This window comes from Triticum urartu, chromosome 4A (assembly GCF_056163025.1).
Source record: "Triticum urartu cultivar PI428250 chromosome 4A, HENAU_Tu73, whole genome shotgun sequence".
In the NCBI taxonomy this organism is placed as follows: Eukaryota; Viridiplantae; Streptophyta; class Magnoliopsida; order Poales; family Poaceae; genus Triticum; species Triticum urartu.
The window spans coordinates 174,516,540-174,588,628 of record NC_141876.1 but is presented as its reverse complement, the minus strand read 5'-3'; the positions used below and the strand labels follow the sequence as shown (position 1 = coordinate 174,588,628).

At 45.4% G+C, this 72,089-nt stretch overlaps 1 protein-coding gene across 1 annotated transcript; it reads right to left on the bottom strand.

Annotated features, from left to right (window-relative positions):
* Nucleotides 1-35,162: 35,162 nt before the first annotated feature.
* On the bottom strand, nucleotides 35,163-39,501 carry LOC147975293 (uncharacterized). Its single transcript, XM_087520351.1, has 2 exons — nucleotides 38,527-39,501; nucleotides 35,163-35,267 (listed from the first exon to the last, which is right to left on the bottom strand). Exons 1-2 carry the CDS (start codon nucleotides 39,499-39,501, stop codon nucleotides 35,163-35,165), a joined length of 1,080 nt encoding a protein of 359 aa, XP_087376477.1.
* Nucleotides 39,502-72,089: the final 32,588 nt, after the last annotated feature.

Sequence of the window (72,089 nt, the reverse complement as noted above, 5' to 3'; positions counted from 1 at the left end):
TAAAACTCAATGCCATCCTTAACCAGCAGTTTAATCCTGTTTTTTCTATGTTGGCAGTTAGCGGCTGCATGAAAAAAAATTAGTGTTTTCGTCTCCCAGTGTGCAGCCTCTAATCTTGGCTCTTCTTCTCCAGAAACTAGCCTGCCATATAATTATTTGTTGGGCCTTTAGGTTGGCATGATTCCTGAGAGTAGCCTCTAGCTTGGATAGAAGTCTTCTTTCCTCCACAGCATTAAGGTACTGAACAACATGGTTGCGGTTAGCTAGGGTTTCCTGCAAGGGTGATTTCTTCCGTTCCCAAGCCCGGATAGCAGCTCTAGTTCTTCTGAGTTTGAAACTTATCAAAGTAGCAGCTGACGCGAGCGGCCTAGTACCCCTCTCCCAGCTCTGTGTTATCAGATTTTTGACCTCCGGGATGTGCAGCCAGTGGTTTTCAAAACGGAAGAAAGAACTTTTGGGTGTTTCCCTTGAGAAGTCAACGCCAATTAGCACGTGGTCAGAGGTTGTAGCAGGTAGTGCAGTAGCTGAGGTGTTGAGGAAACTCAGGTTCCAGTCTACGTTGACGAGTACTCGATCAAGCTTTACATGGGTTGGTTCTGCTCTCTTGTTGGACCATGTAAAGTTTCTGTTAGCAATCTCAATATCATCAAGAGCGTTGTCTCGAATCCATGCATTGAACCTGTCCATTAAGGCCCAATTCTTTCTCCCTTGCGACTTCTCGTGCTTGAACCTGTACATGTTGAAGTCTCCTAAGACGATCCATGACCCTGTTACTCGGTCTGCTGCTTGGCTCATGATCTGAAAAAACTCATCTCTGTCAGAGTCTTCGCACGGGGCATATATAGTGGAGAGCGTGAAGCTGTCATTGTTGCTTCTTGACTGAAAACTGGCAGTGATGGTGAATCTGTGCTTGAAAATCTCCAGACCAGAGACGGGGCTATCGTCCCAGGCCAAGATTAGACCTCCAGAAGTTCCATTGGCCGGCATGTGCAAAAAGGATTTGTGAGTTGCGGGGAGGAAGGAGGCTGCCTTGAATGCGTCCACCAGCTGCAACTTAGTCTCCTGCAGGCAAACAACACACGGGCAACAGGCAAGAAGTGCATCTTTGACTAACGAGCATTTGGCATAGTCTCCAAGCCCTCTAACATTCCAATTAGCAATCCGCATGGTGGAAAAAACAACACTGTACTTGGGGAGAAGTAGCCATGGACATGGGCGAAACCAAACCATAATTTTGATTGAAACAAACGGCATGTTGCTCAAAAGAGCTTACAAAGTTCAGAATGCAGATGACAGTGGAAAGGAAACATGTGGTGCAATGCAGATACATAGCCCAGTAGGACCAAACACTAGGTGGATGAACTACAATACTAAGCAAAAGCAGCAGCAGATAGCCCCTGGGGGTGGGTGATGGCATGCATTTGACCGAGACATCAGTACTCAACCTCCTAGCATACCTATTCATGAGCAGATCCGGTTGACTCGGAGGAACTAGTGGCAGCACCTGACGCATCAGAAGAGGACGAGCTTGTATCTGTGTGGATGGCCTCAAAATTCAGGTCGCAGCATTTCGCGAGCAGCTTGGCCGTGCCCCTGGTCATCGGCTTTGGGGTGTCCTGCAGTGGCACCTGAACGATCGATGCGGCCTTGACGGCCTTGCTCCTCTTCCGCCCGGAGGCTGCTTCCCTCCCCGGCAGCCAGGCTGGCAGAAGCCTTGCGCTTGGAGGCGCGCTCGATGGGGTCGACACGTTTCCCATCGTAGAGCTGCCGAATGCGCGGGCTCCGACGGGGAGAGGCGGCAGAGGCGCTTGGGGCCAGATCCGCCGCCGCCTCTGCTGCCTCGGCCGTTGCTGCCTCTGCGGCTTCTGCAGCTGCCGCCGTGGGCTCGACCAGCAGGGGTACCTCAGGAGGCCCTCCTAGGGCTGCGTGAGTGGCGGCAGCAGCCGTAGCCGGGGGATCCAGAAGCTGTAGGGTGGGTGGGTGGTTGCGCAGGTCGGCGGCCACGGGTGGAAGGGCTGGAGTGCGGCAGTTGCAGAAGTGATTGGCTATCTCTAGGGGCAGGATTGCGCAGGCCCCGTGCTGCATATCAGTGCATGCGACGAGCGAGATGAAGCCCACGGGCAGCAGGCCAAAAAACAGGCCAGGCACAGGACGAACGGGCCTCGTGCAGATCGGCCTGGAGACCATAACTTGATGGGCCTGTGCCTTGATTTGGGCTATGGATCTGTCAAGTCTAGGGAAGCGGTTTTCGCCTGTGAGCGATAGCAGAGGCCCAGTATCTAGGATAAGCGAGTTTGGGACGAAGGCTTTGGGGGGGGGGGTATCTGCAGTCAACAGAGGGTAGTAAGGGTAGTGTGCGGGAATAGAATTCTCCTACTAGGGTTTTAGGCCATAGCTTGAAGAGGATGGATCTGCAGGTGTGGTGTTCGATCTTTCCAAGGGTGAGATCAAAGCAAAGAAAGTGGTTTTGGTCTGTGCTGGCCGGGCCGACCACCACGACGCCAGAAGCTATGTGATTGTTGCTTAGCTTGACAGAAAAAGTGAAGCTTAGGGTGTCGGCGTCGAAGGCGGCCTGCACATGCGGTCGCTGGACCGCAGTGCCGAGGAGGACGGGTTTGAGACAAAGCCGGTCCTCGTCCTCGTGTGCCACCTCGTCGATGGTGGGGATGACGAAAGTGTCTACCCTCCGGATTCTTGGCTTGGCCGAGAGCTTGATCATGGCAAGGATATCGCCAAAGGTGGCGAAGCGAGGGTACTGGAAGGCTCGGAAGGCTCGGTCAGCCATGGTTTCGTTGGTTGCCCGCGAGGCGCGAGGGTTGGCATGCCCACGCCTGATCCCACGAGTCGGGCCGTGGTCACCGTAGTCGGGGAGATGGTGACTGCTAGGGGGGTGGTGAGGAGTGAGAGCCCAGCGTGCGTGCCACGTCCCAGACTTCGTTGATGACGACGTCGGCGTAAATGCCGGCGCCGTCGATGCGGTGGAAGGCTAGGTGGTGAGGAATGTGCTGGAGAGCTTCGACTTTGACGAGGACAAGAATGCTGGAGAAGTCATTCCCATGGAGGCAGGCATGGCTTACTCCAAGAAGACTAGCGAAGCCAGCAACGCTGGATGATACCCCTCCGTGATCCCATAGCTCGAGCGACATCTTCTCGAGGGATAGACTCACTATGTGGCGGAAGGAGAAGGTGAAGGAGTTGTCTCCCGCATTGTGCGGCAGGATGTCAACCCTACGAGAATCAGTCATCAGTGGACTGGCTCGCATAGCAGCCGCTTGTTCTGCCTCTCGGAGGAAGACTACAAACACAGTGCCTGAGGCGCAGCCGGCGAACCGGACAGCTGTGATGTTAAGCCGTTCTAAAAGGAGGCGCTTAAGCCATGGGAGAAAGCCGGACATGGGAGGAGAGATGTTCACGAGGCAGACTAGGGCATTCTGATCGAGGAGCAGTGGGTAGTGCACATCCAGGGAAGTGGGGCGACCTCGGACAACAGGCTCCATGGAAGTGGGAGGCGCGTGCTCTGGGTGGGGCAAGGCAAGAAAAGATGAGGGTGAAGGGCTGGCTGGAGGGCTTGGGGGGTGGGAGGCATGGCAGCTGCGTTATAAGGGGGCGAGGCATGGCGGCGTGCGAAGACGATGAGCCGCGCTGGGAGTGACATTGGGATGCCACATGGCCCACCTGTCGGCAGAGCCACCAAACGATGGGGTCTCTGCAGTCTTTGCGACGGTGGCTGTAAGATAGGCATCGATAGCATCTACGGTGCAAGTCTTTAGGCTTTGCAGTCCTCTTTACTGTATTGGGTGCGACGCGTCGAGCAGAGCTCGCGTGATTCCCAGGCGCTGGAGTGGACAAGAGGGCATGCAGGTAGGAATTATGGCGCATGACAGGCGTGCCATTAAGTTGGTTTCTGCGATAAATGGCAGTAACGCCCTGGTAAGCCGGAAGACCCGCCTCATCGTATCCGTGGAACGGGCGGTCGGATTGGGTGTCCCGCGCGGCAGTGGGGGCATTGCCATTATCATTGTTGCATGGGGCATGAAGCCTTGTGGTGCCGCCCTCTACACGTCGCGGGAAATCGGGGTCCCTGAGATCTTGCACGCTACACGAAAGATTGGGAGAGCGTTGTGTCGTGCCAGGGCAAGGACGGAGCAGTGAAGGTAAGTGGGAAAGCCGCGTCCTAGCGCTAGCCTCTGGAGGGGTATGTTTACCGTTACACATGGATATGGACACGTACAACGGCCCCCAAGACCAAGATTTCCTACGTACAATCTCCCATGCAACGCCTGCATGGGCAACTTCGAATTCGAAATGGCCAACGGTCAAAGGCCGGACTCTGAACCCTGCCGGGTTTCCCCCAAACCAGTGGGAGAGGGTTTTTTCAAAGAACGCCGGCGAGCAAAAGAGCCCATTACCAAGGACGGTAGCGTGAAGCACGGCGGCTCTGCCGGCACCGGCGATGACCGAGACAGTGCCACATCGGTATTGCTCCAACATGCGGTTTTCAAACCGTGTCCCTGCATCATCAGGCATTTGCCTAGCCCCTCCAGAATCGTCTCCCGGATCACTCATGGTATGGCAGGGACCGAGCTAGATGTAAGCATCAACATGCACGTACGAGACCAAAACCCCCAAGAGCAAGTGAATGAAGTTCTACAGGTTGGGTAGCTATTGAGGAAGAGATCACAGGGTCAAGGAGGAAGAAGCTATCATGCATCAAGGCGGAGCATTCGGGTTGTAAAGCCGCAGAGGATTGCTAGCAGCGTAGGGCTTGGCGAACAACAGACGTATCTAGTTAGGGCAAAGAGCAAACCTGCGGGCCACACCGGTGCGCCACCTACCTTGAGGAGCTAAGGGAGCAATCGGCTGGTGACAGCGACGACGGCGAGCGAAGATCCGCCGCAGTACCTGCGGGCGGTGGTGGAGTCGCTGACGAGGCCGGCTTCTTCCGCAACTCTTGCAGCGCAGCAAGGCACACCAAAGTAGGGGTGGTCGTCGTGGCCGGAGTAACGCACGATGGGCGGGTGGACACTGATCACCAGCGTGCGGCGGTGTAGAGTGGTGGCTGCCGGCGCCGGAGCGGCGGTTGGTGGGGTGTCAAGCTCTCGTGTCCCTCTCTCTCACCTCTCCAGCCTCAGCGTGCATGCGCCATCTCTTCGGCCGGTCCATGCAGTATGTGTGTTGTGCTGCGTAATCAATTTTGTTCGGCAGTACTGATCACCGGAGGTTTTACGGAATACGCTCGGATCAAGAAATCTGCTATTTCGAGTCGTGGAATCAACTATAAATACTTGGACTGATCTCTCGGGAAGACTCGTGAAGCAAATCCTTGAGTGCGTTGATTGGGTCCATTAGTTGCTTTTCTCGCTGGTTCCCAAATTTCATGGCCGATGGCAGCAAGGAACATTAACCGGTACGTGTACGTATGCATCTACAAACTGATGTCCACATCAACATTACTCATCTATGGATCAGACTGTCACAAGGAAGGCTAGTAATTTCTTGGCTGTCTTATACTTGTGTGAACCCTAATCTGGGTAGGACATCACAAGGAATTAATCTGTGTAATTTCGCCTGCCCCGACGATCCGCACACCAAGCTTCCTGAATTGCTTCGTCATTAATTCTCTCTGTCCCGGTAACACTTTTCTTTAGCAATAGCATCAAAAAATGCATATTGGTCACGGTTTGGAAAATAGAAAAAATATGGATATATTCTCTCTAGACCATACTAATCAAATTATTTAATAAAACAAACCGGAATTGCAAAAAACTAACATGTCATCGCTGAGGAAAAGGAAATATATAATATGACACTAAATATGGATAGCAACTGGTTTGGAATTTTTCTTTCTCTTTCTATTGTTATTTGTCTGCTGAATATGATAGTATAGATTGTATGGAAATTATTTGCAATCTGGAACACGTTCTTGGTGGAACATGACCCACATGCTATGTTTATTTGGGAAGTGCAAGTCATTGCTGTCACTCTATGACAGATTGTTTGAAATAATTTTATAGACACTTTTCACCATGAGTGGTCATTCAATATATCCAACATGGGATACTATTTGTTCCATGGAGGAAGACAGAAAACTCTTTGAGGGAATGATTTGGTCAATTATGATTGACTACACCTTGAAGAGGAAGATACGGTATTTCAAATAGAATTGGCTAAGAGGAAGCGTCTATTATGGAACATCACTTATTTATGGAGGAAGATGGGAACCACTCCGTGGAAAAGGAAGTTTGCTCTCACTTAACGCAACTTTATTGGCATGCAACAATTTCAAAGGAAAATTGATGTACTTTGGATTGGAAATTAAGTCATGAAACTCCCTTGTGGAGGAAAGGTATTATTGTTACGGAACACTCTGTGCAACTTAAGTGAGAAGGTATTTAATTTATTGTTCTATCTTGGAGTCTATTGACTATGCCATTCTATTTGGAAAAGGAAGAGTGAAAATATTGCTCAATGATAAGATTAGTGCATGATGGAATTTTGTACAATGATCTCTTATTGTTGATGGTCCAATAAATGTTGGCAACCCAAACTGTTTATTTGGGGGAGATAACTCCATATGGGGGAATACCTACAATGGGAATACATGCTTGGAATCTCAATATTTATGCCATGTACGACTTGGACACATATCTTGGAATATGATTAAGTGGTTCATTAATTCTAGAATTCTAAACTTTAGTGGGAGGACTATGGTACATGTGAAACATATATGTTTTTTTATACACCTTGTTTATTAAGGTGGAATAAGATGAAAGGGCTTCACATCGTTTATTTTTTTATATACTTACGGTATATCTATGGACATCCCCACTAGAGGTCAGATTATTGTTTTCATCTCACTCTTTGATGATTACACTTTTATATGGTTATGTTTATCTTTTATTATACAAGTCAGAAGGTTTTATTATGCTGGTCACAGATTATACTAAAGTGGAAAATCAGTTTATTAAAGAATATCATGGTTTAAACAACTGATTGGTGGGGGAAGTACACTTCAGGAATATATCGTTTGTATGTAAAGAGCATGGAACTATTCACTATTGTAATATACAGCGCGCTCCACAATTGAATGGAGGAATTAAATGTCTTTTATACCCCCTTGCTTCCTTGGAAAGAAGCATTGCATACTCTCATTTGATGATATCATTCTCCATCTAGTATAGTCACTTGATTGGAAGGAAATCTTCTATTTTGGCATGAAATTCTCGGTTACTACAAATCACACACCAGGAATTTTTCATGGTTATTATAGTGGATCAAATGTTGTTTCCTTAGTTGTCTGGAAAAGGAATACTGGTGGAAAGTAGGAACACAATCATTTTTATGATCAAGGGTGGAATTATTGACAATCATACTGGAATATAATCTTGACCCCAAGGAAACTACAAGTGACACTCCCAACATGACATGCTTAGTATAAGTGGGAGGAATTAACTTGGAATGTAATCTCTGGATAATTGTTTTGTGATTTTTGGGGGAAGTCACTCTAAATACTAGAGGAAAACTCCTAAGAAGGCTTAAATTTTCGTCACTGTCAACTATGAGTGGAACAAATGCGGGAAGGAATAAACTCAATGTGGAAATATATAGTTTGGGAAGTTATTATCATACCAAACAACCACAAACCCATTATTTGTAAGCATTTTTTGTAAGAAAATTTGGCTCATTGGAATATTATAATATCACTCTTGCTATTTAGTTTTTTTACACAAAAGGAACACATACTTTGTGGAAACTCTCTCTCCTAAAATTTTGGGAAAGAGGAACTAAATACATGGTTTGCTAATTGAGTCTATTCATGTATGGTCTTATAACAAGCTTCACATCAATGGAATAGCAGGTCATATGGTTTTCTAAATGAAGCAAGGCAGTCATCTACAAATGAACATTTGAAACTTCTTATGTTTTACGAGTGGAAATTCATAGAAAATATTTTGAAGTGTTTCTCTATGATTTCAAATCTATTAAAATACCTTTGATAAAGGGAATCATACTCAGTGAGGAATTATATTTGAACTCCTGAGGGATGGAATAATAAATGGTACTGGAATTCGTATGTATCTTCATTATATTATCATACCTTAGCTACTGGAATTTATGCCGCATTCAAGCAATGGAAGGAAAGACGATTAGCTGAGGGAATCTGACACATCATATAAGATTGTGGAAAGTGCATCACAACCTGTCACTTGTTTTGTAATTTATAATGATGTTAAACACACTGAGGAAGCTATTACTTTATCTACGAGATGAGAAATAAGTCCAAGTACGCATATTCAATTATTATTTTTAGTACTAATATGGTGCAGGTTCACTGACCGAAGTCAGGAATTTCTTTCAGAACATCGTTATTAATGGAACTTCATTTACTAATTGGGTTTGATATTTAAGTGGTTTTAAAATTTTATTCAACATGGTTATCTTATACTTGACTCGATGTGGAATTAATCATATTATTATATGTGATGGAAAATAATTGATGCGGAATTTCACTTGAGAAAACAAAATACTCAAGGTGCCTATAAAGGTGGAATTACACTCGAGGAAATAGTACTCGAGGCGCCAAGGACAGTTATGCTGGAATAATTAGGCAGAAACTAAAGGTCTCTAGTAATCTTAAGTGTCACAGCAAGGAAACATACTGAGGGAAGGTATCACTATATATTTCTTTGGATTTTCAAGATAGTGTTAACCTGGTTGCTGACCCCTTGACTAAGCCTTTTAGTCACGAGGTAAGCATGTTAAGGCTATGGGTTTACGAATATTTGAATGATCGTTTTGGACAAGTGGGACATGTTGGAATTGTGTCCTGCAACTATTTTCAAATTTCTTGGAACTGTTAATATTCGGAATACCTTATTATGAAATTATACATGTATTTATACATGGAGTTACATTACATAATTATCATGGAATTATCACTTGTTGGAATGTACTTAAGTAATATATATGCTTAAGGAAGCTGGTCGATTATCAGTGGAATACAATATACTATTTATATTGGAAAGACTACCCGAGTACACAGATGATTGGAAGGAGTTAGATCGTATAGTTAGGTTACAACCCTAATGTTGATCTACGTAATTAGAAGAATTTACACTCTATTATGGCGTGTTGCTCACAAGCGCGTGCTCCGAGGACATAACGGGTAGAATCCGTTAACAGACAAATATGATCGTGGTTGATAATTTGATCTGGACTCTATCCCGGAAACTAGTGGAGAGGACTAGGAATCTTATATCTGTATAAAAGATGGACTCTTTGGAAAAACACTATAAGAAGGTCCCTACCCCCTAGCCTCACATATACGATTTGTGAGCGACACCACGAATAAGCACAGAGAAATAGGGGATAGACCACAAACCCTGAATTTCTAACAAGGAGAAACTTATCGAGGGAGACGACTAGCACCAGCAGGCACGATAGCAACGCCAGATGCGATGGCATAAATCACATCAGCACCGCAAATGCACGGTAACAAATTCGTCTTCTTCTTCTTATTTTAATTTTAATCCCAGAAGCACCATTTGAACGATTTTGTGGCAGCGCAACCTTAGAAAAATTTGGATGCATGTGAGAGGGTTTGGTTGGAAGAGCGGTTGTCCTGGGATATTGACCAGAGACCTTTTTTTAAGAACAAGTAACAAGTGTTGCTTGTCGTTAGAGCATGTCTAACAGAGTCCTCAAATTGATCAGATCCTCAAAATAACTGTCAGTTTAAGGGTTGAGAAAAAAAGGCCTCAAATCCCTAAACCCTAAAAAATAATCCAGACCGAATGTTCAAGTTCGAGGCCAACCTGCACTAGTGAGGGTTGGAGGACAATTTTCAGGCCCAACCTCACTTGGTCAACGAGCTGTGCGGGAATGAAAATTTTCCAACTGCCTCTCACCACCGCGCCGCCTCTAGCCTTGGTCTGCGCCGCCGCCGCCGGCCATGGACCCCCTCCAGCCCCCGGCCACCACCTCTGCCGCTCCTCCGCCGCCGGCAACGCCCCTCGCGCCAACACCGGTGCCCGCCCCTGCCCCGCGCCTCCCGCCCCTGGCCACCCCGACCAACGCTGTCATCGCGGAGATGGTGGCGGCCACCCACGTCGGCCAAAAATAGTGGCGGGCGGGCACCCACGTCGACGAATAACGACGAATTCCGGCGGTGAGTAGCGCACGACGTTGATGAAGACAGAGACGATTCCCTCGCTCCCGAGCGTCCCGGCTCGATTCCCTTTGTCCAGACGAAGAGGACGACGAGACAAATATTTTGAGGGTTGGTTCGAGAGCACTGATCCACGCTAGGGATTTTCGGCCTTCAAAATGACATTTTCTTAGCCCTCAAACTGGTTTTGAAGGTTGAGTTTTTGAGGGCTCTGTTAGACATGCTCTTACTCCGGTAAAGTAAAGTTTACAGGCGTCTCTGTGAGATTATGTCCCGGGGGCCTCTTGAGGACTATGTTTATGTGCATAAAAAAAATGCTAGACATACAAATAAATACATAAGTTTACAAACTCTTTTCATCTGTTAACCAATCACAACTTGCCCTCTTCCCTGATATTTAGGGGGTGGGCCACCTTCCCATCTGTTGACCAATCAAGTTAACCCTCTTTATAAAACCCTCTAACTCATTTATACGTGTAGCATTACTGCTCTATGCATAGTCTAATCTATCCGAACGGCGTGTCAAGGGGTTCATGATGGATGGAGCAGTTTTTGACGCGTCAGTATGCTGTTGCGCGCACGAAGGCGTGGCCGAACCCGTTTGTCGATGTCGTCGCCCCACGTCGGGTTGGTTCGGTAGCAATAGTTGGGGCGTGTGTCATGCTCAGATAAGCTGTCTACACTGTGGGCCTGGCGGGCTGGTTTGCTTGCGCCAACTAGGTCCTGCGTCATGGCCCCAACTTAGGCTGGCGTGTGGGGCCAGTCTGTCAGGACTGTTGGGTGTGCATGTTCATGTCGTTCGTTTTTTTAGCATCAGTACAAACACAAGCGCTCGTATACACGCGCATACACTCACCTCTATGAATGCGCGCACACACCTTACCCCTATGAGCACCTCCGAAAGACTGAGCCGGCATATCATTTTGAGATTTACAAAGCAACCGTAGGCGTCTCGTCGTCGATGGAAATGTCTCCTCCCACTGAAAATGCATCGCCGGAAATCCTAAAATAAATCAAGGAATAATCCGAGCACCAGAATTTGAACTCTGATGGGTTATGAATACCACTGTCCACTTAACCATCTCAATCACAGATTGATTCGCCCAAGTCATTCGTTTTGACCATTGGTCATGTTCGAACACTGGGGGCTCTGTCGGCTGACACGGACAAGTGGAAAGTCCTTGCCAACCCGGCTGCTCGTCATTGTTGGGCGTGCCCGGCTAGCGCGTTTGGTCATGGTGCCTGGCTGGCTGTTCCGGGCTAGTTGGATCATGCGTGGTTTATTTTTGCCATGTTGTTTCGGGTAAGGCCAGCGATATGCACGTCGGCTCTGGCGGCATAGCATGATGGTGGGCCCACATTAAATTAGTCATTTTCTTTGCACTGTGATGTCATTGGCTGGGGAAAGGCGGTTTTGTGTCATGGAGGAGGGATTGTCGCACGCCGGTGGTGTTATTTTCATATCCTCCTTAACTATGTGTCACAGTGGACGTTGCTTTTGTTGGCTGTGTCGGCTTCTCCTATCGCTGTTGCCGGGCCTATACGTTTTTCGGCCCATGGGACAGCGGCTCAGTGTACTTCTATCTGTGGTGGGCTAAGAGGGGGACACTAGTGTAGAATCTCACATTAGGGGAGTTCACTGAGATCAACAACAAAAATTCATACTAAGACATTCCGAAAAATTCTGAAATTATTTGACAACATATCTGTGGGGTGTGTCTATAACTCAAAAAAATAAATTAGCTCAAAACTTGATGTACAGTTAGAGATTCAAAATAGAAAAAACACAAATATGAATAGTGGCAGCTTTGGTGGAATAGTATTTTGACAATATTCATATCCAATTTTGTCTTTTTGTTTCTATTAGTGTAGGTCAGATTAGAGCTAAAACCTTTTGAGGTTGTACATCAAACACTGATGTGTGCCTACAACTTTTTTTAAGAATGTTTGAACATACTCCCTCCGGTCCTTTTTAATTCGCATATAATTTATCTAAAGTCAAGCCTCGTAAAATTTGACCAACTTTATAGAAAAAAATACCAACATTCACAATATGAAATCAATATCTGTAGATGTGTCATGACTTATATTTTCATATTGTATAACTTTAGCATGATAGATGTTGATCTATACTAGTCTCCCTCACGATACGAGGGTGATGGTGTCCGTTTAGTCCCCTCTCTTTCCTGTATCTAAATTCCTATTTCCACAACCCTTTCTCGGCATCTATCTCACCCAGAAAAAAAATCATCCCTCCTCGCCTGTTCTTCTACATGGTTGCATGATGGGTTGTTTGCCGAATGCTACGGTGCTCGTGTCACCTGCTAGCCAAGGTTCGGCCTGCATTCTGTTTTTTCTTGTGCCAGGTCTCGTCTTCTTCTGTCTGTGTTTTCCTTTTTTTGTTTGGCACGGACGCCATTGTTTCGGCATCTATTTTTGTGCTCGTTTGTGTTTGAGTTCAGGAACGACATGGATTTGAGCTCGCTTGTATTTGCACGCCGTGTGTTCCTTAAGATGCTTGACGTGTAGGTTATTTGTTGTGCAGGTCTTCCTCGCGTTTGCTGACTGCTTGCTTTGTTTAGGGAGGGTGTGATGCCCTTTGCAGGCCTAATTTTCATTATTTCATCTTTCTGCCCGTTCAAGCATGTAGTATATTTCTGTGAGATTTATTGTTGAAACTTGTTTTTTTATCGGTTAGTGTGTATTTGATGTCTTCCGTCACCTTTTTGTCATACCTATTTTGGAGAAGATTGAGGTGTCTGGGTAGCCGTTGCTCCGTCGGTGCAGAGAATTTTTTTTCAAGCGCCTTTCGAGTTGGCTTCCCTGGGGTATTTTCATTTCACTCATTGTTGATTCCTTTTGTTTCCGTCTAGATATCAGGTTGTTGCTCCATGGGTTCATCGACGCGGATTGTTCGGTTGCTAGTGTGTTGGTTCAGGCATGGCTGGTACCTCTCATGTGATGTGTTGGTAGTTCGACAAAGTTTTTTGCTTTCTGGGTCCGCACGGTCTGGCCGGCTGTAGTGTTCATTTTGCTAGTGTGATTTTTTAGTCGGATAAAATTTATTTCCATGCAAAGTCGAAAAACAACAGAAAATATATACCAACTGGCACTGGGCACTGAATTAACAAATTAATCCAGAAAAACAATATAAACGGGTGCCAAAATTATGTCAAAGTGATATAAATATAGCATGAACCAATAAAAAATTATAAATCCGTCTGAGACATATCACGTCTGCGAAGGATCTACCTTTATTTATTATGTTGAGCCTGTAGGGAAATGTAGTAGAAAACAAAAAAATCGCCTTACGATCACTCAGGAACAATATGAAGATGCACATAAGAGTTTGGATCAGCGATCATTACCGACTATGGAGTGCAGAGGAAGTAGACGAGTTGGTGTAGATCGTATTTGGAGTTCCTCGTACCACAGATGAACAATAACGCGAACCGCCCACGGACAATCCCTTGAACAGAAGACCGAAAGCACGACCTCTCTACTTGATTACAAGTGTACGATCTTCATGATCCGACAACGCTTCGTTGTCCAGAGCTAATCGTCACCGGAGAATTAGAGGGAGGAGATTAAAACCACGTAGGGCTTCTAATTATGAGGATTAAAGGAACTATGTCAAGATCTAATTGATCAATTAGGACAAACTAGAACCGGAGCTAGATAAACCAGAGGAGGCTCCAAAACATATGTGTCTCAATGGACAAAATCCTCTAGTATATATAGGTTTGAGGGGAGAGGAGGGGTTGCCACCAAGGAGGGGAAGTCACTCCTTGATGCTCCTTGGTGCGCCGGCCAAGAGGGGGGAGGAGTCTTTCCCCCACTAGGATTTGGCCTCCCTCAAGCGGAAAGGGGCGGCTCCCCTACATTGGCCGTTGTGGCCCAATTCTCTCTCCAGCGTTTGGCCTTTTTAAAGCCCGTTGATATTAAATTAAATATAAAAGTGTCCTAACAATTTCTACAGCCTTTTATTAATTTAACACCTCTAGAAACATTTTTCACATATATATTATTTATCGGGAATACCCGGTATTGCATGATAAACTCTGAAACCCTCTTAGTGACCCCAAAACACTTCCGGTTCCTCTTGGAACTATTTCGAGTATTAATGAAACTATTTCACAAATAAATCCTCGATACTCTCGTACTACTAACATTCATTAGATCGTGACTACCTAAAGCTAGCGACCCCATAGGTTCGGTTAGAGATAGACATGAACGAAACCCCTTCGTTCAATGACCGATAGCGGAACCATGGACGTCCATATTCATCCCCACGATTACACGAATGACATTTGAGTGAACCTTTGGTTATCATGTGATGTTTGATACGTCCCAAATGCATCTACTTTTCCAAACACTTTTTCTCTTGTTTGGACTCTAATTTGCATGATTTGAACGGAACTAAACCGGACCGGGGTTGTTTTCAGCAGAATTGACATGGTGTTGTTTTGATGCAGAAATAAAAGTTCTCGGATTGAGCTGAAAAATTATGGAGAATATTTACAGAATATATAGAAAATATTGGCGAAGAGAACTACTTGAGGGGGCCACCAAGGAGCCACAAGCTCAGGGGCATGCTCTCAGGCTTGTGGGGCCCTGGAGCCTCTGGCAACCCTAAGTCCAACTCCATAAGTACCGTCTCACAGAGAAAAAAATCAAAGAGAAGGAATCATCACGTTTTACGATATAGAGCCGCCGCCACCTCCCGTTCTCCATCTGGAGGGCTGATCTGGAGTCCGTTAGGGGCTCTGGAGGGTGGAAATCGCTGTCGTCGTCATCATCAACCCTTCTCCATCAACAATTCCATGGTGCTCACCACCGGGAGTGAGTAATTCATTTGTAGACTTGTTGGATGGTGATGGAGTTGGATGAGGATTGTCAGGTAATCAAGTCGATTTGTTAGAGTTTTCTCCTTAGTATCCACTATGTTATGAGATTGATGTCGCTACGACTTTGCTATGCTTAATGCTTGTCACTAGGGCCCAAGTGTCATGATTTCAGATCTGAACCCTTTATGTTTTCATGAATATATTTGAGTTCTTGATCCTATCTTGCAAGTTGTATGCACCTATTATGTGTTATGATCTGCATACCCCAAGGTGACAATAATTAGGATCCTTTCCGGTCCGTAGTTTCAGGAGTTCATGTATTCACTATGTGTTAATGCTTTGTTCTGATTCTCAATTAAAAGGAGGCATTAATATCCCTTAGATTTCCTTATGGACCCTGCTACCACAGGAGGGTAGGACTGTAAGTGCATATAGTGCCACCCCTAGTTAGTTTTGGAGGGCAAACTTGGTTGAAGGACTAATGTGTTTGTGAGATTCAAAGGATAACACAGGTAGAAGTCCCAATTGATTCGGTTTACCCATCGAAGATGACCCCTAAAAATGTATGAAGACATTGAAGAAATTGATGGTTTGCAAAGACATTCATGTCGAAGATAATGACATGTGAAGACATTCTCTTGAAGACAATTAAGTGCGAAGACATAGTTTCTTTCGTAGTTTCATTTTATTTTTTCTTGAGTCATAGGAACCACTGAACTGTCAAGTGGGGTCCAGGTGAACAAAGTCAAAAAACTGATATGATGCTCAACCAAAATCCTATGTATTCGAGCAAAGACAAATGAGAGAAAATCTTATCCTAAGTTGGATGCGTCAGCTTTGCGTGTAGCCCAAGTCAAGCTATCACATGTGTTTGAAATCCGATCGTTGGACACGTGTCGGTTGTCCATTGACCCAGGGTCATTCCGAAAAAATCATGTTGGGTTGCCCCCTGGCTATAAATAGCCACCCCCTTCCGCCTTAAATTTGCAGCTTCTCAGAGTTAGTGCACGGCTTTTGTCGTTTGAGAGCAGCCCACTTCCAAAGCCTTTGAGAGAAAATCCTTGCAAGGATAAAACCCGAAACATCCAGAGCCCAAAGAGTGTTTGGCATCACTGAAGTCTTTCTATTCCGCGTGATCCAAAGACTTATTACACTTGAAGACTATGATCTTCCAAACGGTTAGGTGTCGCGTTCTGAGCATCCAAGAGTCATTGCGGATTGCCGGTGAACAAAGTCTATGAAGGTTTGGAAGTCTACCTTGCAGACTTACCTAAGTGATTGGGCGAGGTATAAGTGACCTTAGATCAAGGGGAATAAGGTAAAGATGCGGTCTTCTGAGTTCAATCTCAGCCTCCCTAACCAGATGTACAGTTGTCACAGCAACTAGAACTGGTTTACCAAATCCTTTGTCTTCATTGAGCAATTGGTTCTATCACTGCGCCCCTTACTTACTATTTAGCTTCGTAAAGTCATTGCTTGCCTACTCTGGTTGAATACATTGTGTGAAGACATTCACCCTGATTGCATATTTGGCTTCACACTGTCTTCCTATTCCGATCTGTCTACCTAGGTCCTACTTGTCTTCATGCATTCTCTGTACTGTACTTTGACTCTACTATATGGGCTAGTGTAGTTTATCTTCCGCTGTGTTCTATTTAGTTATTGTTTTAACTATTTGTCTTCGAAGATATTTGCTGTCTTGAAGACTTCCATAAAAATCGCCTATTCACCTCCCTCTAGTCAATAACTAGCACTTTCAATTGGTATTAGAGCTTGGCGCTCCCTTGTTCTATGTGAAACGGTTTAACCACCTAGCATTTTAGCTATGTCGGGTGCAGGGATAATCAAGGTCTCCGCTGCGTGTCCTGTCTTCGATGGCACTGATTACCCCTACTGGAAGAATAAGATGTGCATGCATCTTGAAGGCATTGACAATGACCTCTGGTATGTCATCAAGACTGGTGTTCCCAAAGTCGGTGAAGGTGTCACCTCTGTTGATGTAAAGAGGTTCGCGCAACTAGACTCAACTGCCAAGAACATCATTTGTGGTCATCTGACCAATGGGCAGTATGGCCATGTGAGTGCTATGGAATCTATGAAGCTAGTCTGGGACTGGCTGTCCAAGGTCAACAAAGGCGTCTCAATCCAGAGAGACTCAAGAATCAATGTTCTTCGCAATCTCTTCAACCGCTTCAAGAGGCTTGATAATGAGAATGCCCAACTCACCTTTGATCATCTTACTGATATCACCAATGAGCTACGTGCACTTGGTGTCGCTGAGATCACCAAGCATGAAGTCGTGAAGAAGCTATTGAGATCACTTGACAACTCATTTGACACCCTATCACTGTTGATCCAAGAACACCCAGACTTCAAGGATCTTGACCCATCTGATATACACTTAAGAGGCTCAATACACATGAACTCCAACTACCTGGGAAGAGAGATATCTATGGCCCTAACTATGGGTGATCTTGTGCTTTAAAGGCAAAGGTAGTATCTTCATCTGAAGACTCTGACTACAGTTCTGATGATCCTAAAGACTTAGGCAAAGAGCTTGCAATTCTTGTGAGGAAGTTTTAAAAGTTCTCCAAGAAGAATCGCTTCGGAAAGTCTTCAAAATCCACCTCCAAGAATGCTGAGACTTCCACTCGTGGCTACAAGAAGAGAACCTTCCATAAATGCAAGAAGGCATGCCATTACATATCTGAATGTCCTCAATGGGAAAAGGAAGCCAAGAAAAAGAATAAGAGTAAGGAATATGACTCCGATGACAAGAATAATAAGAAGAAGAAAGTCTCAAAGTCTTCATCACACAAGAATAGCTCATCTGGCAAGGCTTGTGCTTCCATCAGCAAGGAAATGAATTGACAGGAGGAGTCTGCTTCTGAGGAGGCAGTGGTGGAGTCAGAGGAGTCTGATTCAGGTGTTGCAAGCCTGGATCTAGCTTTGACATTCGTTGCCAAGTCCATCTTCAGCACTGAACACAATGGTCATGTCGACGACGATGAACCCAATGATAACGATGACTCTACCCCTACCTACTACTAAATTGTTGGGGAACGTAGTATCTCAAAAAATTACCTATGATCACGCAAGATCTATCTAGGAGATGCATAGCAACGAGAAGGGAGAGTGTGTCTATGTACCCTCGTAGACCGAAAGCGGAAGCGTTTAGTAACGCGGTTGATGTAGTCGGACGTCTTCACGATTCAACCGATCCTAGCACCGAACGTACGGCACCTCCGTGTTTAGCACACTTTCAGCACGATGACGTCCCTGGAGCTCTTGATCCAATTGAGGACGAGGGAGAGTTCCGTCATCACGACGGCGTGGCGACGGTGATGATGAAGTTACCGACGCAGGGTTTCGCCTAAGCGCTATGATGATATGACTGAGGTGGTAAACTATGGAGGGGGGCACCTCACACGGCTAAGAGATTGTCTATTGTTCCTTTGGGGTGCCCCCCCTCCGTATATAAGGGTGGGGGAGGAGAGGAGGCCGGCCCCCTAGGGGCGTGCCAAGTGTGGGGAGTCCTACTCGGACTCCCTGGTCCTAGTAGGATTCCCCTCTCCTTTTTTCCTTTTTCCTGAGTAGCAAAGGGGGAAAGAGAGAAGGAGTAGGAGAGGGAAGGGGGCGGCACCCCCACCCCTTATCCAATTCGGATTGGCAAGGGGGGGAGCCACCTCCTTGGCCAGCCCTCTCTCCTCTACTAAGGCCCATGATGGCCCATTAACTTCCCAGGGGGGGTTCCGGTAACCCCCGGTACTCCAAAACTTATCTGAAATTTCCCGAAACCATTCTGGTGTCCGAATGCAACCTTCCAATATATGAATCTTTACCTCTCGACCATTTCGAGACTCCTCGTCATATCCATGATCAAATCACATAACTCACAATACAAATCGTCATCGAACGTTAAGCGTGCGGACCCTACAGGTTCGAGAACTATGTAGACATGACCGAGACACATCTCCGGTCAATAACCAATAGCGGAACCTGGATGCTCATATTGGCTCCTACATATTCTATGAAGATCTTTGTCGTTCAAACCGCATAACAACATACGTTATTCCCTTTGTCATCGGTATGTTACTTGCCCGAGATTCAATAGTCGGTATCCACATACCTAGTTCAATCTCGTTACTGGCAAGTCTCTTTACTCATTCCGTAATGCATCATCCCGTAACTAACTCATTAGTCACATTGCTTGCAAGGCTTATAGTGATGTGCATCGCCGAGAGGGCCCAGAGATACCTCTCCGATACACGGAGTGACAAATCCTAATCTCAATCTATGCCAACTCAACAAACACCATCGGAGACACCTGTAGAGCATCTTTATAATCACTTCGTTACGTTGTGACATTTGATAGCACACAAGGTGTTCCTCCGGTATTCGGGAGTTGCATAATCTCATAGTTAGAGGAACATGTATAAGTCATGAAGAAAGCAATAGCAATAAAACTAAACGGTCATTATGATAACCCAACAGATGGGTCTTGTCCATCACATGATTCTCTAATGATGTGATCCCATTCATCAAATGACAACACATGTCTATGGTCAGGAAACTTAACCATCTTTGATTAACAAGCTAGTCTATTAGAGGCACACGAGGGACATACTGTTTGTCTATGTATTCACACATGTACTAAGTTTCCGGTTAATACAATTCTAGCATGAATAATAAACATTTATCATGGTATAAGGAAATATGAATAACAACTTTATTATTGCCTCTAGGGCATATTTCCTTCAGTCTCCCACTTGCACTAGAGTCAATAATCTAGATTACATAGTAATTATTCTAACACCCATGGAGTCTTGGTGTTGATCATGTTTTGCTCGTGAGAGAGGCTTAGTCAACGGGTCTGCAACATTCAGATCCATACGTATCTTGCAAATCTCTATGTCTCCATCCTTGACTTGATCGCAGATGGAATTGAAGCGTCTCTTGATGTCTTTGGTTCTCTTGTGAAATCTGGATTCCCTCGCTAAGGCAATTGCTCCAGTATTGTCACAAAATATTTTCATTGGACCTAATGCACTAGGTATTACACCTAGATCGGACATGAACTCCTTCATCCAGACTCCTTCATTTTTTGCTTCCGAAGAAGCTATGTACTCTACTTCACACGTAGATCCCGCCATGACGCTCTACTTGGAACTGCACCAACTGACAACTCCACCATTCAATATAAATACGTATCCAATTTGTGACTTAGAGTCATATGGATCAGTGTAAAAGCTTGCATCGACGTAAACATTTACGACGAGCTCTTTGTCACCTCCATAAACGAGAAACATATCCTTATTCCTTTTCAGGTACTGTAGGATGTTCTTGACCGCTGTCCAGTGATCCACTCCTGGATTACTTTGGTACCTCCCTGCTAAACTTATAGCAAGGCACACATCAGGTCTAGTACACAACATTGCATACATGATAGAACCTATGGCTGAGGCATAGGAAATGACTTTCATTTTCTCTCTATCATCTGCAGTGGTCGGGCATTAAGTCTGGCTCAACTTCACACCTTGTAACATAGGCAAGAACCCTTTGTTTGACTGATCCATTTTGAACTTCTTCAAAACTTTATCAAGGTATGTGCTTTGTGAAAGTCCAATTAAGCGTCTTGATCAACCTCTATAGATCTTGATGCCCAGTATATAAGCAGCTTCACCGAGGTCTTTCATTGAAAAATTCTTATTCAAGTATCCTTTATGCTATCCAGAAATTCTGTGTTATTTCCAATCAATAATATGTCATCCACAGATAATATTAGAAATGCTACAGAGCTCCCACTCACTTTCTTGTAAATACATGCTTCTCCAAAAGTGTCGGATCACGAGATTCGGCAAAACCCTTAAGGTTCGAACACTGGGGTGCGCGCGAACATCTCCCCCCTATCGATCCGCGTCCTAACTTAGCCTAGATCTCACGAACTAACTCGACGAACTCACAACACAAAGAACACAAGATTTATACTGGTTCGGGCCACCGTTGTGGTGTAATACCCTACTCCAGTGTGGTGGTGGTGGATTGCCTCTTGGGCTGAGGATGAACAGTACAAGGGGAAGAACAGCCTCCTTAGATTGAGGTGTTCTTGTGCTTGGTGCACTTGTGTGGCTGAGGATGGTCTTGATGATCTCTCTGCCTATGGTGGTGGCTAGTCCTATTTACAGAGGCCCTGGTCCTCTCCCCAAATATTGAGAGGGAAGGGAGCCAACAACAGCCAATTTGAGAGGGGACAGCTATCCTGACAAAAGGTGGTCTTCGCCTGCCAAAGGTTCTGGCGGTGACGCCGTCCTGGGCTCCATGGTGACCTCCGTCTTGCCGTCCTTCTGGTCTTGGTCTCGTTGTACCAATATGGAAACCTTTGCTTGATGCCTCTGTACTCCGCGCCTGCGCTTGCCCCTTAGCACTAAAGACGAAACAAGGATGCTGCGCACGCTAGCGCCTGCCTGGCCTCGATCGTCATGGCTTACGTCACGGAAACCTCATGAGGTTTTGATATGTCTCCAACGTATCTATAATTTTTTTATTGATCCATGCTATATTATCTTCTGTTTTGGACATTATTGGGCTTTATTATCCACTTTTATATTATTTTTGGGACTAACCTACTAACCGGAGGCCCAACCCAGAATTGCTGTTTTTTTTGCATATTTTAGGGTTTCGAAGAAAAGGAATATCAAACGGAGTCCAAACGGAATTAAACCTTCAGGAACGTGATTTTTGGAACGAATAAGATCCAGGAGACTTGGACCCTACGTCAAGCAACTAACAGGGAGGCCACGAGGTAGGGGCACGGCTACCCCCCCAGGCGTGCCCTCCACCCTTGTGGGCCCCCTGTTGCTCCACCGACGTACTTCTTCCGCCTATATATACCTACGTAGCCCCAAACGATCAGATATGGAGCGAAAACCCTAATTCCACCGCCGTAACTTTCTGTATCCACGAGATCCCATCTTGGGGCCTGTTCCGGAGCTCTGCCGAAGGGGGCATCGATCACGGAGGGCTTCTACATCAACACCATAGCCTCTCCGATGAAGTGTGAGTAGTTTACCTCACACCTTCGGGTCCATAGTTATTAGCTAGATGGCTTCTTCTGTCTTTTTGGATCTCAATAAAAAGTTCTCCCCCTCTCTTGTGGAGATCTATTCGATGTAATCTTCTTTTGCGGTGTGTTTGTTGAGACCAATGAATTGTGGGTTTATGATCAAGTTTATCTATGAACAATATTTGAATCTTCTCTGAATTCTTTTATGTATGATTGGTTATCTTTGCAAGTCTCTTCGAATTATCAGTTTGGTTTGGCCTACTAGATTGATCTTTCTTGTAATGGGAGAAGTGCTTAGCTTTGGGTTCAATCTTGCGGTGTCCTTTCCCAGTGATAGTAGGGACAACAAGGCACGTATTGTATTGTTGCCATCGAGGATAGAAAGATGGGGTTTTCATCATATTGCATGAGTTTATCCCTCTACATCATGTCATCTTGCTTAAGGCGTTACTCTGTTCTTATGAAATTAATACTCTAGATGCATGCTGGATAGCGGTCGATGTGTGGGTAATAGTAGTAGATGCAGGCAGGAGTCGGTCTACTTGTCTTGGATGTGATGCCTATATACATGATCATACCTAGATATTCTCATAACTATGCTCAATTCTGTCAATTGCTCAACAGTAATTTGTTCACCCACCGTAAAATACTTATGCTCTTGAGAGAAGCCACTAGTGAAACCTATGGCCCCGAGTCTACCTTCATCATATTAATCTTCCAATACTTTGCTTTTACTTTACTTTGCATCTTTATCATAAAAATACCAAAAATATTATCTTATCATATCTATCAGATCTCACTCTCGTAAGTGACCGTGTAGGGATTGACAACCCCTTATCGCGTTGGTTGCAAGGATTTATTTGTTTTGTGTAGGTGCGAGGGACTCGCGCGTAGCCTCCTACTGGATTGATACCTTAGTTCTCAAAAACCAAGGGAAATACTTACGCTACTTTGCCGCACCACCCTTTCCTCTTCAAGGGAAAACCAATGCAAGTGCTCAAGAGGTAGCAAGAAGGATTTCTGGCGCCGTTGCTGGGGAGGTCTACGCAAAAGTCAACATACCAAGTACCCATCACAAACCCTTATCTCCCGCATTACATTATTTTCCATTTGCCTCTCGTTTTCCTCTCCCCCACTTCACCCTTGCCGTTTTATTCGCCCTCTCTCTCTCTCCATCCTCCCTCTCTTTCTCTATTTGTCTCTTTTTGCCCGTTCCTTGTTTGCTTGTGTGTTGGATTGCTTGCTTGTCACGATGGCTCAAGATAACACTAAATTGTGTGACTTTACCAATACCAACAACAATGATTTTATTAGCACTTCGATTGCTCCTCTTATCGATGCTGAATCTTGTGAAATTAATGCTGCCTTACTGAATCTTTTCATGAAAGATCCGTTTTCTGGCCTTCCTAGTGAAGATGCCGCTACCCATCTAAATAGCTTCGTTGATTTGTGTGATATGCAAAAGAACAAAGATGTGGACAATGATATTGTTAAATTGAAGATATTTCCTTTTTCACTTAGAGTTCGTGCTAAAGCTTGGTTTTCGTCTTTGCCTAAAAATAGTATTGATTCGTGGAATAAGTGCGAAGATGCTTTTATCTCTAAGTATTTTCCTCCCGCTAAGATCATCTCTCTTAGAAATGATATTATGAATTTTAAGCAACTTGATCATGAACATGTTGCACAAGCTTGGGAGAGGATGAAATTAATGATATGTAATTGCCCAACACATGGTTTAAATTTGTGGATGATTATACAAAAATTTTATGCTGGCTGAATTTTGCTTCTAGAAATCTTTTAGATTCGGCCGCGGGAGGCACTTTATGGAAATCACTTTAGGAGAAGCTACTAAACTCCTAGATAATATTATGGTTAATTATTCTCATTGGCACACTGAAAGATCTACTAATAAAAAAGTGCATGCGATAGAGGAAATTAATGTTTTGAGTGGAAAGATGGATGAACTTATGAAATTATTTGCTAATAAAAGTGTTTCTTCTGATCCTAATGATATGGCTTTGTCTAATTTGATTGAGAATAATAATGAATCTATGGATGTGAATTTTGTTGGTAGGAACAATTTTGGTAACAACGCATATAGAGGAAACTTTAATCCTAGGCCTTATACCAGTAATTCCTCTAATAATTATGGTAATTCCTACAGCAATTCTTATGGAAATTTTATTAAGATGCCCTCTGATTTTGAATCTAATATTAAAGAATTTATTACTTCGCAAAAGAATTTCAATGCTTTGATTGAGGAAAAATTGCTTAAGATTGATGAGTTGGCTAGGAACGTTGATAGAATTTCTCTTGATGTTGATTCTTTGAAACTTAGATCTATTCCTCCTAAGAATGATATCAATGAGTCTCTCAAAGCCATGAGAATTTCCATTGATGAGTGCAAAGAAAGAACCGCTAGGATGCGTGCTAAGAAAGAATCCTTTATAAGAGCTTGTTCTTCTAGTTTCCATGATAATAAAGATGAAGATCTAAAAGTTATTGATGTGTCCCCTATTAAATCTTTGTTTTTCAATATGAATCTTGATAATTATGGGACTGAATATGATGCACCTTTATCTAGAATGTGTTCCAAAAAATCGGAGTTTTTAGATCTTGATGCTAAATTTGATAAAAGTGGGATTGAAGAGATCAAAACTCTAGATGTTAATGAACCTACTATTTTGGATTTCAAGGAATTTAATTATGATAATTGCTCTTTGATAGATTGTATTTCCTTGTTGCAATCTGTGCTAAATTCTCCTCATGCTTATAGCCAAAATAAAGCTTTTACCAAACATATTATTGATGCTTTGATGCAATCTTATGAAGAAAAACTTGAGTTGGAAGTTTCTATCCCTAGAAAACTTTATAATGAGTGGGAACCAACTATTAAAATTAAAATTAAAGATCATGAATGCTATGCTTTGTGTGATTTGGGTGCTAGTGTTTCCACGATTCCTAAGACTTTTTGTGATTTGTTAGGTTTCCGTGATTTTGATGATTGTTCTTTAAACTTGCACCTTGCGGATTCCACTATTAAGAAACCTATGGGAAGAATTAATGATGTTCTTATTGTTGCAAATAGGAATTATTTGCCCGTAGATTTTATCGTTCTTGATATAGATTGCAATCCTTCATGTCCTATTATTCTTGGTAGACCTTTCCTTAGAACGATTGGTGCAATTATTGATATGAAGGAAGAAAATATTAGATTCCAATTTCTGTTAAGGAAATGCATGGAACACTTTCCTAGAAAGAAAATTAAATTACCTTATTTATCTATTATGAGATCCACTTATGGATTGCCTACCAAAGATGGCAATACCTAGATCTATCCTTGCTTTTTATGCCTAGCTTAGGGGCGTTAAACGATAGCGCTTGTTGGGAGGCAACCCAATTTTATTTTTATTACTTGCTTTTTGCTCCTGTTTAGTAATAAATAATTTATCTAGCCTCTGTTTTGGTTGTGTTTTTGGTGTTTAATTAGTGTTTGTGCCAAGTGGAACCGTTGGGAAGACTTGGGGAAAGTCTTGTTAATCTTTCTGTAAAAAAACAGAAACTTTAGCGCTCACGAGAACTGCTGCCATTTTTATTTTGAAAGTGCTATTTAGTTAATTCTTTTTGCATATGATTAATAGATAAATTACTCACTTCCAGCAATTTATTTTAGAATTTTTGGAGTTTCATATCTTGCGCTAGCTACATATTACTACAGAATGTTCTGTTTTTGACAGATTCTGTTTCTCGTGTGTTGTTTGCTTATTTTGATGAATCTATGGCTAGTAAAATAGTTTATAAACCATAAAGAAGTTGTAATACAGTAGGTTTAACAAAAATATAAATAAATAATGAGTTCATTACAGTACCTTGAAGTGGTCTTTTGTTTTCTTTCGCTAATGGAGCTCACGAGATTTTCTACTTTAAGTTTTGTGTTGTGAAGTTTTCAAGTTTTGGGTAAAGATTTGATGGATTATGGAACAAGGAGTGGAAAGATCCTAAGCTTGGGAATGCCCATGGCACCCCCAAGATAATCTAAGGACACCTAAAAGCCAAAGCTTGGGGATGCCCCGGAAGGCATCCCCTCTTTCGTCTACTTCTATCGGTAACTTTACTTGGAGCTATATTTTTATTCACCACATGATATGTGTTTTGCTTGGAGCGTCTTGTATGATTTGAGTCTTCGCTTTTTAGTTTACCACAATCATCTTTTTTGTACACACCTTTTGAGAGAGACACACATGATTCAGAAATTATTAGAATACTCTATGTGCTTCACTTATATCTTTTGAGTTATATAGTTTTGCTCTAGTGCTTCACTTATATCTTTTAGAGCACGGTGGTGGATTTGTTTTATAGAAACTATTGATATCTCATGCTTCACTTAGATTATTTTGAGAGTCTTAAATAGCATGGTAATTTCCTTAAATAATCCTAATATGCTAGGTATACAAGATTAATGATAAAATTCTCTTATGAGTGTGTTGAATACTAAGAGAAGTTTGATACTTGATAATTGTTTTGAGATATGGAGATGGTGATATTAGAGTCATGCTAGTTGAGTAGTTGTGAATTTGAGAAATACTTGTGTTAAAGTTTGTGATTCCCGTAGCATGCACGTATGGTGAACCGTTATGTGATGAAGTCAGAGCATGATTTATTTATTTATTGTCTTCCTTATGAGTGGCGGTCGGGGACGAGCGATGGTCTTTTCCTACCAATCTATCCCCCTAGGAGCATGCACGTAATACTTTGCTTTGATAACTTGTAGATTTGTGCAATAAGTATATGAGTTCTTTATGACTAATGTTGAGTCCATGGATTATACGCACTCTCACCCTTCCACCATTGCTAGCCTCTCTAATACCGCGCACCTTTTGCCGGTATCATACACCCACCATATACCTTCCTCAAAACAGCCACCATACCTACCTATCATGGCATTTCCATAGCCATTCCAAGATATATTGCCATGCAACTTTCCACCGTTTCGTTTACTATGACACGCTCCATCATTGTCATATTGCTTTGCATGATCATGTAGTTGACATTGTATTTGTGGCAAAGCCACCGTTCATAATTCTTTCATACATGTCACTCTTGAGTCATTGCATATCCCGGTACACCGCAGGAGGCATTCATATAGAGTCATATCTTGTTCTAAGTATCGAGTTGTAATTCTTGACTTGTAAGAAAAAAAAAGTGTGATGATCATCATTATTAGAGCATTGTCCCAGTGAGGAAAGGATGATGGAGACTATGATTCCCCCACAAGTCGGGATGAGACTCCAGACAAAAAAAAGAGGCCATAAAAAAGGAGAAAAATCCCAAATACAAAAAATGAGAGAAAAAGAGAGAAGGGACAATGCTAATATACTTTTACCACACTTGTGCTTCAAAGTAGCACCATGATCTTCATGATAGAGAGTCTCCTATGTTATCACTTTCATATACTAGTGGGAATTTTCCATTATAGAACTTGGCTTGGATATTCCAATGATGGGTTCCTCAAAATGCCCTAGGTCTTCGAGAGCAAGCAAGTTGGATGCACACCCACTTAGTTTGTTTTTGAGCTTTCATATACTTATAGCTCTAGTGCATCTGTTGCATGGCAATCCCTACTCACTCACATTGATGTCTATTAATGGGCATCTCCTTAGCCCATTGATATGCCTAGTTGATGTGAGACTATCTTCTCCCTTTTTGTCTTCTCCACAACCACCATTCTATTCCACCTAAAGTGCTATGTCCATGGCTCACGCTCATGTATTGCGTGAAGATTGAAAAAGTTTTGAGAATGTCAAAAGTATGAAACAATTGCTTGGCTTGTCATCGGGGTTGTGCATGATTTAAATACTTTTTGTGGTGAACATAGAGCATAGCTAGACTATATGATTTTGTAGGGATAACTTTCTTTGGCCATGTTATTTTGAGAAGACATAATTGTGTAGTTAGTATGCTTGAAGTATTATTATTTGTATGTCAATATTGAACTTTTGTCTTGAATCTTTCAGATCTGAATATTCATAGCACAATTAAGAAGAATTACATTGAAATTATGCCAAGTAGCATTCCACATCAAAAATTCTGTTTTTATCATTTACCTACTCGAGGACGAGAAGGGATTAAGCTTGGGGATGCTTGATACGTCTCCAATGTATCTATAATTTTTGATTGCTCCATGCTATATTATCTTCTGTTTTGGAAATTATTGGGCTTTATTATCCACTTATATATTATTTTTGGGACTAATCTACTAACCGGAGGCCCAGCCCAGAATTGCCGTTTTTTTTGCCTATTTTAGGGTTTCGAAGAAAAGGAATATCAAACGGAGTCCAAACGGAATGAAACCTTCGGGAACATGATTTTTTGAATGAATAACATCCAGGAGACTAGGACCCTACGTCAAGCAACTAACAGGGAGGCCACGAGGTAGGGGGGCACGCCTACCCCCCCAAGCGCACCCCCACCCCATGGGCCCCCTGTTGCTCCACCAACGTACATCTTCCTCCTATATATACCTACATACCCCAAAACGATCAGATACGGAGCCAAAACCCTAATTCCACCACCATAACTTTCTGTATCCATGAGATCCCATCTTGCGGCCTGTCCTGGAGCTCCGCCGGAGGGGGCATTGATCACAGAGGGCTTCTACATCAACACCATAGCCTCTCCGATGAAGTGTGAGTAGTTTACCTCAGACCTTCAGGTCCATAGTTATTAGCTAGATGGCTTCTTCTCTCTTTTTGGATCTCAATACAAAGTTCTCCCCTCTCTTGTGGAGATCTATTCGATGTAATCTTCTTTTGCGGTGTGTTTGTTGAGACCGATGAATTGTGGGTTTATGATCAAGTTTATCTATGAACAATATTTGAATCTTCTCTGAATTCTTTTATGTATGATTGGTTATCTTTGCAAGTCTCTTCGAATTATCAGTTTGGTTTGGCCTACTAGATTGATCTTTCTTGCAATGGGAGAAGTGCTTAGCTTTGGGTTCAATCTTGCGGTGTCCTTTCCCAGTGACAGTAGGGGCAGCAAGGCATGTATTGTATTGTTGCCATTGAGGATAACAAGATGGGGTTTTCATCATATTGCATGAGTTTATCCTTCTACATCATGTCATCTTGCTTAAGGCGTTACTCTGTTCTTATGAACTTAATACTCTAGATGCATGCTGGATAGCGGTCGATGTGTGGAGTAATAGTAGTAGATGCAGGCAGGAGTCGGTCTACTTGTCTTGGACGTGATGCCTATATACATGATCATATCTAGATATTCTCATAACTATGCTCAATTCTGTCAATTGCTCAATAGTAATTTGTTCACCCACCGTAAAATACTTATGATCTTGAGAGAAGCCACTAGTGAAACCTATGGCCCCCGGGTCTATCTTCATCATATTAATCTTCCAATAGTTTTCTTTTTTACTTTGCTTTTACTTTAATTTGCTTATTTATCATAAAAATACCAAAAATATTATCTTATCATATCTATCAGATCTCACTCTCGTAAGTGACTGTGTAGGGATTGACAACCCCTTATCGCGTTGGTTGCGAGGATTTATTTGTTTTGTGTAGGTGCGAGGGACTCACGCGTGGCCTCCTACTGGATTGATACCTTGGTTCTCAAAAACTGAGGGAAATACTTATGCTACTTTGCTGCACCACCCTTTCCTCTTCAAGGGAAAACCAACGCAAGTGCTCAAGAGGTAGCAAGTTTGCCCAACCTTGAACTCTCCGCCCCTCACGAGCCAGCCTGATGAGGCTGCTCCTAAGGAGGTCTTGTGTCGTCCGCCCCCCGAGGCTTGGCCTCTCGTGAGGATCTTGATTCCTTGTTGATGAAGATGGGTCATGCAGGCCTGCTAGCAAAGCCACGCCGTGGGCAGCAGACAGGCATGTCTGGGGACCCCCGTTCCCAGAGCGCTGACAGTAGCCCCTGGGCCCAGGGCACACTCGGGCTTGGCTTCGAGGTGAAGACAAGGGACAAGTGTGGAGCGCCGCGGGCCCAATAGCTTGCGGCCTCGGTCGACGTGTGGCGGTTGATTGGACGTGGGCGTCTCCGCTTCCCCATGCTGCCTCGACAACTGCCTGACGTGACAAGTCCATGCGACATGCAAGGAAGACCATAATTACCTGTTATTGTGGGGGGGTGCCGGTTGGCCTTCTTCTGGTATAAATGGGAGGGGGCGGAGTCCCCATCACCCATCTTTCCTCTGCCTCTCCTGCTTCTTCTTATTCCTCGCTCCACTTCTTGCTTGTGTAGTCATGGCGCCGATCTGGAGGTTCTCGGTCGTAGAGAAAGGCAAGGCTCCCCTCAACGTGCCCGAGCTGCTCCCGCTGAAGAAAAGGAGGTCTCATCGCCGTGAGGTGGTCGTGAGGCAGGTGGTGTCGAGGCCTTGGTATGAGAGGCCGCCTCCTGGGTACCCGCTGCCCTTGTACGCTCACGCTGACGATTCCGGAGGGAGGAGCAGTGAGCGGTGCCGCCCGTGCCAGGGCCATGGTCGCTGTGCCACGGAGGCGCACGCCATCGCCCCAGGGGTCCATGCTGCAGAGTCTTAGCGCGAGTTCGTGCTATGGGCGGCGATGCCCCTGAGCACCTGGATATGCCACCCACCGTTCTTCGCTGCCGAGGGGCTTTCGCGAACTTTGGCTGCAGCATGCCGACTGCAACGCCCCGGCGACTGGAGCGGAGATTGGAACCATTGCCTCCGGGAAGATCTTCATGACTCGAGGCTAGGTTGAGATTGCCCGAGTCTGCCGTGCGGAGGGCGCCCTCGCGATCCACTTCGAGTACGACGGCCCCTCCATGCTGTTCTTCAAGGTCTTCGACGAGGAAGGCCGCCGCCTAGAGTGCTGCCTTGAAGGAGGTCACCAGGGAGACATTGCGCCGGGCATGGGGCTCGCCACTGGTCTCGGCTGCAGCTCCTCTAGCGACAACGGCGACTCCTGGTGGTCCAGCGACTCTCCTGAGCTCTTGGAGTCTCCGGAGACGAGCGACGACAATTACATGCCCCCGAGCTCCCGCCGAGCCCGAAGCAGGGCCGCGGCATCCAGCCACCGTCGCCGTTGATCTGGATGGGGTTGGCGCCCTCCTCACACGGCCCACTGTTGATGATGGCGTCGGCGACACCTGGTGCGCGTAGATAGAACTCCTAGGAGTTCCTTCCCTTTGTTCCCTGCGAGGAATCAAGAAATGGGCCCCGTGAGGGTGTGTAAAGCGTCTGTAATGCCTTTTGTCAATATAGCCCCCGTTATGAAGGTTTGTGTGTGCATATCCTGCCGAGGCTCGGCCTCCCCTTTCCAGTCCTACGCCAGCTTGGTGCTCTACGCTGACAGGTCCCGGTCCCCAGGCAGGCTGCAGCCGTCGCTGGTATGCCAGGTTGCGTGCCGTGGTCAAGGCCAGGAGGTGAGTGGCCCGAGGTCCATTAAGAGCTCCTGAGGCGCGATGCTCAGGAGGTCCCCCTTAGCGTGCAAGCAGCTGTCTTAGAATGGGAAAGGAAGAAAACGTTGCCATAGCAGGGCAGTGAAGGGAGTGAGCGAGGGTCTCATGCCGCAAGTGACTGGTGGATCCAGAGCGAGAACTTATCTTTGGCTGTCTGGGGTCTGCTCCTCGGGTCGTGTCGGACTCGCTCGCCGGTCGCTGTAGTGTGGCTAGGTCTGGCCCGTGTGGGCCTCCCCCTCCCCTCCATGTCCTTCTTGGTGCTCTGCGTCCTCAGGTCCCGGCCGTCGAGTGAACTCAGCCGCCCCTGGTATGCCAGGTCGTGTGCCGTGGTCAAGGACAGGGGTGAGGGCTGGAGAGCCAGTAAGAGCTCCTGAGGCGCGATGCTCAGGAGCCCCCCTTTTAACGTGCAAGTGAATCGCATGAGAGGAGAGAGAGTCCGTGGTACCGCCTGCTGTGGCCCTCATGAAGTTCCTGCAAGATAGCACAAGGAAGGGCACCAGTTGCCGTGGTGATTGCTGGTTTTCTTCTGGTGCGTGAGTGGGGACTCCCTACTGCGGAGAGCCCCCGGGCATGTACAGCCCCGCCCTGACACATGGCTTGCACGGCAGGGCTAGACGAGATGTATCTGGGCGTCGTGAGCCAGCGCGGGACTCACAAGGCCCTACCTCAAGGCGGGTTGCGCCTGGTCTTGGTTCTTGTTTGCTGTCCTGGTCCTGCGAAATGGTTAGACAGCGCGAAGGGTCCTGAAGAAAGTAGGCCAGCGCGCGGCTCCCACGGTGGGTGACAATCAAGCAGGCGATAGTCATAGATAGATTAAGCATGGAAAGCAACCTAGCTCAGGTAAGTGCAAGGAAGATGCATGCCACCTAGTCCGAGCGGCTTGGGGATGATGCAGCCCGAGGGGCGCCCCCATCAGGGTAATCTACAGACATAAAAGGAAAGATACACACCACACGGACGGACCCACGCGACCTGGGAATGATGCAGCCCTGGGGGCGCTCCCAGCTGAGTGAACTTTGGAAAATGTCACCTGGCTGTGTTGATGAAGGATAGTTGAGGTAGCTGAAGGCGTGCGGCGAGAGGGCTGCCCCTCATGAGCCACCGGGGCCCTGAGCCTCGGGAGGCTCTGGGGGTCCGGGGGGTTCCTCGAGGACCGTCTTCATCTCTGTCAGCACCGCATGGTGCCTGGCCTCCTGAGCCGCCAGGATGCTCTGCAGGTTGCGCTGATAGGCGGCCGCCACGCTTGGCAGACCGAAGGGCATGCAAACGTAACTGTGAGGTGGGCCCTTGCAGCGTCCCACGCGCGAAGTCTAGAGAAGCTCTTGAGAGGCGGCCTGATTGAGCCCTGGAACGTCGATGTAGATGCGCAGCCCGACATCTTTGCCTAGATGGGGAGCTGCGCCTGGTGAGCAGCGGCTGCCGCACATGGCCCTCGCGTCTTGCAGTTCCTGAGCAGTCTTGGTGATGAACTCCTGAGCGGTGGGCACTCCTTGCCCTGTGTTCTCCTGAGGGAAACGTGCCGCGAAGCACACCTCCAAGTGGTGCCCAAGCGCCTCCCTCATGATGTTGGCAAAGTCTGAGGCCCTCTAAAAGAGAGCCCCTGAGCCCTGCCCGAGAGGGGCGCTGGGTGCGCTTCCCTATGTTATGGAGGGAGGCGCCCTAGGCGCGGACGTCGATCCTGATGAGGCGCCGCTTGCCTGAGGCCCTGCGTGACGCAGCTTCTTCTTCTTCTTGGAGGTGGCCTCAGGAGGGCGCTCGCCTTAACTGTTGGGGTCGTCGATTGCTGCAGCTTGGAAAGCACGCTTGAGGGAGCACACCACATCTCTTTCTTCGCACGGGACTGTGATGATTCCGCCGCTTCCCGACATCTTGAGGACATTGTAGCCGTGATGGGTCACCGCCATGAACTTGGCCAGGGCTGGATGCCCAAGGGTGGATGTAGGCGACGTCGAAGTCGATGAGTTCGGTGTGGTAGTTGTTGCGTTCTCCGAAGGTAACGGGGAGGCGGACCTGCCCGATCGGGGTAGTAGAGCCGTCGGTCACTCCTGAGAAAGGCTTGGTAGGCTGAAGCTGATCATATGGCACTTGGAGGTTGTCGAACGTGTCGACGGACAGGACATTGTGCCCCGTGCCGCTATCGATGAGGGTCTTGGTAACTTGCATGTTGTTGATGACTGGTGAACAGAGCATTGGGAGGACACCAACAGTGGCCGCGCAGTTGAGCTGATCTGCCGAACTGAAAGTGATGGGGCACCTGGACCATCTGAGTGGGCGTGTGGCCTCGAGCTTGGGGAGAACTGCATTCACTTCACGGGAAACTATTTGAAGATACGCTGCGAGGCTGGGGCTTGAGCTCCGCCCAAGATGCAGGAGACAACGCGTGGCTCCTAGAAGCCCCCAGCCCCCTCGTCTTGATGGTGGTCGTCATTCCTTCTGGGTGGTGGTGGTAATGGAGGAAGGCATGCGTTGCCTTGAGGACGAGCCTCACAAGGCTGGTCCCTCCAGGCGCCCTCGCGAGGTTGATCCTGCCAGCGGTCCTCACGAGGCCGGTCGTGCCACTCCTGACGCGGGCCACGTCATCCCAGCATCCGCCGCCACGTCCTCCTCCTCGGCCGTAGCCCCGGTCGCTGTGCTCAGGGCGTCGACCGAAGCGTCCTTCTTGAATGGCTCTAAGCTCTTGACAGTCGCTGGTGTTGTGGCTATGCAGGTTGTGGAAGGCGCAGAACAGTCGGCTGCCCTTGGATGACTCGGGCTGGTCTCTGACGCGCTTGGTGTCTGGCTCCGCCGCAAGCACGGCCGCTCCCATGCACTTCACGTCCTTGGCCTTGGTCTTTTTCTCCTCTGGGTCCGCAGCAGGGAGCTCGAGGAGGGAGAGGCGCCCCTCCTCAGCTCTTGCACACTTGGTTGCGTTGTTGAACAACTCCAGGGTCATGCACAGCTCTTCGTGAATGGCGAGCTCCTCCTTCATCTTGACATCGCGGACATCATCGGAGAACACTGAGATGATGGCCTCGTCGGTCAACTTGGGGATTTTGAGGCGCGCGCTGTTGAAACGCTGAATGTACTTTTGCACGGTCTCTCCTGGTTGTTGCTTGATGTGGCGCAGGTCACCCGCGACCGGGGGGCAGTCGCGAGTGCCCTGGAAGTTGGCAATGAAGCGGTTGCGCATCTCGTCCCAGGAGGAAATTGAGCATGGAGGCAGGTTCAGGAGCCAGGAGTGGGGGCCATCCTTGAGAGCCATGGGAAACCAGTTTTCCATGACTTTGTCATCGCCGTTGGCCACCTTGATGCTCAGCTCGTAGAGCTGCAGGAACTCCGCGGGGTCGGGGGTGTCGTCGTAGCGAGGGGGCAGATCTGGCTTGAACTTGCTCGGCTAGGCGACGCTACTCAGCTCGGGAGTGAAGGTGCGGCAGCCGGCCGTGGTCACCGGGGCCCGCCTTGGAGGTGGAGCTTGTCCTTGGCGCCCGCGCGCCGCTACGGCCAGCGGCGCAGGGCCTTGCTGCAGCAAACTATCCTGGCGCGGCAGAGCAAAGGAGTGGCGGAGCATTCTCCTGCGGTCGAGGGACTTCTTGACAGCTTCTTTCCTCACGCGCGGGCGCCGGATGCGGTGGGTCGCGCCGTGGAGCCGCATGCCTTGGCGCTAGGGCGCCGTCTTGGGGCAGAGGTGGTGGAGGTGCTTCATGAGCTGCGTCGCCCGTGGCTGGCGGAGGGCGAGGCAGAGAGTGGGACGGCGCAGCGGAGCCCCCTGTGGTGCGGACAAGCTCGGCGATGCGGTCAAGCTAGTCCTCGTAGAGGTCGTCGACCGAGCGGTAGCGCAGGAGCTCGTGCGCCATGAGGAGCGCGGCCCGTGCGTCCATGGGAACGCAACGAGCGTGAGACGACGAACCAGTGGGAGTCAGCGATGGAGTGGCGGTGCGGCCGTCCTGTCGCACTGAGGGGTGCAGCGAGGATGCTTGCTGCTCGTTCCCCGCCGGGCCAGTGGTGGCGTTGGCGGTAGGCGACGGAGAGCGACGGGGCGGCCCACTGACAGGGGCTATCTGAGCGACACAGGTGGCGTGGGCAGCCCGGCGCTCGGCACGGGCACGACGCGCGTCCGCCATGAGGACGATGAAGTGACTCGACACAGAGCGATGGAAGGGAAGCTTCGGCGCACCCCTACCTGGCGTGCCAAATGTCGGATCACGGGTTCCGGCAAAACCCTTAAGGTTCAAACACTAGGGTGCACGCGAAGATCTCGCCCCTATCGATCCGCGTCCTAACTTAGCCTAGATCTCACGAACTAACTCGACGAACTTGCAACACAAAGAACACGAGATTTATACTGGTTAGGGCCACCGTTGTGGTGTAATACCCTACTCCAGTGTGGTGGTGGTGGATTGCCTCTTGGGCTGAGGATGAACAGTACAAGGGGAAGAACAACCTCCTCAGGTTGAGGTGTTCTTGTGCTTGGTGCACTTGTGTGGCTAAGGATGGTCTTGATGATCTCTCTGCCTATAGTGGTGGCTAGTCCTATTTATAGAGGCCCTGGTCCTCTCCCTAAATATTGAGCGGGAAGGGAGCCAACAATGGCCAATTTGAAAGGGGACAGCTAGTACAAGCTATCCTGACAAAAGGTGGTCTTTGCCTGCCAAAGGTTCTGGCGGTGACGCCGTCTTGGGCTCCATGGTGACCTCCGTCTTGCCGTCCTTCTGGTCTTGGTCTCGTTGCACCAATATGGAAACCTTTGCTTGATGCCTCAGTACTCCGCGCCTGTGCATGCCCCCTTAGCACTAAAGAGGAAACAAGGACGCTGCACGCTGGCACCCGCCTGGCCTCGATCGTCAAGGCTTACGTCATAGAAACCTCATGAGGTTTGCCCAACCTTGAACTCTCCGCCCCTCATGAGCCGGCCTGACGAGGCTGCTCCTGAGGAGGTCTTGTGTTGTCCGCCCCGCGAGGCTTGGTCCCTCGCGAGGGTCTTGATTCCTTGTTGATGAAGATGGGCCGTACAGGCCTGCTAGCAAAGCCACGCCGTGGGCCGCAGGTAGGCAAGTCTGGGGACCCCCGTTCCCAGAACGCCGACAAAAAGTCTATATAAAACCATAAGCTTTGGTGACACTATCAATGCGTATATTCCAACTCCGAGAGGCTTGCACCGGTCCATAAATAGATCGCTGGAGCTTGCACACTTTGTTAGCACCTTTAGGATCGACAAAACCTTCTGATTGCATCATATACAACTCTTCTTTAAGAAATCCATTAAGGAATGCAGTTTGACATCCATTTGCCAAATTTCATAATCATAAAATGCGGCAATTGCTAACATGATTCGGACAGACTTAAGAATCGCTACGGGTGAGAAGGTCTCATCGTAGTCAACCCCTTGAACTTTTCGAAAACCTTTCGCAACAAGTCGAGCTTTATAGACAGTAACATTAGCGTTAGCGTCAGTCTTCTTCTTGAAGATCCATTTATTCTCTATGGCTTGCCGATCATCGGGCAAGTCAACCAAAGTCCACACTTTGTTCTAATACATGGATCCCATCTCAGATTTCATGGCTTCAAGCCTTTCACGGAATCTGGGATCATCATCGCTTCCTCATAGTTCGTAGGTTCGTCATGGTCAAGTAACATGACCTCCGGAACAGGATTATCGTACCACTCTGGTGTGGATCATACTCTGGTTGACCTACGAGGTTCGGTGGTAACTTGATCAGAAGTTTCATGATCATCATCATTAGCTTCCTCACTGATTGGTGTAGGAATCACTGGAACTGATTTCTGTGATGAACTACTTTCCAATAAGGGAGAAGGTACAATTACCTCACCAAGTTATACTTTCCTCCCACTCACTTCTTTTGACAGAAACTCCTTCTCTAGAAAGGATCCTTTCTTAGCAACGAATATCTTGCCTTCGGGTCTGTGATAGAAGGTGTACCCAACAGTCTCCTTTGGGTTTCCGATGAAGACACATTTCTCCGATTTGGGTTCGAGCTTATCAAGTTGAAGCTTTTTCAGATAAGCATCACGACCCCAAACTTTAAGAAACAACAGCTTAGGTTTCTTGCCAATCCACAGTTCATATGGTGTCGTCTCAACGGATTTAGATGGTGCCCTAATTAATGTGAATGCAGCCGTCTCTAAAGCATAACCCCAAAAGATAGTGGTAAATCAGTAAGAGACATCATAGATCGCACCATATCTAATAAAGTATGGTTACGACGTTCGGACACACCATTACACTGTGGTGTTCCAGGTGGCGTGAGTTGTGAAACTATTCCACATTGTTTCAAATGAAGACCAAACTCATAACTCAAATATTCACCTCCACAATCAGATCGTAGGAACTTTATTTTCTTGTTACGATGATTTTCCACTTCACTCTGAAATTCTTTGAACTTTTAAAATGTTTCAGACTTATGTTTCATCAAGTAGACATACCCATATCTTCTCAAATCATCTGTGAAGGTCAGAAAATAACGATACCCGCTGCGAGCCTCAACACTCATCGGACCGCATACATCAGTATGTATTATTTCCAACAAGTCAGTTGCTCGCTCCATTGTTCCGAAGAACGGAGTTTTAGTCATCTTGCCCATGAGGCTTGGTTCGCAAGCATCAAGTGATTCCAAAAGTCCATCTGCATGGAGTTTCTTCATGCGCTTTACACCAATATGACCTAAACGGCAGTGCCACAAATAAATTGCACTATCATTATTAACCGTGCATCTTTTGGCTTCAATAGTATGAATATGTGTATCACTACAATCAAGATTCAACAAAAATAGACCACTCATTAAGGGTGCATGACCATAGAAGATATTACTCATATAAATAGAACAACCATTATTATCTGATTTAAATGAATAACCGTCTCGCATCAAACAAGATCCATATATAATGTTCATGCTCAACGTTGGCACCAAATTATTTAGGTCTAAAACTAATCCCGACGGTAGATGTAGAGGTAGCGTGCCCACGGTGATCACATCGACTTTGGAACCATTTCCCACGCGCATCGTCACCTCATCCTTAGCCAACCTTCGTTTAATCCGTAGCCCTTGTTTTGAGTTGTAAATATGAGCTACAGAACCATTATCGAATACCCAGGTGCTACTATGAGCATTAGTAAGGTACACATCAATAACATGTATATCAAATATACCTTTCACTTTGCCATCCTTCTTATCCGCCAAATACTTGGGGCAGTTCCGATTCCAGTGACCAGTCCCTTTCCAGTAGAAGCACTCAATATTAGGCTTAGGTCCAGACTTGGGCTTCTTCACCTGAGCAGCAACTTGCTTGCCATTCTTCTTGAAATTCCCCTTCTTCCCTTTGCTCTTTTTCTTGAAACTAGTGGTCTTGTTAACCATCAACACTTGATGCTCCTTCTTGATTTCTACCTCCGCAGCCTTTAGCATCGCAAAGAGCTCGGGAATTGTCTTATCCATCCCTTGCATATTATAGTTAATCATGAAGCTTTTGTAGCTTGGTGGCAGTGATTGAAGAACTCTGTCAATGACAATATCATCAGGAAGATTAACTCCCAGTTGAGTCAAGTGGTTGTGGTACCCAGACATTCTGAGTATATGTTCACTAATAGAACTATTCTCCTCCATATTGCAGCTATAGAACTTATTGGAGACTTCATATCTCTCAATTTGGGTATTTGCTTGAAATATTAACTTCAACTCCCAGAACATCTCATATGCTCCATGACGTTCAAAACGTCTTTGAAGTCCCGATTCTAAGCCGTAAAGCATGGCACACTGAACTTTCGAGTAGTCATCAGCTTTGCTTTGCCAGACGTTCACAACATCCAGAGTTGCTCCTGCAGCGGGTCTTGCACCTAGCGGTGCTTCCAGGACGTAATTCTTCTGTGCAGCAATGAGGATAATCCTTAAGTTACGGACCCAGTCCGTGTAGTTTCTACCATCATCTTTCAACTTAGCTTTCTCTAGGAACGCATTAAAATTCAAGGGAACGGTAGCACGGGCCATTGATCTACAACAACATAGACATGCAAATACTATCAGGTACTAAGTTCATGATAAATTAAAGTTCAATTAATCATATCACTTAAGAATTCCCACTTAGATAGACATCCCTCCAGTCATCTCAATGATCACGTGATCCATATCAACTAAACCATGTCCGATCATCACGTGAGATGGAGTAGTTTTCAATGGTGAACATCACTACGTTGATCATATCTACTATATGATTCACGTTCGACCTTCCAGTCTCAGTGTTCCGAGGCCATATCTGCATATGCTAGGCTCGTCAAGTTTAACCCGAGTATTCTGCACGTGGAAAACTATCTTGCACCTGTTGTATGTGAACGTTCAGCTTATCACACCCGATCGTCACATGGTGTCTCAGCACGACGAACTATAGCAACGGTGCATACTCAGGGAGAACACTTGTACCTTGAAATTTAGTGAGGGATCGTCTTATAATGCTACCGCTGTACTAAGCAAAATAAGATGCATAAAGGATAAACATCACATGCAATCAATATATGTGACATGATATGGCCATCATAATCTTGTGCCTTTAATCTCCATCTCCAAAGCACCGTCATGATCTCCATCATCACCGGCTTGACACCTTGATCTCCATCGTAGCATCGTTGTCGTCTCGCCAACTATTGCTTCCACGACTATCGCTACCGCTTAGTAATAAAGTAAAGCAATTACACGGTGATTGCATTTCATACAATAAAGCGACAACCATAAGGCTCCTGCCAGTTGCTGATAACTTTTAAAAAACATGATCATCTCATACAACAATTTATATCTCATCATGTCTTGACCATATCACATCACAACATGCCCTGCAAAAACAAGTTAGATGTCCTCTACTTTGTTGTTGCAAGTTTTACGTGGCTGCTACGGGCTTCTAGTAAGAACCGTTCTTACCTACACATCAAAACCACAACGATTTTTTGTCAAGTGTGTTGTTTTAACCTTCAACAAGGACCGGCCATAGTCAAACTCGATTCAACTAAAGTTGGAGAAACAAACACCCGCCAGCCACCTGTGTGTGAAGCATGTTGGTAGAACCAATCTCATGAACGCGGTCATGTAATGTTGGTCCGGGCCACTTCATCCAACAATACCACTGAATCAAAGTAAGACGTTGGTGGTAAGCAGTATGACTATTATCACCCACAACTCTTTGTGTTCTACTCGTGCATATAACATCTACGCATAGACCTGGCTCGGATGCCACTATTGGGGAATGCAGTATCTCAAAAAATTACCTATGATCACGCAAGATCTATCTAGGAGATGCATAGCAACGAGAGGGGAGAGTGTGTCTACGTACCCTCGTAGACCGAAAGCGGAAGCATTTAGTAACACGGTTGATGTAGTCGAACGTGTTCACGATTCAACCGACCCTAGCACCGAATGTATGGCACCTCTGTGTTTAGCACACGTTCAGCACAATAATTTCCCTCGAGCTCTTGATCTAGTTGAGGACGAGGGAGAGTTCCGTCAGCACGACGGCGTAGCGACGGTGATGATGAAGTTACAGGCGCAGTGCTTCGCCTAAGATCTACGACGATATGATCGAGGTGGTAAACTATGGAGGGGGGCACCGCACACGACTAAGAGATTGTCTGTTGTGCCTTTGGGGTTCCCCCTGCCTCCGTATATAAAGGGCGGGAGGAGAGGAGGCCGACCCCCAAGGCGCGCGCCAAGTGTGGTGAGTCCTACTAATATTCCCCTTTCCTTTTTTTCCTTTTTACGGAGTAGAAAAGGGGGAAAGAGAGAAGGAGTAGGAGAGGGAAAGGGGGGCACCTCCTTGGCCGGCTCTCTCTCCTCTACTAAGGCCCATGATGGCCCATTAACTTCCGGGGGGGGGGGTTCCGGTAACCCCCGGTACTCCGAAACTTCCCGAAACCATTCTGGTGTCTGAATGCAACCTTCCAATATAAGAATCTTTAGCTCTCGACCATTTCGAGACTCCTCGTCATGTCTATGATCTCATCAGGGACTCCGAACAAACTTCGGTCATCACACATAACTCATAATACAAATCGTCATCGAATGTTAAGCGTGCGGACCCTACGGGTTCGAGAACTATGTAGACATGACTGAGACACATCTCCAGTCAATAACCAATAGCGGAACCTGAATGCTCATATTGGCTCCTACATATTCTACGAAGATCTTTATCTGTCAAACCGCATAACAACATACGTCATTCCCTTTGTCATCGGTATGTTACTTGCCCGAGATTCGGTGGTCGGTATCCACATACCTAGTTCAATCTCGTTACCTGCAAGTATCTTTACTCGTTATGTAATGCATCATCCCGTAACTAACTCATTAGTCACATTGCTTGCAAGGCTTATAGTGATGTGCATTATCGAGAGGGCCCAGAGATACCTCTCCGATACATGGAGTGACAAATCCTAATATCGATCTATGCCAACTCAAAAAACACTATCGGAGACACCTGTACAACATATTTATAATCACCCAGTTACGTTGTGACGTTTGATAGCACATAAGGTGTTCCTCCGGTATTCAGGAGTTGCATAATCTCATAGTCAGATGAACATGTATAAGTCATGAAGAAAGCAATAGCAATAAAACTAAACGATCATTATGCTAAGCAAACTGATGGGTCTTGTCCATCACATCATTCTCTAATGATGTGATCATGTTCATCAAATGACAACACATGTCTATGGTCAGGAAACTTAACCATCTTCGATTAACGAGCTAGTCTAGTAGAGGCACACTAGGGACATACTGTTTGCCTATGTATTCACACCTGTACTAATTTTTCGATTAATACAATTCTAGCATGAATAATGAACATTTATCATGATATATGGAAATATAAATAACAACTTTATTATTGCCTCTAGGGCATATTTCTTTCATTCATGGCAAGAGGCACAAAGGTATACTCAGGCGATGCTTACTTTCAGACCTCTAGTGAAGATGACTCTGATTTTGAATCCAAACCCAACTATAAGACACTTGCTAAAATTGCAAGTGAGCAACAAACTGCTATGGAAATGAATCGAACTCAATCCTTAATCAAAGACACAAAAAATCTTCGAGTTAACTATGAGGAACTTGAAAGTCATCATGAAACCCTCACAGCTGATCGTGAGAAGCTTTCCTATGATTATCTTGAAAGAAAGCAAGATCTAGAAAAACTGAGAGTGTCTCATGATGATTTTCAAACAGAAAACGATTCACTACTCGCTCAACAGATCAGTACCACTCAGGAAGAGTTTGTGCCACCTTACTTAAAATTTCTTGAGAGTGATAATACTATCTCTATTGTTGAATGTTCAAATGCTTCTGAGATTGCAATATCTTCAACTTCTGATGTGGTAACTAACCGCTCTTCTAAGGATGCCACTACTATTGTTGATGAGAATGCTAGGTTGAAGACATTGCTTGAAACAGGCATATACAAAAGCCTCAAAGGGCATCAGACGCTATGTGATGTCCTCAAGAAGCAAACTCTGAACCAAAACCTTGGGAAAGAGGGTGTTGGTTTCGAGAGGAAAATCAATGTTGATGGGTAGTACTGGAAGCCTGAGCAGTACCCCAAACCACATGGGTTGCTGCAAAGGGCCCTTTAGTGGATCCATCCACCTTATCTGGTTTTAACTATGCTAATCCTATCATCATTGATGAGTCATTTGACTCCAACTATAAACTATTCAAAAACTAGAATGGTGAAGTGTTCCCAGGTTTATTGGAAATAACTATAGGAATGGGTCCCCTATGAAGAAGATCTTGGTTCCTAAAAGTCGTTTTGAGAAGCTTCCCATGAATGTCATCAGGACATCACTAAGGAAGAATACAAACTGTAGGATCGAAAGTAGGTCTAGAGGGGGGTGATTAGACTACTTGACCAAATAAAAATCTAGCCTTTTCCCAATTTTAAGTCTTGGCAGATTTTAGCAACTTAGCACAGGTCAAGCAATCAACCTACACATGCAATTATAAGAGTGTATCAGTGAAAAGTAAAACATTGCATATGAAGGTAAAGGGAAGGGTTTGGAGAAGGCAAACGCAATGTAGACACGGAGATTTTTGGCGTGGTTCCGATAGGTGGTGCTATCATACATCCATGTTGATGGAGACTTCAACCCACGAAGGGTAACGGTTGCGCGAGTCCATGGAGGGCTCCACCCACGAAGGTTCCATGAAGAAGAAACCTTGTCTATCCCACCATGGCCATCGCCCACAAAGGACTTGCTTCACTCGGGTATATCTTCATGAAGTAGGCGATCTACTTGCCCTTACAAACTCCTTGGTTCAACTCCACAATCTTGTCAGAGGCTCCCAAGTGACACCTAACCAATCTAGGAGACACCACTCTCCAAAAGGTAATAGATGATGTGTTGATGATGAACTCCTTGCTCTTGTGCTTCAAATGATGGTCTCCCCAACACTCAACTCTCTCTCACAGATTTGGCTATGGTGAAAAGATGATTTGAGTGGAAAGCAACTTGGGGAGGGCTAGAGATCAAGATTCTTGTGGTTGGATTGGAATGTCTTGGTCTCAACACATGAGTAGGTGGTTCTCTCTCAAAAAATGAGTAGCGGAAGTGTAGGCATGTTCTGATGGATCTCTCTTGAATAGAGAAGGGGGTGGATGGGTATATATAGCCTCCACACAAAATCCAACCGTTACACACAATTGACCCAACTCGGCCAGACCAAATAGAAGAACTCGGTGAGGCTGATTCAGTTCAAAATGTGAACGTTAGGAATCTCGATGGGACCGACATGATCAAGTTGGTGGGACCAATGTGCTAGGGCTAGGGCAAAACCTCATCTCGCTGTGACCGATTGCATGAACTCGGTGAGACCGATTTCAGCAATGAGTTAACAAAGAGTTGGTCAGGCAAACTCGGTGGGACTGATCTCTCATTGGTAAGACCGAAACGTTATGAAGGGAAATAGAGAGTTTGCAATGCCATCTCGGTGAGATCAAGATCCATATCGATGAGCGCGATTTGTCTAGGGTTTTTGGCAGTGGCTATGTCAAAAGAACTCGGTGGCGCCTGATCGATCGAATCGCTAGGGTCAAGTTTGACTTTGGGTTTTGGACATATTTGGAAATGAGAAAGTGGCTGAGGGTTATGGAGCAATATCACTAAGCACTTTAAGAAAGTAGACCATTAAGCAACACCTCATCCCCTTTTAATAGTATTGGCTTTCCTATGGACTCAATGTGATCTTGGATCACTAAAATGAAAATGAAGAGTCTTGAGCTTTTGCTAATCTTTGTCCTTAGCATTTTGAGGGTCCACATCTCTAATCCATGCCATGCCATGCCAACCATTGAGCTTTCTGAAATATTTAACTTGAATGGATATTAGTTCAATGAGCTATATGTTGTTATGAATTACCAAAACCACCCGGGGATTAGTTGCACTTTCAATCTCCCCATTTTTGGTAATTGGTGACAACATATAGATCAAAGCTTCGAAAAATGATAATATGAATGAAGTAGATCGTCGCTTTGAGAACTATGTGATAAGCGAGAGCTCCCCCTAAATTTGTGCATTATTTAAAATCTTCTTTTGAATGCAAATGCACAATCGATTAGGATCATGGGTCACTCTTCCATGTCACATACATCTTGGTGGAGCGCTCAAAATGATAAGATATAAAGAGCATGCACTCATCACAAAGGGAAACATGATTGATCATACACAAGTATCAAGATATCATCGTTCAAGCACACATTAAAGTATAAGATGATCAAACACATGATCACAAGGGTATCTCACAAACAAGCATAGATATAGTAGCATAGGAAACAAACGAGCAAACAATCAAAGCAAATGATCAAAGTAGCAAGAGAGGCAACAAAAGGCAAAACACACACTCTCTTGAAGCCTTATGATCTATACACTTTCTCCCCCTTTGGCAACAAGTTACCAAAAATCTCAAAAATGCATAGTGCTATGCGGCACTCTAGGCATGATCTCCGGGATCTCCTGAAGAGGTCTTCTGGTGGTTGCTCCCATGTGCATAGATGGCGTGGAGAGGAGTCCGTCTACAAAAGCTTTAGCTGACGTCTGTGGAGCTGGAGGAGTTGAAACTGAAGGTGCAACAGTGGTAGGTGCTGTAGGTGCTGAGAGTGTAGTCCTCGTGTCACTAACTACTGGCACTGCTGAAGACCTCTGTGCCCTTGGCACATGCTGAAAAGTGTCGGTGGTAGGTCTGTCATTCCTGTCTTCAATCTCTTCCTGGAGCTTCTCCACAGTAGTCCGGATCTTTGTGACCTTCACATCTAGATCATGGAATTTGCTCTCAATGGTCCTCTCAAGACTTTCTTGATTCTGAGTCAGAGTGGCCAAGCCCTTCTCAATCCTTACAGTAGCCTCAAGCAGGTAACTGAGTTGATCTTGCTTGGTCTTGAGCATCACTTGTGAAGCATCTGGTATAGTAGCTGCCCTTGCTCAGCCTTTGCTCTCTCTCTCTCTCTTCTCCTGGGCTTTTGCACTGGTTGGATGAGATTCATACATGACAATCTCATTGTCTTCAAATTCTGGCCTCAGGGAAAGATGCTCTTTATCAATAAGACATGTCCCTATCCCCATCTTAGAGTTGATTAGCATCTGTATGTGAGGGGCATATCCACACGATCTTTTCTGATTAGCTGCAGTTCTCTTCACTATTTCAACTATTAAGCTCATCACGTTGAACTTCTCTCGCACATCTAACATATGGAGCAAGTTGATGGAGTGACCACGGATCATCCTATGATCTCCTGACTTGGGCAACCGAGTGTGCCTCAAGATGGTGTTGATGGTGGTCAAACCTGCCAGCAGATAGTATATGGACCCAAGCTTGTGAGTCTCCAAGGCAGCATCTGGAATGGTCTTGTACATGTGTGCCATGGAGTTGTGATCTTTCCTTGGCTTGGCATATACATCCGTGTCATCTTCATCTTCCTCGGGGGCATTGATCAACTTGGCCCATTCAGCAATTGAAGATTGATACCTTGTTCCTTATGTCATCCAGACTATTTTGTCATCTAGATAGAAATGAGAAGTGTAGTAGAATTTCATAATCATTTCATCATTCTATTTTGTCAATTTTTGACCAACAAACTTGTCGACTCCATTCATCCTAAAGTTCTCATGCCCTGGGAAGTAGTCCTCATTGTCATGAACGTATGTCCAATCAACCCATCTCATATCAATCACAATAGGCTTCTTGTCTAGCAAGACAGTCTCATAGAAGTCATGTTGTTCCTTGGTGTGGAAACGATAATCTACAACAGTTCTTCTCCTGGTGGCCTAGTGATCAGTCTGTCTCCACAGTCTCAGACCTGCATACTTTCTTTCCTTCATGTTCTCAGCAACAGGGTGATCATCACTATGATCAGGGATCTTTGGCTTTAACTTTCTGAGCACTTGTGGCTCCTCATCTTCTTGAACTTCAGGCACTGTCGCCTTATTCTTCTCAGCAGCAGAAATGTTCCTAGTGGATCTCTTGGGTGCAGAAGGTTTAGGAAGTTTAAGCCCTTGACGGATCAGTGGCTCCGAGTGCTCCTCACCCGGAGGGTTCGAATTTGACTTGATCAGACTTTGTGATGTAGCATGAATAGAGTTTGAGACGAGAAAATCATAGATAGCTAGAGGGAGTTCTTAGGAATTCTTGTCCATCCATTTGGCAAATAGAAAGACCAAACAATCAAAGAAACAAACGGATGTCCTCGAATGGAGAAAATTATGCAACCAACATGCTCAATCAATAAGATAGCAGATGAAATATGTGCAAAGCATGCACAAACACTCTAGCATATATCAAACAATTGGCAATGACTAGGTCATCTATATATGAGTATATTGACTGAGGAGTCAAATGAGAATATTTGATCATCGGTCATACTCATCGTTTAAGCACAAGTGGGGTTACCACTTTTACATAAAGCTTTGTTGTGTCCACACCATTAGAGTTGCTTTAGCTCAATTCTTAGAGCAAAGCTCCCCTAGATGTGATATCCCCCCTAAGAGGGATGAACTAACCTTGGGTTTTGTCGATGATGACTTCATGTAGTTGTTGAAGATGTAGATGCTCAATGTTTATGTAGATCATTTGGAGCAACCCATTTGAGTGAGTTGCACTTTCAATACCTACATGGGTTAGTCCCACAAGGAACATATAAGGATATCCATAGACATAGAGTGAAATATACATATGATGATGTCCATGAAAACATTAGGTTACCTTGTCCCTTGTCTTACCAACAAGAGGGTTTGTGACTCCTTCAACTAGTGCAAGATATGGAAGTTCATTGCACTTGTCCTTGCCAAAATGAATATGCACTACAAAAAATAAACTTCCGTGATGATACGTGTTTGTCACAGTAGGTCACGTTTTCTGTCATGCATGTACATCCATGACGATTTTATGACAGAATCAAGATAGTCATACCTGTGCTGTCATAGAAGTGTTCCATGACATTACCAAAATTATCATCACGGAAGTGTCCACTTCCATGACGATAAATCCCGCGTCATAGAAGTGCTTTCGTCAAGGGTGACCGACACGTGGCATCGACCATAAGGGGTCGCCATTAAGCTATCGGGTCCGGTTTTGGATCCGATAACCCGTTAACAGCCTGGACCAATGGGGATTTAATGGGGATTTTCCACCTGTAAAATTATCATTGGCCTGAGAAAACGCGTGTTTGCTCACCGATGGGACAGATGTCATCCACTCATTGGACGCCTATGATACGTCGACATGTGGCACGACCCAACAGAGGCCCATTCCAGTGAAAAGGCCGGCCCAGCTAAAGGCACACCATGTTTTTTCAGACACTAGTGGGCTGGCCCGTTAACAGCCTGCCACGTTTTGGGCCAAATTGAGGCCCATAGAAGATCAGGACCATTCACAGCCTGTCGTGTTTTGGGCCATATTACGGCCCATATCGGAGCAGGCCCGTTAACATGCCACCGTTCTTTTGGGCCCATTCTAAGACAGGTTTGTATTTCATCCTGTTAAATGCCCATTAACTAGTTCGGTCCGATAATAGTTTCGGCCTATTAGCGGCCCATGGTGCATCTGGGACGTTGTCGGCCCGGCTTAACTTTAGGCCCTTTAACGTCCCATGCAAAAACTGGGCTATTTCTTGTCCGAAGTAACTTTAGGCCTCTTAACGGCTCGTGGTCTTCGTGGATAAATTTCAGCCCAACAGGCCTATCGGCCTGTTAATGGCCCGTGGAACAGTTGGGCCTAATTACAGCCCGCGTTGAATCAGGCCTGCTTACAGCCCATCTGATATTGGCTTGTGACACTTTTAGGCCTATGGCCCGCGTGGATACCGGCCTGCTTAAAGCCCATAATTTTATTGGGCCAAACTGGCCGGAGATATATTTTGGCCTGTTAACTACTCGTCCTATTTGGGCCAAACATGGGCCTTAGGCAGTTTCGGCCTATATTGGCCCGTGAATTTTTCGGCCCAATGCTGGCCCAATCTAGGTTTTAGCCTGTTAAAAGCCCATGGTATTCTCTGGCCCAGCTGGCTAGAACTTTACTTGGCCTGTTAAAGGCGGGAAACTACTATAGGTTTAGACCTGCTAATGGCCCAAGATGATTATAGGCCCACGTTTTGGCCCATATGAGTAACGGGCCGGCCTGAAGACCGACAACACTGAGATCCACTGAACCTTCCGGCCTAAATTACAGCATACCGACCAAAGAATAAACCTATACTATACAATAAAGAAATTACGACATATTACATCCACTCGGAATCAAAGTTCTCTACCGGTGATACTAAAGTGCAATGTGAACGCGGATTACATAAACTAGGCATCAAAGGTCTCCACTAGTGCATATAAATGCGCCGACAAAAGAATATACAAAACTGAGAGCGCTTCAGAAGGCACGAGGCCTGGCCAGGGCGAGCCCCGCAAGCAGCCGAACAAGATGATGAGACCTCAGTTGTGTCAACGATAGATACTCCATCGCTAGCTATATGGCACCATACTACGCAAGGCAGTCCTCTGACATCTTCCTTGTATCTTTGACTTCAAGCGGAGCTGAGCTGAAGCAAGCCTTTCCGCTTTAATTTGAGACTGAAGAAGTCGAACTGATTGAGGCAACAACTGCATAGAGGTTGTCTCACACCTGCTGGTGAGTAGCTTCAACTCACTGTGTTCATCAAGACAGGACCTTGGGGTCATCTCGCTGTCCTCAATATGATTTGGCTCACTATCTTCCCTAAAGTTCTACCTGGCATAAGAGACACAACTCCGAAAGAGAAACAAGGAGACACGTAACAGGTTTCACAATTATATAAGGAAATAAATGGTTTTGTTCTACATAAGGAACATGTTTTTACAACTACAATTTAAAACTGGTAGTTTTTGCAAACATCCAATCAGATATAAACAACAAAGTAAACAGCAGTGGAGGTAATGATGCCTATCCAACTCTGTACTAGAACAAAGTTTGAAGGCTTGAGAAGGATGAACTTACATTACGTGTTAACACGGGATGGACAAAGCCCATCTCCATGTTGATGGAAGGATAATTCAATAAATTCCCCAAAGAAAAATCTTTATAAGCGTTGCCATTTTTCTACATTTTCAAAGAGTAAATATAGATAAAATAATATTGGAAAAACAGAGGATAATGAAGCTCAGGTGTAGACTGATGATACATAATCAAATAGCAATTAATTAAGTACAGGGTTACAAGACAAAAGGTACTGACAAGAGGAATGCAAACATCAACGTGTGCAGTGGCATTGGCTTTATTCAACATTTTGGTAAGAGTAAATATAGATATGATAATTTGAAGAAAGTGGAGGGCAGAGTAATGGTAGACAATCAACTATCTCAAAATGCAAGTACAGTAATACCACCACCGTCCGTTATTACTTGTCGCTCAAATGGATGTATCTAGCACTATTAAGTTCTAAATACATCCAATTGATCAACAATTAATTTGATATAGAGGGAGTACATGACAACATGTACTTACATGAGCAATCCAAAACTTCATAATCCTTGTGTTAATTCTACATTTATCTAAGAGTAAATATAGACCTTATAATTTCAAGCAAAGGGAGGATAAAGAAGTGAACATTTACAGTGATGCTACATAATCAAACAGCAATGAGTGTAAGTATGCTGACAAAGGGCAAGAGGTACTAACAAGAGCAATGTAGAGCCCAGTATTGTTGTGAGATCCTATGATCCTTTCAGAAAGGAGCTTCATCTGAAATTAGTTTTCATACAAGAGAGAAGGTAAGGCACATGCAGAAATTTAGGAGTTCAAATTTTGAATTGATATCATAGACAGTACCCGACGTTGGGCTCTCAGCAGTTCTAATAGGGGTTTGACCAGTGGAGTAGGGGTAGAGTGTGGTACAGTTGGGCCTATGTTTTCTGTGGCTGTTGATCTATCTGATTTATCATGTATCACTACCTTTTCCAAATACCTACTTTGTATTCCTGGAGGATCTGCACTCACCCTCTTCCTTTTGGACATCTATTATGAAAGAACAACATTTGACTGGAAAAACATAGTATGACGACACATGGAATAGGTACAGAAAATGGATAGGCATGGCATATACTAATATATGATGTTTAAACTAAGCAGATGGTGTAACAAAGTAGAAGTAATGCAAGAGGGCAGATGCAAAATATGTGCGACCAATACAACCTTGCCAAGTTAGAGCAAGCACCTCGATGGGTGAATAAGATAGGCCATCCTCCACCATGCCAAGTTTGTTAGCCAGTGGATTGTTCCACAATATTCCTCTCGTGCGCCCATTCTCATATTCATTTTGATAATGTTCAGTACCTAACATGCATGAAAACATAAAAACAAGTGAGATTATCTTTGTAATGCAAAAGTGATTCTAATCCAATACTGCCTCCTTGTAAACCCATTTGTGCTATCTCTGCAATTCTTCTGAGAGATGCCATGGATGCTGTAACTTGGTGTGTGCATTAATATAATGTGGCCTACTACTCAAAATATGAGAGCTCCAGAAGTGATGATACTTCGCAGATGACAGCTTCAACATATAGTAAAGAAGAACAAGTCGACCTGACCTGGCAGATTCAAAATATACTAAGGGAGAACAACTCGACCTGACCAGTCGACCGCAAATGTATTTGCTACTCTTCCCAACAAGGAACATACTTATTAAAGAAGAAAAGAGGATCATCTTAAAGAAGAGTAGAAGAGTAAGCATATTGAAGATATTACAAATCTTTCTATACAATGTTGGTTGCCCACCCATGATGAACCAGAGCACACAGAGAAATAGTATTCCTTCCGGTCTCTCCATATGTGGCTCACATGCATTTCGAAACTAAAGTAGGAACATTTAGCTGACCAATTAAACATATCTCAGTTTTACTAATATCAGCATAATATCAGATTTGAATTTGTACAACTAAGCTTGTTTAGTTCGATGGGTGGAGAAGTGCTTTTACGACACGAACCATGTAGGCTGATCGTGGTCATCATAAAATGGGGAAACCGTAAGCATGATGAGTATAGTGTTGACTGTGGCAGTGGGATGGCAGATCTGAAGCTGCAAACTGCGCAAAGGGTAGTTAGCAACCGATGTTTGCTTTGAAGTAACAACTAAGATTTGGTATGGACAAAAAAGTACAGTCAACAAGTGACAAAGAAATGCAATTCTGCTGTCTCTCTATATGTCGCGACATGCATTTGGAAACTCAAGTGGGACCTTTAGCTAACCAATTAAATGTGGCTATTAACTAATATGAGTATCATATCACAATCATATTTGAATGACTAAGCTTTGGAATTCTGAGTGTTGTGTTGTTTAGCTTGAAGGGTGGAATAATGCTAGTACGATAGAAAGAACCTACGCAGATCATAGTAGAGTAGATAAAAGCTAAGCATCAAGAGTAAAATCAGGAAAGTGGAACTAGTTGGACCAGTGGGTGGCGCACATACTTTTCAAAACGAATATAGGAACATTAGGTGACCAATTAAACGTTCATTGTTTTAGTAATATGAGCATCATATCAGATTCCTATTTCAACACCTAAGCTTTGGAATTTTGAGTGGCATGTTGTTTCGCTTGATGGGTTGAGGTCTAGAAGAGGAGTGCTAGCACGACACGAAGCACCTACGATGATGGTAGTGAGTATAAAGGGGGGAAACCATAAGCTTTACGAGTATAGTGACCGTGCCATGGCGGATCTGAAGGTGCAAATCGGACAAAGATACTTCGCAACCAATGTTTGCTTTCAACTAGCCACTACGATTTGGTACGGACAAGAAAAGTAAAGTAAACAATTTACAATCTATTTTCTGGGTGAGATCAATTACTTCAGAACATATGGAAGAGTACCACATCTCTTGCGACACTATGTAGGCCCCTGCTGATACGTTGAGGGTACAGCGGGTGCGATGGCTGTCGTTGGCAGGGAAGAAGACTTTAGACGACAGACGGCTGGGTCGGGGGATAAATCCTGTTGCCGTGGACGAGGCGGTCGTACGAGCGGCAACGACAAGGTGGACGATGGCGCCGATGAAGCGAGAGGACGCGATGAAAGGATCCTGGTCCGGCGCCATGGATGAGAGACGTCCATCTCTTGCAGTGGATGACGGGGTTGCGGCTCCGGCAAGGTGGAGGATGGGGTGGCAGACGGAGGAGGCTGGCCGTAGTGGGGAGGTTGTTGTGGCGCCAACAGTGTATGAATGGGGAAATGAAGGGGGAGGGGGGATCTCAAACTTCGGGACGCGCTTGTATGAAACATGGGAAAGTTATGAACTTATCCCTCGTTTAAAATTTCGGAGATCACGTCGGTTGGCGATAGGACGGTAATCTCGCATCTCCCAAATATTTGCCGGTAGCGATTTCGGGCGAGGAGAGGGTGTTTTGCCACCCACGGTTGGCGCCCACGGTGTATGAACAGGGCTAACAGGTAGGGTGGTTGTGTCACGTGTGAGGGAAGTTACACATCTGCCCCTATTTAAAATATTTGCCTACATCGATTTCGGGCGAGGAGAGTTTGTTTTGCCGCCCACCGTGTATGAATGAGGAAATGGAGGGAGAGACACAAGTCTTTCAGATGAGCTTGAATCAAATGTGTTTTGCCGCCCACGTTTGGCACCCACCATGTCTGAATGGGCTCAGAGGCGGTCGTGTCATGTCTGATTGAAGTTACTTGTCTACCCCTATCGACAGCAGTGTAAATCCAGTCGATAAGGATGTCAAAGTGTCAGGGGTAGACAATAATTTCCATCTCGCAAACACTTGCTTTGGGCAACCCACAAATGATAGTGGGTATTTAGCCGCTTCGTTCAAAACTTGGGAGAATTAGCATTCACGTTTGCCCTGGGCCCTGGCAACTAAATTCAAATCCAATTTGTATTCGATTACAAATATCCACCGACAATTTTACATTTTTTTAATTTATTTCTTCAAAACCAGAAGAAAGATTTATTCCACCTTTATATATGATTATGATTTAGAAATGCCGTGATCTTCGAATTTAGTAGGTTGAATACACTTTGACTTAAATAGTTATTTCATTCAATACAATATGCTCACACGAAAACTAGTTCACCTTATGTCAATCATGCAAGTACTGTGGATTATCTCGCCTAAAAAATTCGGATCATTACAACCACTGTTTAAGAAATCGACCGACTCAACGATTTATCGGCCGATTTATCGTTTATCATGTGGTGACCGCTAAGTTTAGGCCTTATCTTTGATATTTATCATTCGGACCGACTTATCATTTTGACAGGCGATAAATCGTTAGATTCCCGATTAATCGGCATGGATCCCTAACGTCAAAAAGCCCAAAAGGCTAAATTTTGGCTCTCCTAAGGCGCCTTCCGTGGCCTTCCCGCACACCCGCAACACATAATTGGTATTTCCCCGCTTAGTTAGGGTTTTCGCCTCCCCACCGCGCCGCAATGCAAGATTCACCACGCCGCCGCACCTTGCTCGCCTCCAGCTTCCCTAGCTAGCACCACTCGAGCTAGGCGCCCTCTAGATCCACCTCTCCTCTCCAAAGGGGCCTCAACTAGCAGCTCGGCAGCACCATCTCCAACTCCTGCATCGCCATCGCGACTCCTCTGCAACTCGCATCGCCGATGGCTGGATCTGCTCCCCGTCGTTGTACCTTGCTGCAGCAGCACGAGAGCCGCACCCCTCTTCCTCGACCAGCACCGGAGCTGTGCCACACTTCCTCACGCTGCACCGGAGCCATCTCCATCACTGGTGGTGGGTGTTGCTCGCCGCCGCCACCCTTCCTCCTCTAGCAGCAGCAGAGTGGCTCCATCCTCTGCTTCCTACTCCGACGAACGGCAGTAGCTAGAGCTGCTAGGCACGCCATCCATTCCATAGCAGAAATACGAACAACTCCATCCTCTCCTGGTATTGTTTCTTTCTCACACTGCCATTTCTTCTGTCGATAAAAATGAGTGCCAGCTACTGTCATTTCTTCAGTCAATAACTGTAATTGTAAGCAAATTGTCATTTCTTCAGTTAAAGCTGCCTACTAGTAGTGATAAAATCAGTCATTTTTTGAGTTTAACTGCAGGTCTGCAGCTACTGACTAGTGACTACTACTAGTTGTTGTTGCCTTTCAGTCATTCAGTCACTAGTGATAAAATTCAGTCAGTTTTGGGTTTAGCAGAATCAACTGCAGAATTACAATAGTGCAGAATCATGTACAGAATAATTTTCCCTTCTATGTTGTTGCCCTTTTCTTTTATGTACAGAATAAGAACCATCAATCATATACAGAATAAGTTGCCCTTTTATTAGTCTAATTCTCATACATGTTGTTGCCCTGTTTGTAGATGGCCGCTTCCAGTGCTTCTGAGGTTGCAAGTTCTATACTGAAGAGAAACTCGGATGACATGGCATGGGAGTTTGCTATGCTGATTGATCCAGATGCTTTGTGGAAAAGTGATGTCGGGAGGGGTGACTAGGATGAAGCAACACATTGCTTAGATCAAAGGGTCAGTGAAAAGTTGTATGCAAGCCACACTATAACAGCAAGCTCGGTGTAAGGATGCATATGAGGCGCCAAAGAAGAAGAAGAAGCAAAAGCTACAAGAAGAAATGAAGTAAGAGCCTTGGTGACCATAGAGGCCAATGAGGAAGATCAAGCAGAGCTTAATGAAGTTGGCAACGGTGACCCAAAGAAGGGGCCTATGGATCAATATCTTGCTCCAATTGACCCGTCGATCCCATTGAAAATGAAAAGGTTTCAACAGAATATAAATGATAGTGTTGATAAGGAGAGAAGCTATATAGTAGGGAAATATTTGGCTAGATGGCTGTACAAGAAAAATGTACCCTTCAATGCTATCAACGATGATGACTTCAAAAAATTTTGTGAAGCTCTTGGTCGTTATGGTCCAAATTGGAGGCAACCTTCACAATATATGATTCGAGAGAAGATGTTGTTGCAGGAGGTTGAAAGGACCAAAGATTTGTTGAAGCCACATGATGTTGAGAGGGCAGATACGGGGTTCTCTATCATGACCGATTCTTGGACAAACAAGACAAGAAGGAGCATCATGAACTTGTGTGTGCATTGCAAGTTAGGAAATCTTTCTTGGATCGAAGGAGGCGTCGGCTGATGCACACACAAGTCAATACGTCTTCGATTATGTAGATGAGTGCATTGAGAAAATTGGTACTAATCTCAACTTTTTAATTTGCTCTCATTCATTCCTTTTCAAGTTTTCATGTGGTTGTATGCTGAATGTTGTGATTGTTTTGCAATGGTGTTTTGTAGGGGCTGATAATGTTGTTCAAGTAGTCACGGATAATGCATCAAACAATATGGGAGCTAAGGGGATGTTGAAAATTAAAAGGCCCAAGATATTTTGGACCTCATGTGCAACTCATACAATTAACTTGATGGTTAAAGCAATTGGCAAGTTGAAGCATTTTGGTCCTGCAACAACCAAAGCCAAGGAGATGACAATTTTCATTTATGCTCATCATGCCACATTGGCATTGATGAGATCTTATACAAAGAAGAGGGACATTGTTAGGCCGGGAGTGACCAGATTTGCTTCGGCATTTCTTACATTGCAAAGTCTCACTGCTAAGAGGAAGCAACTAACGGAGATGTGCTGTAGTGACACTTGGGAAGAATGCAAGCAGACCAGAACAAAGAAAGGAAAGGTGGCTCACGCCACAATAATGAGTAGGGCATTCTGGAAAAATGTGTCTCTTTGCATCAATGTATTGTTAGATGAACTACAAATTGTGTCTTGTACTCTTCTTTAATTGAGTTTTACACTTATTCTAGCATGCATCATTGCTTATATGTCAAATAGTAACTAATGTAGTGCTTGTGTATGTTTGATGCAAGGTTTTTGAGCCATTGGTGAAGTTACTTCGGTTGGCCGATAGTGATGGGCAGTCCATGGCCTCTATGTATGGACAAATAATAGAGACACCAAAGGTAATAGTGCTTGCGGTTGAAGGTTCGGAGAAGGATTACAAGGTGATCACAACAGCCATGGAGAGCAAGATGGATGGGAGGCTAGATACCAAGTTGCACATGGTAGCATATGCCTTGAATCACTATTATAGTAATACTACCACAAGTATCTTCACCGATGTAGAAGTCATGTTCGGGTTGATGGATGTTATTGAACAATTTTATCATGATGATGATGACGCATAAAATAATGCCCTTAACATAGACTTGCCCAAGTTTAAAAACAAGGAAGGCATGTTTGGGAAGGTGGCTGCCACAAAGGCAATTACCAATGGCAATCACAATGCTGGTAAGCTTGTTCTCAAAGATAGCTTTGCCATATTCCATTTCTAATATTTTAGGGCTGATGCATTGTAACACCCACGATGCGGCTATATCGCCCACGTGTCGGAGCATGACTTACAGGCATAACCGCATTGTAGGCATGTCGCAAGAGGGGTAATATTTACACATCCCTTGTACTGAATAAGAAAGGGATAAAGAGTTGGCTTACAATCACCACTTCACACAATACAAGAATATAACATTACATCATCCAGAATACAATCAAGGTCCGACTACGGAAGCAAATAAAGAAAGACAACCCCTAATGCAAAAGATCTCCGATCGCCCCGACTAGGCTCCACTATTGATCAACTGGAAACGAATCAACATAACGAACACGATCTTCATCGAGCTCCTCCTTGAGCTCGGTTGCGTCACCTGCACGGTATCAACGGCACCTGCAACTGGTTTTGGAAGTAATCTATGAGTCACGGGGACTCAGCAATCTCACACCCTCGCGATCAAGACTATTTAAGCTTATGGGTAGGAAAAGGCAGTGAAGGTGGAGCTGCAGCAATCACTAGCATATATGGTGGCTAACTTACGCAAATAAGAGCAAGAAGAGAAGCAAAGCACGGTCGTGAACTAGAAGTGATCAAGAAGTGATCCTGAAACTACTTATGTTCAAGCATAACACAAGAACCGTGTTCACTTCCCAGGCTCCATCGGAAAGAGACCATCACGGCTACACACGCGGTTGAAGCATTTTAATTAAGTTAAGTTTCAAGTTCTCTACAACCAGACATTAACAAATTCCCATCTGCCCATAACTGCGGGCACGGCTTTCGAAAGTTCAAAACCCTGCAGGGGTGTCCCAACTTAGCCCATCACAAGCTCTCACGGTCAACGAAGGATATTCCTTCTCCCAGACGACCCGATCAGACTCAGAATCCCGGTTACAAGACATTTCGACAATGGTAAAAGAAAACCAGCAAAGCCGCCCGATGCGCCGACAAATCCCGATAGGAGCTGCACACATCTCGTTCTCAGGGCACACCGGATGAGCGCTCCGTACAGCTAAAACCAAACCTCGAGTTTCCCCGAGGGGGCGCTGCAAAGGACTCTAGTTTGGACCAACACTTAGAGGAGCACTGGCCCGGGGGGGGGGGGGTTTAAAATAAAGATGACCCTCGGGCTCCGGAAACCCAAGGGAAAAAGGCTAGGTTGTTAGTGCAAATGTAAAACCAAGGTTGGGCCTTGCTGGAGGAGTTTTATTCAAGGAGAACTGTCCAGGGGTTCCCATTATAACCCAACCGCGTAAGGAACGCAAAATCAAGGAACATAACACCGGTATGACAGAAACTAGGGCGGCAAGAGTGGAACAAAACACCAGGCATAAGGCCGAGCCTTCCACCCTTTACCAAGTATATAGGTGCATTAAAGTAAACAATATATATATATAGTGATATCCCAACAATATCCATGTTCCAACATGGAACAACCTTCATCTTCACCTGCAACTAGCAACGATATAAGAGGGGCTGACCAAAGCGGTAACATAGCCAAACAACGGTTTGCTAGGACAAGGTGGGTTAGAGGTTTGACATGGCAATATGGGAGGCATGATATAGCAAGTGGTAGGTATCACGGCATAGGCATAGCAATAGAGCGAGCAACTAGCAAGCAAAGATAGAAGTGATTTCGAGGGTATGGTCATCTTGCCTGAGATCCCGCAAGGAAGAAGAACGAGTCCGTGAAGAAGACAAACAGACGTAGTTGAAGGGATCCTCACAAACACGACGCTATCAGAACTAACCCGAGGACGCAACACCGGAAAGAAGCAAACAACATAGTAAAAAACCACCACATAACTTGGCATGATGCACAACCAAGGATGATGCATGTCCGGTTTAAAATATACATGGCATGGCAAAGTGCAGAAACAATACTACAAATTAAGTGGAGCTCAATATGCAACGAGTTGCATATTGACGGAACACCACATGACTTATTTAGTTCCCTCTCGGTTATGTACTCAACAATATTAAATGTTGGTTAGCATGGCAAGAGGTGAAGCATGACAAAGCTACCTATCTAGGCAAGTTTAAATGAGGCTGGAAACAACGAACAACAACTCCGGAAACTCCTCATGTGCATCTTTTAGGTTTGGTACTGTTCTGCCCTAAAGCATATTTTAGAGTTGTTAAACATGCAAGGTGAGTGCACCAAGTTAAACTAGGCATTTTTCTACCCCATTTACATATAAAGTTTGTTAGGTTTGGAGCTACGGTTATAGTTATGAAATAAACTATTTTAGCATGTTATTTAAGCAAATTAAGGAAAACATCATTTTAAGCATTTTAAACATAGATGAAAGTTGCAAATTATTAATCTACACAAAATTCTAAGCAAGTTTCATATATTCAGTTTTTACATGTGATGCATGGTTGGTGAGTTATTAAATGCATGTACTAGAAGGGGGTTTCTATAAAACTGCCAACTCTAAAAAAATAGACAAATCGCAGATGCTAAAAAACATACATGGGCCGAATATGAAGCATGATGGGCCAGCAGAGAGAAAGAAGAAAAAACAAGGAGGCGCTGGGGCCTCACCATGGGCTTCGGCCCAGCACAATGGAGCAGTGGGTCGGCTGGTTCGCTGGGTGGCGCTTGAGGAGGCCCACGTTGTCGCTGGAGTTGGGCCAAGGTGAGGGCGTGGTCAACGCGCGACTGACGCGCTGGAGTGGCTCGAGGCAGGGGCGTCTCCCTCCTGCTCGACTGCAGAAGCACGGCAGGGAGCCTGCAGTGGCGCGAGGTTGCGATGGCGCTGCGAGCGGGCACACGGAACTTGCTGCGGCGGGCGTGCAGGGAAGGCCGATGAGGAGCAGTGGCGAAGCAAAAGAAACGAGCGGGACTTGGCCTCGGAGCAGCGGGGCGATGGCCATCCATGGCGTCGGGCAGGGGAGGCACTGCTCTTCGTCCTCCCGCTCGATGCAGAGGAGGCGACGGCGCGAGGGACTCGGTGCGGGGTCGTGGGGCTCCGGCAGCAGGGAGGCACGTCCATGGCGAGGCATGGGTGCGTCGTCCTCCTCGTAGAACGAAGCAGAGGAGGGGGCTGTCTCGAGCGGCAGCGGGCTCCAGGGAAGGCCGGCGAGGTGCAGACGGGGTGGATCCGGCTGGCCGACGCCGGATCCGGGCAATGGCAGCGCGGGTGGAGCTCAGGGGTAGCGTTGGGGACGAGCTCGAGGCCGGCCATGGCGTCGGGCGTCGGGCTCCTTGTTCCCTGCAGGCAGACGACGACAGGAAAGTGAGGTGAGCACGGGGAAGGAGAAAACGTAAGGAGACGACCGAGCAGAAGGGAGACGAGGCCGCCCTGGGGGTGTTGGTCGCCGCCGGAGACGTCCGGTTGATGGAGAGACGACGGGATTGAGGCTTGCGGGACAGGGCCAAGTGGATCGACGGCCAGATCGGGAGAGAAGAGGGCTGTAGGTTGATTCGGTGGCGCTGAAAACAAGGGGAATATGGCAGCAGATCCGAGGAGGGGGAAGGCTGTAGGTGGCGGCGGCTAGAGGGGACAAATCTCCTATAATTTAGGGTTTGGTCTAAAAATAGACAAGGAGGTCTATATATAGCAAAACAAATCATTTTAGGGCGGTTAGGTCCCTCCGATCGTAGTTGGACGGTCCAAGAAAAATAGGTTAGGAGATTCCAACGAGAAAACGATGATACTTTATAGATGTTTGGGGATGCTCCGGATCCAACGGTGACGACTGTCCGGGTCGGGTTCGGGTAAGTTTCGGACACGCGCGAGGGGTCGATGCACTGTGCAAAGAGGGGGTAGGCTGGGCCTAGGCTGTGCAGGAGAGGTCTAAGGCTGAGAAGAGAGAGATGCAAATGCAGCCCGGCAAGGTTTCCGGAGACCGAAAACGTTCGATGTTAGACCGACTATAATGCCGCTATAGCTATCCGTTTGGGCACCAAACGAACTCCGAATGCGATGAAACTTGGTAGGAGGTCTACTGACAACAAAACAACACCGCACGCCAACTTTCAACCCAATCCGAGAACATTTTCCAGCCACTTATAAAATAATATTTTGGACGTGCCGCGGGCGCGTGCAAGGGTGTCTGGACTCAGAACGGACAACGGAAGGAACGGGGAGTCCGGGACGGATGCAAGTTTGAAAACATGATGATGCAATGCACATGATGACATCACAAGATGCAACACGCAAGCGAATGACAAGGCAACAACATCGAATAACTGGAAGACACCTGGCGCAACGGTCTCGGGGCGTTACATGCATAGTACTTTCTGTTTCCTGTGAATGAAGGGGAGTGGTGGGAAAATTATGGACTACAAACTCCTACATTGATGCATATGGCTTTGAGGATACTCAACTTAACCACAAGTTCATCTGGGGGTGAAAGAAATTGGAGTGTTTTTGAACAAGTAAGTCTCAACCTACAAATATTCAAATCTGATCCTTTTTTTAATTTATGACAAGATGTGAATCACTTAGCTTCACTATGCAATTTGTAGTTTGATGCAAAGAGGAGAAATAAATTAGATGTGCGTCGTAGGGACGATCTAGTTTATATTCAATTCAATGGAAGATTTCTAGACAAGAGAAAGAAATACTCCTCATCTTGTGATGTTTTCCTTGGTGAAGATGCTTCCACAACCCAAGATTGGATATGTGAAGATGCTCACGATGATGAAGAGATGGGGCTACCGGAGTTGACAATACAACAAAGCCTCGTAGAAGTCTAAGGGTGAGAGAGCTCCATGAAGTGGAAGACTTTGTTTCCGACAATGAAGATGACACTGTGCCTATCAATGAAGATGAGATTGAGTTTGAGTTTGATGATGACATGGTTGGGGGGATAGAAGAAAATGATGAGGAAGATCTGATGCAGCCTTGAACCCTAGGCCTTTTAACAATCTAATTCCTAGTACTATGTGTTGCTTGCTAGAAGCCTACGACCTTATTTTGGTTGTGACTTGTGACTTATGAGAGAATCAAAAAGCTAGCTAAGAACTACCTTATTTTGGTTGATTGGTGTTTGGCTGTTTGCAAGCAAAGTAGTAACTAGTGAGTAAGAGACTAAGAGTGTAAGACTGTAAGACTAAGAACTAAGCTTATTTGTCTATTCTGGACTTGTCGTGCTGCCTATCCAGTATCCAAGTTTATTTGTGGACTGGTAAGTGGTGACTGAGACTACCAACTGCAATCTTGCGTACACTTGATGTTGAGATGGCTGTAGTTTATTTGTGCACTCATATATGTAGTTATGTATTGCTGTTCTGCCTATTGTTGCTTGTTATTTACTTATGTGTTGTTGAAGTGCTGTCCTATTTGAAAATGCCCAAACAGAATATGTGCTGTTGAAGTGATGTCCAATTTTTGTTGTGTAATATTGTAGACTTGTAGTAGTATCGATGTACTCTTGTCCTATTTGAATTTCAAACATGCATAAACATGACATGTGCTGTTGTTATATATTGATGTAGTCTTAAATACTTAAGAGAACATAGTTGTTGATTATTTCCAATTTTGGCTTAATAGTGCCTGAAAACGTAGGTCTTGCGAAAAAACTTGTCGATTAATAGTCGACCGACAAAATTGATTAATCGGCCGATTTCCGATTAATCTCTAATCCCAGCCGACCGAGACGATAACGATAAGCGATATCCCAAACAGTGATTACAACAAATGGACAACATAGGGGGTCTTACAACATAATCCATTCAGAGACATGACACAACATGCAAGTACAATAATCTATTGACAATTTCAACTGGTATCTAAAGAAGAACTGGGATTAGCCTGGGCTTCAGATAGCAGAAACAGCAGGACCTCCTCCTATTCTTGGGTTGCTTACATAATGTGTCCAGCTAATTGCATAATTTCCAGCCTCAAGATCAAGATGACCTCATTCATGGCAGCCACACCATCTCTTTCTGCCTCTAGTAGAGCCTCAAAAACTATAAATATATTTGTTCAGATTGCTCTCCGGCGGTGTTGCCTCTGAACTTCTACCATCTGGTAACATGGATGGTGCACTGCTTCCGCAAATTGATTCTGGTGTTGTACATTGTGTCCTAGTGTGAACGGCATCCTGAAAGGTTTCCGCTGGACATAAGTAAGAGATAGTTATCGCATGATCCAGGAAGTAAGGTTACAGGGTAAACGACATATGAATTATTGCCGAGCATGGCAAGATATATTTAAATGGTTCAAAGCAGCATCAGCCGAAAAGAAATTAAAATGGTAAGATGAAACTAGGGATGTAAGTGGCAAATAAACGACATCCACCAGTCCCATCTAGTTAGTTTTTGCTAGCTCCCTAGTTCATTTTCCTTGAAAAAAAAACTCTTTTGAACTATCATACCACTAGTGGACTTTAATCGGGATTAAATGGGACCCAGTTGACATCCCTAGTTGAAAGGGAGTGTACCACTGACGGTGTCCTGGACTAAGGGGTACTCACCACGTCGTCTGCCGATCAGGTGGATCGGGCCGACGACCCCCATGGCGGTTCACTCATGGGCCACTTCGGGCAGCCCATGCCGCATACAAGGCGTATTTCACAAGACTTGGTGATCAAGACAAGGACTCCTTTCCACCAACGTATTCGGCTAGGACTCTTGTTATCCTAGGCCTCTGGTGCATTATATAAGCCAAGGCCAGGCTAGTCGATAGATTATTATGAAAATCACACAAGCTAAACTTCTAGGGTTTAGCCATTACGATCTCGTGGTAGATCATCTCTTGTAATACTCGTATTCATCAATATCAATTAAGCAGGACGTAGGGTATTACTTCCATAGACAGGGCCCGAACCTGGGTAAACATCGTGTCCCCTGTCTCCTGTTACCATCGATCCTAAATGCACAGTTCGAGACCCCCTACCCAAGATCCGCCGGTTTTGATATCGACATTGGTGCTTTCGTTGAGAGTTGCGCTGTGTGATCGGCAAAGGATCAATGGCTCGACTGCAGATCAACTGCGGCGTCGGCATCTTCATCGCTGGCTCGACTGGTCACCTTGGATTGACCAAGGACTGTGCCCTACCTCTGATCGTCATGTTCGGATGATGTCCTTCATCAACATCAACTCGAAACTCTATCAAGATCTTGGAGGAATCAGCCATGGAGCTCGGGGGCTCAACGTCAACATTGCCCTCGGGTGACCGTGCTGTTTTTCTGGACAACGAACTTATATCCGCCGCCACCGCCTCCTCGAGTGTCGTTTTAACGATTGCTTCGATGGAATTGCGTGCAATTGAGTCTACAACAGCCCTAGAAAATTTCGTCGAGTTTCGATGGAGGAATCTCTGGCAATCTACGATATACCGGAGCCCTGTCAAATCCGAACGAGAATCTAGATGAGTTTAGGGAGTGATCTCCAGAGCCCAGCTCGAAGGTCCTTTGGAAGATCCAACCGTTCATCTGCTGCGTAATTCCCATATCTACCACCCCCCAAAATTTCAGCTCGATCCGACCGTCCAAACTCCGGGAACCATCCGATTAGATCATCACTTTTCAGATCTGTTTTCTGCACGAGAACGAATCCGACCCGAATTTATCTTTTTTATGAACGGGATTTCGGACATCCTTTTTGAAGGAAGTTTTGTATGGGGTATTGTGTTTTGTTCCCAAACACATCCCACTAAATTTAAAGTCTTTTCCAATATGATCTTCACCATCGCGCCGGTGTCAAACCAGCCCAACAACATTGCTCTATGGCTGTCGAGCTGCTCTAGACACGTCGTCGCTTTGTTGAGCCGAGCTCAACTTCTTCGGATCATCATCTCTACGAGCCGAACAAGAGTTCGGCATCACGAAGGATAAATCATCACCAACATCGCCGCCCCATGGACTACATGGAGCGGGCACACCGGCATCGCCGCACGGTCACTTCATCAAGTCGGCATTGACCATGTCACGAGTTACGACCTGCATCGGCATGGCTGCACTGTTGCTTCTTCAAGCCGACGTCCATCAGACCGACCTACTTCAACACCTCGGCTGGACCTGGGGCTCCACTATTTGTTTGTCAACCTACTCTGGAGACTTCGGCTTCACCAGCCGACCAGCTTTGTTACATTAGCTGGACTGGGGGCTTTGCCTCGGCGAGACAATCTTTGCCAGCATCGCCGTGCCGCCGCTTCATCACCCATCAGGCAATGGGTGTGCGGACCGAGTCGCAATTTTGGGAGTAAACTTTCTTCAGACTGCTACAACAAATAAACCAGGTGCTATTAATCCTAGCAATTTTTGTTTTTTTGGGTTTATCTTTTCCAAGGAATTATTACTCTGGTTTGTTTCATCATTTGTACATAGGTCTATCAAATGGTCGCATTAACGATGGTCACGTGGTGGTTCAGTCAGTTTTCGTGCATAGTTCGGTGAACGCCGCATCCGGAGCTCAGACCGACCTGTGAATTCGGCTGTGCCACACCTTTACTACATCATGCCGACGCCCTGCATCGACATTGACTTCGGCGCTAGCCCACATATATTTAAATAAATTATTTTTGCGAAAAACAATTACGCAAGGATTTTATATATATTTATATTATTCATTTTGGACCGCACTAATTTATGTGTGTAGGTGATCGACTTCGACTGCATCGCGCAGTCACTTCGGCAAGCCAACGTCATCGTCCCAATTGGCATAAATCGGTTCGCATGATCATCTTGTTGATTGAATTGCCATACCGACATGTTCGGTTGCCTCTGGGACTTCGGCATCATCAAGAGGGTCCTACCTCGTCGGGTGTTTGGCGCATGGGAAATATTTCTTTTATTACTCACTTTGCATGAATTATTAATCATGCAACCTTTTTTCATTACTGTTATCTCTGGCTTGCACTATCTTCTATGCATAGGTAAATGATCCGGATTGGGCAGCACTGTCACCTCGGCTGGACCGGGGCTTCGTCATCACTTCATAACCCACGTCGGGGACTTCGGTGTCACTCTGCCGGCCTGCATTGGTCGAGCCGTGTCACTACCTCGGAGTGCCGAACTCCTTGCTCGGACACCTCGGGCTTGGAGGCCGGGACCTCGGCCATGCCGAGGATTGCGAACCTTGTCGAATCTGTCATAGATCAATGGGCGTCCTCGTCCTGCCACAAGCCCGAATCACGTCATCAACACCGAGCACATTAACCAGCTAAGTCGCTTTCATGCTCAAAAACTTTCAGTTTTAAATTTTGTTCGGTTCGACCAAGCATTATACTTTTTGGCAAAAAGTTGTTTGTGACAAAATTCCTTGTCAAAACTTTGTTTGTGACACACAAATTCAAATACCTCGTTTATTTAGGGGCTTCCTTTATGAAGCCTTTCCTCTTGCATATGATTATACTTGTATGGCTTCGTTCCTTGTTCGTGTATTACGCCACATTGTGCACCATGTTGACTTAAGTGTTTCGCAAGCTGGGTTGCCTGGCTCCTGAGCTTACCCCTACGTTCCCGATTGTTCGACTAGGCGGTAAAGGGAGCACCTCTGTGTTTGTTACTACCGGGTCATTAGAGTTAATACCTCAGACTGGGTGAAGCCGAAAGCTAGCGCTCTTATTGTTTTCAATCATGGTCAGCACACAACGGAACTCATGAGTACAAAAAATCTGTTGCACAAGTCTCATAGTAACAATGAGCAATCGAAGAAAGGTATCGGTGGAGGTACTATTTTCTTCGAAGATGCTTCTTACACTTCGTCAGTAATATAGCATAAGTTCCCTGAGCACGCTTTTTATGTTATAGCCTTATGGCCTGATTGCCTGGTTATCGGAAACACCGTCGATACTCTCGACAGGTGGAATACATAACACTTTTCGGCCCTTGACCGAAGAGGGAGAAGCTGACGGTCGGTAAAGACGCGTTTAAAGTTCGGGTGAACACAAATATTATATAAGTACTTCGGTACATGCAATCATTATACATAAAATTCTTTTACCCACATCACTTGGGGGCTCTTAAATTAATATGAGTGGTTTTCTTCTTAGTCGTTGCAAAATCTTTTTCTACCACTCCTTTATCGACTCACGTGTATGATCAATAGCCGGGTAGCCTGGTTCTCTAAAGACGCTCGCGTTTAGTTCGCTAAACAGGCCTGATAAACACTCCGCCTTCGGGATAGTTAGGTTGAAGCCGAAGGCTGACCCAAAGTCTAGAGATCGGATTTGTCAAAGCACGACAGAAGTACAATTTTAAGACCAATTTCTTATTGGCACCAAAACAACTTGATTCAATCTAGACATAAAGTTTTTTACGCATGTTTTTGGCCTTTGAGCTTACAACATCTTTTCACCTATTTTATGTTTTCCTTTCAGGAAGCAGGACATTCTCTTGGTTAAGGTGTTTGGCGTGAAACTCTTTTCTAAAACTACAGTTCAGCATCTTTTCTGTCGAACCCCTCCTCGGTATTGTCAAAACATACATGACAGTTGAACTAGTTCCCGAGGAGGTACGATTCTACGGTCGGCCATGTTGCCCAACCCAATTCTCGGGGGGCTACTGTATTGGCAATCCAATGCAGAAAAATTAAGTGCAATATAGTTTTCGAGGAGATTATGATCCTCAGGTTGGTCGGCCGCACCCAACCTGAGTCTCGAGGACTTTGCACACTGCTTTTTGTGTCCCGAAGTATTCTGCTGAGCTAGGAGTTGATCCTCAAGACAATTTTGTGAATCAACCTAAGTCTCAGGGGTTATTGGGATCAGCGGTCTTATGTCATCCTTCAGGTGCACCTCAGGGTTTAGACCGATACACACCTCGAGGGCTACTGGCTATATATCTCGGCAGAGAATAAATTGCACCAATCAAAAATATTAAAAAAATAGGCCCACAGTCAGGGTGGTGCACCACCTCGGAAGCAGTCCGGCATAAAGCTCGAGCGCTAGTGGCTGGCTCCATAGAGGGCATTTCTGGCATTAAGCTCGGCTAAACTCTTTCAACTTTTTTGAACCAAGGTGATCTATGACACCTCAGATATAGCCCGACGTTAGAGCTTGGACATAGTCCGGCGTTGGAGCTCGGATACAGTTAAGCGTTGGAGCTTGGTTGTAACAATACTCTTCGGATATAGTCTGGCATTGGAGCTCGGATACATTCCGGCATTGGAGCTCTGAAGCGGTCTGGGGTTGGTGCTCGGCTGCGAAAGATAACTCGAATGCAGTCCGGCGTTGGAGCTCGGACGCAAGGGGACACTGCTTCCTGGGAACAACTTCAAACCTGAGGTGTGGCATAAAAATAACAAGGCATTGATAAAGGCCGAAGACTTAAAGGGCTCCTCGGATACCCGACGTGTAAACTCTTCGGATTCACTTTGGCGATCCTCAAGATCGAAGATGAGAAGATTTGTTGAACCAGTTTTCAAGACCGACGGCCAAAGATGAAGAACAGTTCGGAAGAATCGAGGAGCGTCCCCAACTTGAAGACCGGTTCAGGGGTCTACTGACGGTGTCCTGGACTAGGGGGTACTCACCACATCGTCTCCCGACTAGGTGGATTGGGACGAGGACCCCCATGGCGGTTCACTCATGGGCCACTTCGGGCAGCCCATGCTGCATACAAGGAGTATTCCACAAGATTTGGTGATCAAGGCAAGGACTCCCCTCCACCAACATATTCGGCTAGGACTCTTGTTATCCTAGGCCTCTGGTGCATTATGTAAGCCAAGGGCAGGCTAGTCGATAGATTATTATGACAATCACGCAAGCTAGACTTCTAGGGTTTAGCCATTACAATCTCGTGGTAGATCAACTCTAGTAATACTCATATTCATCAATATCAATCAGGCAGGACATAGGGTATTACCTTCATAGAGAGGGTCCGAACCTGGGTAAACATATTGTCCCCTGTCTCCTGTTACCATCGATCCTAGACGCATAGTTCGGGACCCCCTACCCGAGATCCGCCAGTTTTGACACCGACAAACACTGCTATATTTAAGTTGCCAAGGCATCTAAGCAGTTCAAATAATCTGAGAAAGCACTTAACAGTGTGGCCTCATACAAACTACGAAGACAGTCTTGTGATGAAGTTCAGAGGAAAAGTTAAGGACTCAAATGAACTAGGCATGCATTTTTTATGATAGTACAGCAGACACTATTGACATATTGGCCAACTCAGGTATAGCCTAACAAGTAACAAACAACCATTTGAATCAAGCAATACAGCAAAGCAGACAACTGAACTATTTGTAATTCTGTAGGATTACAGGTTGAGGCCACAAGCCAAGAAAGCAGCCCACACACATTACATTCACATGTACTAAAATACACTGGCTTACCATATGTTGTTGTGAAGCCTCGCTGCTGTTGCAATGTTCTTTGAAGATATCGTCAACATCTCGTTGTTGCAAATCTAGTTGTCTTAGTTTATTCTGCATCCTCTATTTAGGTAAAATTAATTTTAATCACATGCACTGGTTCGCATTGATCATCAATGGTTCATCTAAACTAATGAAAGAAGGGTGTGTGCTTACACGACAATATATCTGCTTTACTCTATTTTTATGCTTGTTTGAGGTGCCAACCCCAAAAGAACAAATATTTTGCTTGATGGGGTTGGCAGCTCCATAATTAATAGAAGCATCAAATTAGTCATGCAACTTGGGAAGATCAAGAACACACAAAAAAGCAATGACCAGAGGCTCGGAGTAGTGATGTAATAGCTAGCATCAGAAAATGTAGGGTAAAATGAACAAAAAGCAGCGGAACCACATGCTAGTTTGCTGATGTGTAATTAAGCATAGAGAACATGAAGCAGTTTGATGGAAGCAATAGGTGGCATCAAAACAACACCATTATCATAAATATAGCATGCAAGAAGTAAAATAGTAGGCAACGATATCTAGGAAATATAGTAATACTTAGGATAAAACTAAAGCATATTAACTATATGTGCACTGGTATGTAATTTAGCACATGTAACATGTTCACTGCCAGAAGTATGGCCCTACAGGTGCAAGCAGAATAACGTGTCTCATGAAAAATTGAATGATGCCGTGAAGAAATTCAAAGGTGCGGTGCTTATGCTAAGAAAGTGAACATAGGCGCCGACCGTTGGATAATAGTACCTGATTCTCGGCGGCGTATGGGTATCGTTGTCATACTTGATAGATAAGGATCATTGATGGTGCTTGTGTTGCGGTTGAGTTTGGGCCGGCTATCACCGTCGCTGAAGCAGCTCCAATGCTTCGGTTGCAGCGCCTGTCGACATACAAGAAAGCTCATCTGTGCTAAGTGAACAGTTGCACGATAAAGAAGATAAAAACCGAAGGAGTACAAATTGAAATAACCCGATGAGGCTGCGACATTAGTAAAGCAGGGCCGGTGGAGTTGAATATGGCATCCGTGGAGTGGGTCTGGTGCAGTGGACGAAGGCTTTAGCGGGCGCGGTGTACAGTGCTTTCGGTGACGCGGATCTGTTGCGGCGGACGAGGGCTTTGTTGGACACCAACAAGGATGTGTCACTATCCCGAACCTTATCTGCATTACTTCCTTTATCATTGCTTAATAAGGCACTCTTCCCCCAATATTCTGTCAGCATTCTAAAATAAGAAACAAGTAGACACATAACAGGTTTAGCATGTACTAGTATATGAAACTCATTTCGGTGAACCAGTTCATTAGTAAGGTGGACAAAATTAAACTACCAAGTCTTCTATTGCCAAGTCTAGTACATAATAAAAGCATCAAACAAACATATATCTATGTCCTATGGTCACTGCATTGTCTTGCCAAATCAAAAGAGAGACACGGTTCAAATCATATCAGTTCAAGACAAAGCAGCAGTGACAGAATACAAAGCGTGGGAAACTACACGGCACAACAAGATTTCAGATGGGTACCACGGGTCTACATGTACAACAACACTATTGGCTCTGTTGTGATGCTTGTAATGTGCATGATATGAGAAGTCAACTGTATACACAATTGAAATTGAAATCAACAGAGCTATTGATTAGAGCAAGCCTGTTAAAGAAACATGCGTGAACATACCTGCTGTGCCACTAGAGTTTCGATTGGATCCTTCAATTTAAAAATAAGTTTGTATGAGTAAATACAGTGATACAAGAGCAAAGCAGTATGAATGATAGCAATCATAGTTAAAAAAGGCGCACCTAAGCAAGCGCTTAAGCGCGCCTAGGCTCTAGGCGTTGGCGAAACGCATTGCGCATACGCTTAATTTGTGCATAACTACGCATAAGCATGCGTGTAACGCCCTCGATGCGGCTATATCTCCCACGTGTCGAAGCATGACTTAGAGGCATAACCGCATTGAAAGCAATGTCGCAAGTGAGGTAATCTTCACACAACCCATGTAATACATAAGGGAAAGAGATACATAGTTGGCTTACAATCGCCACTTCACACAATTACATGAATAAAGCATTACATCAACCAGATACAATCAAGGTCTGACTACGGAACCAAAATAAAGGAAGAACCCCAAATGCGACAAGGTCCCCGATCGACCCCAACTGGGCTCCACTACTGACCAACTAGAACGAAACAACACAAAGGACAAGATCTTCATCGAGCTCCTCCTTGAGCTTGGTTGCGTCATCTGCACGGTTGAACGGCACCTGCAAGCTGGTTTTGGAAGTATCTGTGAGCCACGGGGACTCAGCAATCTCGCACCCTCGCGATCAAGACTATTTAAGCTTATGGGTAAGGTAAAGGTAATATGTGGAGCTGCAGCAAGCGACTAGCATATATGGTGGCTAACCTGTTCGCAAAAGAGAGCGAGTAGAGACGACAAAGCACGATCGAGAAACTATGATCAAGAAGTGATCCTAGAACAACC

Excerpts from the sequence above, each read along its gene's own strand:
- LOC147975293 (XM_087520351.1), bottom strand. The coding sequence starts at position 39,501 with ATGGCCCGTGCTACCGTTCCCTTGAATTTTAATGCGTTCCTAGAGAAA. Across the intron at positions 35,268-38,526 it reads GAAGGTTGGCTAAGGATGAG|GGGGCTCCGCTGCGCCGTCC; the intron begins GTGACGATGCGC and ends TCCGCACCACAG.